At 36.9% G+C, this 72089-nt stretch overlaps 2 pseudogenes; both read right to left on the bottom strand.

Moving 5' to 3' along the window:
- Positions 1–38177: 38177 nt before the first annotated feature.
- On the bottom strand, positions 38178–67900 carry LOC118620700 (annotated as a pseudogene).
- Positions 67901–68667: 767 nt separating this feature from the next.
- Positions 68668–69254, bottom strand: LOC118621824 (annotated as a pseudogene).
- Between the last annotated feature and the right edge of the window lie 2835 nt (positions 69255–72089).

Raw genomic sequence — 72089 nt, 5'->3', positions numbered from 1 at the left:
AGGATGAAAACAGTCACCAGAATTCTTTGATAGTTACCAAAGAAGTGAGAGTTCTGAAAGATTTCCTTTGAGTATGGTTATTGACTTATCAGATATAAATCCTGCTTGAATTTTCTTATGAGGAGCCATGAACCAGGACTAACATGGTTGTGATAGATACAATTTTTTTCTTTGACTTTTCATCAAATGCTGTTCTCTGTATTTATCATGCCATTTTATTTTCTGTATTTCTGAGGCTTTGGTATCTGGGGCCTGTTGACTCTGGAGAGACTGGCCCTCCCAGTGCTAGCTGTTTCCTAGAAAGAGTGAAGAAGGACTTGTAGAGCATGCCTTTCATATGCGAACCGACCAAGCCAGAGCCCACATCCCCACCAACTCCTCCGCTGGGCTTTCATACTCAGGGCCAGTACTCCTTTGCCCTAATCACCCCAGGGGCAGGTACCAGAAAACTAGGAACAACCCCTATACCCTCGAATCCACTGAAATTATTCAATCATAAACTTGCTTACCTGCCTTGCCAGTTCCTGCCCACAGAAACCACAGTAAAGGCTCTCGCCCACGTTTTTATCGTCCCCAGCACCCTCATCAGCTCTGTGCTTGTCCGTGTGGCCCTGTGTGAGGTGCCATGGCCCCCTCCTCTTGGGAACGGTAACAAACTATCTTTAAAATGCAGCCATCTCCTGACCTGCTGGCTTCACCATACCTAAAAATAATAAAATATATTTTCAGACATGCTCACCCTTTCAGAGAAGAGCTAGATTTCATAGCTTGTGAAACTGACGTTGCTTTCACATCTTACAGAACTGACTTGACCAATTGCCTTTTCCTCTTTTCCAAAGCATGTACTACTGTTATGCAAGTTTATCAAGCCCATTGGTTCCTAGAGCCTCTCTGTCACTCAGAAAAGTAGGTAAATATCTTTCGTCTTTTGTCTCTGAGGAAATGCCCTCTATTCTATGGATCCTACAGTAAAATACATATTATATTGGTAAGTTACTTTATGGTTAATAAATGTTCCTAAGTATATTTACTAATTTAGAGCCACACACACACACACTAAAGACAGATTGTCATAAATTATTCCTATCTTGGAGATGAAGAAACTGTGTGGTAGTTCCTTAGTCTGTTACCCAAGACTTGTGGTGTTTGTCAGCATGTAAATGGGTAAACAAATTTTACCCAAACAAATTAATGCACAAGATTCCTGGTGTCCAGAAATCTTGTGCATTGGTAGAATAAAAGTCTAATGGAAACTTGATTTTAGAAAAGGCTGAACATGAAAATTATCCCTGTATAAGTAAAATTAATCACATTTACAGTTAGAAAAGGAAAGACTGATCCCATTTCTCCCTTCTGCTTTGCATGAAATTGCAGTGCACCTTCTGGGAATGTATTGGGGAAGACTCTCTTCCCTGGCTACTTGCCAACATACATGTATATCACAGAAACAGGCTGATCCTGTGTGAATGTATAGTTTTGTATTCAATATGTGTACACATATATACATATTTGCAAAGGGCTACAATATTTTTTAAACAAGGTAGAACTTTATTTTCCTTTCATTTAAAAGAAACCTATAGGTAGTCAGTCCAGGGGTAACATAGGGCTCCATGGTCACCAGGGACTAGAACTTCCAGGTTCTGTGTCACCATCCTTGTTCTGTGGCTCCTGATGGCTGCTTGAGCTCCCCTGTGATCGAAGGGAAGTTGAAGGGTGTGCCCCTTGCTTTTTTTGTTTTGTTTTTAATTTATCTTTATTGTTAAAAGTATTATAATTTAAAACATTTCCCATTGAACTTTTCAAACAGAAAGACACCAAGGCTGCAGTACAACTCTTACACTGTTAAGGAGACATAAAAATTTAGAGCTGGAATTAATTTTAGTGATTACGCAGTAGAAACATTTATCAAAGAAGCCCAATGATATCAGGAAGTTTGCCCAACATATCACAATACTCACTCTCAGAGATTTGTCATTTTACTCTAAAGTTCTAGCTAATATTTCATATACTCTTGAGGATGTTTCAGCTCAGAACTTCTGTGTTCTAACATATATGGAAGAATTCAAACCCTAGTATACTGTGCAGGAGGACAAGTAATCTTGTTGTTTCCTGCAGGAGTTAAATCATTTGTGGTTGGAAGTGGTCGGGAGAGAGATGTGATCCAAAGTTTTAACAAAGTTTGAAGATAAAACGTTTGATAAGAATTTCAGTGGCCAGTCATTCTGTACAATCTTAAAGAATCTTGGTGAGTTTCAAGTACTAGTCTGACCAAAATGAGGACACCCTCTCAAGCTTACATCTTATTTCTATTTAACATAGGCTCTGCAAGAAGGAAGGTCTCCCAGTATCTTTCCTTAATCCGAGAGTATTGGCCCCGAGAACCCAAAACCTTCTCCAAATCTATGAAAATATTTTTAAAACCCTACAGAACATTTGGGCCTTTTTAAATAAAAACTTTCAAAGATCTCTGATGTTTGTGAAAAATTCCTTTTATTTATCACTGAGGGCTGGAATTACTTAAAGCAAATCTGCTTCATTTTTCTTTAATGGAAGGCTCCCAAAAGTCATAGAAGTTCTGAGAAATCAAGTACTGAAATTTTCTTCGGCTTCTGGGTTATTAAAGCTGAACTGAGTTATGTTTATTAAACCCATCTCTCTATTTTTGGCAATTAGTTTCTCACACCTTGACTTTAGAAATCTGGGAATCATTGACATGTCAAATCTACAATATATAACAGGCTATTTTTTTATATATATATAAACCAACATGCCTAATTATTGGTATTATTTTTTAAATGTTTTCATTCCTGATCCTCCTAGGATTCATACATGGCAAAAGCATTTAAAATGCCATCGATCATCAGGACCCCACTTTCAATCCCTCCGGCAAATGTTTGTAAACAATTGGCCTTTGAAGGTTTCCTTAGAGCCAGAAAACTCGCGTTTCACTGGACCAAGAGAAGAAGCACATTCCAGGGTTGAGTATCCTCTGAGGACAAAACTGTGAGTCAAGGGTTTACCACATCATATCACTAAGTAGCTGATTCAAATTATGTCATAAATCCAAAGTCAAAAAGAACTGTTAAATTTCACCTCCAAAGATCCACTGTTACTGCTTCCAGGGTGTCTTGTAAAATTTTCCTTCTAGTTTTAAAAGTGAGACAATGATTATGAACTACAAAATTTGAAAATCAAAATAAGTGCAGAGTTTAGTGCTGTAATCAACAAAGGGATGGAATGAAATGCATCTAACATATGCTGAACACTACACACAATTACAACGACAAGACAAAAAGGATGGTAAATAGTAACTAACAATGAGATTGGTGACAGGCACACATGATCTGAGCGTTTTAAGAGTCACTCGGAAATGTGATTGGTAGATTGGGTTACAAAGGAAACTACTTAGAGCTCCTATTCCAGACATTGTGACAAAAAAACCCTGAAATATGAGTTAAAAACATGATTCTTGAACACCACGCCTGTAGGAATTCAAGATAAAATGCAGGATACCAGTTAAAGTTGAATTTCATATAAATAATGAATAGTTGTGTTTCTATATTTTATTTCAGATAAATAAAGAATAATTGTATTTTTATTTTTTTATTTGCTGATGCTGGCCATACCCATAGAACAAATATGAACTTTAAAATCCTGGCCCTGTCACTTGAAAACAGTGTAACATTGGGGAGTTACTTAACCTTTTGGAACCTTGGTGTCCTCTCGAAAAATTGGAGGTGATGGTTGGTGTGAGGATTAAATTAAGTAGCATACAAGAGGTAACCAAAAAATTGTCTGCAACCTAGTAGACATTCAATGAATTGGGTTTTGTACCAATTTTCTAGGGTTGCCAAACTGGGGAGCTTAACACAACCAGAAAAGTATTGCCTCACAGTTCTGGAGGCTAGAAAACCGGAGTCACAAGATCAGGCTCCCTTTGAAGACTCCAGGGAAGAATCCTTCCTGGTCTCTTTCTAGCTTCTGGCAGTTTCTCACCATCCTTGGTATTTCGTGGCTGCAGCTGCATCACTCCCATCTCCCTCGTCTTCACATGCCTGTTTTCCCTCGGTGTGTACCTGAGGGTCTCTAAATCTTTTTCTCTTTATAAGGATACCAGTCACTGGATTTAGGGCCCACCTTAATCCAGGAGGGCCTCATCTAAACTTAATTGCATCTGAAAATAAGATCTTATATATAGGTACCAAGATTTAGGACCTATATATACATTTTTTGGGGGGGAATCAGTTCCACTGATCATAGGATTTTATTATAGTTTGATTAACTTCTTTAATCTTTTTTTTTAGAGGATGCACTGAATCTTTTGATCTGAGAGTTTTTATTAAACAATTTAAAAAATTTTTTTTTTAGATTTTAGAGAGAGAAAGAGAAATCAACTGGCTGCCTCCTGCACACCCCTTACCTAGGATGGAATTCAAAACTCAGGCACGTGCCCCAACCTGAAATCAAACTGGCAACCTTTCGGTGTACAGGATAATGCCCAACCAACTGAGCCACACTGGCCAGGACACTTAATGTTGTTTTCTTTCCTCCCAAAATAAAGCTACTAACATCTATGTTACAGTGGTTGTAAAACGTAAATGAGATGTTTTATGCAAAAAAGGCTTCCACGTGCCTAACACATCCAACACAGAAATCAATTTGAAGTTTCCTTTCAGTTTAATCATAGTCAGCCATTACACTCTAAATTTTTATGCATTTTTTTTTTTTTTTTTTTTTTTTTTTTTTTTTTATCCTCACCCGAGGACATTTTTCGATATTTTGTTCAGATAGAGTGAGAGGGAGAGAGAGAGAGAGAAACATCGACGTGAAAGTGACACATCGAGTGGTTGCCACCCACACGACCCAACCAGGGCTGGGGACAAACTGCAACCAAGGTACGTGCCCTTAGCGGGAACCGAACCCGGGTCTCTCCGGACCGCAGGCCGACGCTCTAACCGCTGAGCCAAACCGGCCAGGGCTTTATGCATTATTTTTAAATACAAGAGCCAACTCTTCGACAACCTAAAAAATGTTGTAGAATGTTCCCAGTTTAGAAGTTTGAGTGTATGTGGGCATCTGCGAACACACAGTCCCCATCACTCACATTTACAGATTGACTTTGATTGATTCCATGACTAATGTGTACACCAAACTCTTCCATTTAGCTCATGGGGCCTGTTTGTGCTGTCCTTTTGGGAAGGAGAAAAAGAACCCGGGGAAACAGTCATACTATTCTTTGTCTGAGTGACCTACATAAGTGACTTCCTCGGAAAGATGTGGTTAGTTAGTTTCCCTATACACAGAAAGGAAATACGTGTCTTTTCTGGGCTGGACCAAAAGATATTTTTCCCAGTTTGGAGAAGAGGACAGGAGTGTTAACTATTGTGAAATAGAACCACTTAAATTTCAAAAGATACCTGAGCCTTGCCTTTGGGGAGGGAATGAAAGAGAAAAGGTAAAACTGAGAGAATCCTAGAGCAAGACTGCCTTTGCCTATTGCCAGGTGCAGCGCCAAGGGCTGTCCTTGCGGAGAAGCCCCGTATCGAGAATGATGCACGGTTGTCAGGTCCTCAGGAAGCCTCAGGATGCTAGGGAGGCATGAAGGAAGAAAACCGAAGGACTTCAAGTGCCTTTGAAATTTAGGTAGAGCAGAAGAACAGCTCTGTGAACTTGGACATCAGGCATCATATGAACCCAGAGACCTCAGTAGCAGCATGAACGAGCACATGTTGACAGTGACCAAATAGGAAGCATGATATCTCATTGGAAGCTGATACAAAGAGATGATCAAGAATCAGGTGCCCCTTTCCACCAATGCTGTGAACTACTGCTACATGCTCCCCAGAACCTCAGGAGTGGGAAGGAGAAAACTCTTCATTATGACTTCAATTCACTGAATTTAAATCCAGAACCGACACATTTTGAGCCTGAATGCAAGTAATTATTGCTGAGTTTACTAGGTATTGACTGAGATAGAAATTCCATTTGATTAAGGAAAAATGACAAAAGTCACATTCCTTTTTTAAAAATACGTTTTTATTGATTTTTTTTTTTTTTTTTTTTTTTTGAGAGAGAGAAGAAGGGAGAGAGAGAGATAGAAACATTGATGTGAGAAACATGGATTGGCTGCCTCCTGCTCACCCCCTACTGGGAATCGAGCCTGAAACTTGGCCGTGTACCCTGACCGGGGAATGGAATGGGGACTTCCCAATCCATGGGACGATGCTCATCCACTGAGCCACACTGACCAGGCAAAAGTCACATTCTTGAACATTGAGTTTTATTTGGAAAATTTTAATCAGTCACACACAGATAAAAATGATCCCTTCCATTCATCTGAAACTACTTAAAGTTTTTTTTTTTCCTGTTGCTCTCTGCTCTTCTGATTTCTTCTTTTTAAAGAAACCAGTTTTCTCTGCTGTTTTTGCATAGAAGTCAAACATGGATGCATCAAAATAATGTTCTCAGCCCCTGGATGGACTTCATCTCAATGTAAGTGATAGCAAAGACTAGTGTTTTTAATTCTAAATATTAGAGTTCCCCCAAAGAATCAGATTGTCCTACTGGAAATTTTGTCCATTGTTGATTAAATCACTTACTGTTAGGGTGCTGGAATTGCAATCATGTGATACTAACCTGGTTTTATACCCATAGAAGAGATAGAGGAGGAAGAGGAGAGAAGAAAAAAGAGATATGAGCTGAACATGTCATAAATGCATTTTTATAAAGAGCTACATATTTGAGGCAGTGGAGTGAAATGACTACATTTATAGACAGTTTGATTGACATTATTTCTTACAGTCAGCATGAAGGTTAAGAAAGCATTATTAGGGAATAGGAAGTCATTTGAAAATACATAAAATTCTAATTTTTGTAACTCAGCAATAGATCCTGAATTTATCACAACAAAGCAATCATTAAAAATCAACATTTTCTTTTCTTTTTTTTCTTTATTGATTTTAGAGAGGAAGGGAGAGAGAGATAGAAACATCCATGGTTGGCCGCCTCCTGCATGCCTCCCCATGGAGATTTGGCCCACAACCTGGGCATGTGCCCTGACCGGGATTAAATCAGCAACCTCTCGGTGCATGGGTTGACATTCAACCACTGAGCCACACTGGCCAGGCCAAAAAAAAAATCATCATCATTTTCTTGAAATGTATGTTATATCCATAAACATTTATTGATTGACTTCTATGAGTTAATCACTAAGTGCAAAATGATGGGTGTTGGCGTTAAAGACATGGCCCATGCCCTTGGTTCTAATGAGGGATATTTCAACAAGAAGACAGTTAAATGTAAGGTGACAATCACGATGATATAAGCAAGCACAGGATTCTCTGAGAAATACACTCAATTCAACAAAATAAATAGAAACACAGGGCATATTTTCATTTAGACAAAAAGCTGAATATAAATACAAAAACTTTGTTAGTGTTCTTTGCAATTTACTACATCACAAAGTTTTACTTTAATTGTGAACAAATAAAGTATTCAAAGTAAATTTTAGAAAAAATTTTAGTGAACTTTACAGTAATGTAAAATTATGTACAAATGGGCTTATAAAATGTGAGTTCAGCCTACCTGGTGTGGCTTAGAGGTCAGAAGTTCGATTCCTGGTCAGGTCACATGCCCAGGTTATGGACCAAGTCCCCATTGGGGGGCATGCAGGAGGCGGCCAATCAATGTTTTCTCTCATTGATGTTTCTATCTCTCTCCCTCTCCCTTCCTCTCTCTTTGAAATCAATAAAAAAAATTTTTTAAAAAAGTGAGTTCAAGAAGCATGAATTTCAGAAAAGGGTAATGATGCTCATCCTGTTACCTCCAGGTCATTGAGGTTTTCCCAGACAGGCAGCAGATAACAATAGTCTCCATTAGCTATACCTCAGATCTGTTCAGGTAAAAGACTAAACTCTTAAACCCTGCATCCAAGCACTGTAATTCTTCATATCCTGTTTGTATAATCAGTCACACATTCTAGCAAGAACATAGCAATAAATAAAAAGCAAGGGATTCAGATATTTCCACAAAATGGAAATGTTGATTTAAACATAAAAACAAGCTTTGACAATATCTTTAAAAAGTAAGGTAATTAAAAAAAGAACAACTCAGATTTATAATGCCTGATAATATATAACAACTGGGAAAAACACATAGCAGTTCGGAACTGGAAGCTTTATACCACTGCAGAGGAACAGAAAAGTGGTTGGATGTTCACCTCTTCAAAATGAAGAAAAAGCAATAAACTATGAAAACTAAGATATAATTTATAAATGCATATTTTCAATTTGTTCTTTAAGTAATGATGGTCCCATGCATAATTAGTGATAGTCACATGCAAAATATCTTGTGCTACCTTAACATTGCTTATTGGTAGAGACCACACTATGTGGTCACAAAATTCCACTTCATTTTCTTCTTTCTGGACACACAGGAAGATCATGTTTCTGATCAGCTCAGTCCTGGTCAAGAGGATATGGGTAAAACGTATATGCATATAGTTAAACCAGTTTCACGGACAATAGTGCAGTGAAGGCTGAGGGAGGTGGGGTGCAAGAGGTGGGGGGAGGGAGAGGGGAGGAGGGGGTCAATGGGGAAGAAAAGGGGAACCATCTGTAATACTTTCAACAATAAAGATACATTTTAAAAAGGAGGATATGGATAGAAATGATAAATAATCCCTTTTAGGCCTGGACATAAACCTTCTTTATGTCTTTTCTCCTTCTGTGGAAAACTTAAGGACCACAAGTTTAAGATAACAGCGTCTCAACCTGGAAGGAAACTGGTCCCTGAGTTACCACTTGGAGGAGGATCACCAAAGAGAGCAATTCTACCGGTATATATTGTGGTGATGAGTGAAACATAAGCCATTGCAATGCTAGACTAATAAGATGGAGGAGCTTGTTACTAGAGCATAGGTTAGCCTATTTTGACAAGTATGCTACCTTTTATAAGAATTTCAAATTAATTTATAGAAGTTGAATTTCTTATTCAGATATGAACATTTAATAATGATTGATAAATAACTCTAAACTTATTTCTATTTTTCATTGAAGGTGATTTGAAAGAAGAGCTTCAAATAACAAGTAAAACTAAAAGAATGAATCATTTTCCCAGTACTTTGTACAGTTCATGATGCAAAGTAAGCATGCAATAAACGTTTGTGAAAAAATAAAAATAAAACTATTACTTCATAAGAGCTCATACAATGTTTTGCTTCTAAAAATAGAGAAGAAAAAAACAATCCAATAGAAAAAATAAAAAAAATTGGAAAGAGAAAAAAATAAATATTTTATAAAAATAGAAATCACATCTCTTAATCATTTGGAAAAGATACTCAAACTCACTAAATAAAAATAGGAAAACTAGCCCTGGCCATTTGCTCAGTGGTTAGAACGTCGGCCTGTAGAACAAAGAGACCTGGGTTCTGTTCTTGCTAAGGGCATGTACCTCGGTTGCAGTTTGTTTCTGGTCCCAGTTGGGGTCGTATGGGTGGCAACCAGTCGATGTGTCTCTCTCACATCCATGTCTCTCTCTCTCTCTCTCTTTCTCCCTCTCTTCCTCCCACTCTATCTGAAGATAAATGCAAAAATGTCCTCGGGTGAGGATAAAAAAAAAAAATAGGAAAACTATATTGAGATATTATTTCTCACCATAAGCAAAAATTATAAATACAAAGTTTACAATACACTTTGTTGAAGAAACTGTGGGGAAACAGCACTCTTGGACATTGTTCATGAGAATGCAAATAATACAACCACCACAATGGGAAATTTGGAAATGTAGAAAAATTACATATCCATTTACCTCTTGACTTAATAATTGTATTTCTACAAATCCGTGTCAAAAATATGCTACTAGGAGAGTCTACTTTGTCTGTATAAAGCTATTCAAAGACAAACTATTTGTAATGTCAGGAACTGGACATACTCAGGTGTCTAAAGGGGATTATTTGGATAAATGTTAATACATATCCATTCAAAGGGGAAAAGGTAAGGCAGAAAAAAGTGTATAGTTTGCTATTTTTTTTAGCTTAAAAAGGTATATATCTACTTGTAATAAAAATAAAAATAGCCCAGACAGTGTGGCTCATTGGATTGAGGGTCATTCCATGGACTGAGAGGTCCCAGTTTGATTCCCGGTCAGGGCACATGCCCAGATTGCAGGCTTGATTCCCAGTAGGGGGCGTGCAGGAGGCAGCCAATGGATATTTCTCCCTCACATGGATGTTTCTCTCTCTCTCTTCCTCTCTAGTGAATCAGTAAAAACATATTTAAAAAAATAAAAATAGACAATGGAAAGCTAAAATGTCATTTTGGTAACATATTGACTTTTTTGAAAAATTCAAGTTATGGTATCTTTATTATTTTTACTGCCATTTAAGAGAGGAGTAGTTAATCTGTAAGATTATATTCTGGATGTTTGAGGAGATCTCAGTATTTAAAAAAATTCTTTAGTAATTGAAAAAGTAGCATTTATCAGTTAATTTTGATGTATGAATTGTAGGTCTATTTTTAAGAATGAACATTGTGTTGTATTTTATTTATAGCCTAGTACATTTTAGATAGATACATGATTGATCTAAATGTCAAGCTTGGGCAAATATATAATAAGCAGCATAAACTCTCAAAATAAATCACTTATTCATTAGTTTATATTTTTTTATTATTATTTTTTATCCTCACCCAAGGACACCTTTCCATTTTTGTTCAGATAGAGTGGGAGGGAGGGAGAGAGAGAGAGAGAGAGAGAGAGAGAGACATCGACATGATAGGGACACATCAAGTGGCTGCCTCCCATACAACCCCAACCATGGCTGGGGCAGGGGACAAACTGCAACTGAGGTACATGCCTTTAGCGAGAACCGAACCCGGGTCTCTCTGGTCCGTGGCTGATGCTCTAACTGCTGAGCTAAACTGGCCAGGCCTATATTTTATATTTAAATATAAAAATAACCAATGGACATAGACAACAATGCAGGGGGTGAGGCAGGATCGTGAGGAGGGTGTCAATGGGGGAAAAAGGAGAAATATCTGTAACAAAAATAAATTAATAAAAAAAAGTTTTAAAATAAATAATCAAATAAAATTTTTTCAGTTAAAAATAAATATAAAAATAACAATAACAAGATTTAAAAATAAATAAAATATTAATTGCTTATAAGGGATGAAATGGAATAGGTTGAAGGGAGAAAAGATAGAAACTAGACTTTTTAAATTATAGATTTGGGGGTATAGAAATATCTCACTTACAAAATTAAATAAATTTAAAAACCCTTTAAAATGAACATAAATCTGTATTTAGTCAGTGCTGTAATCACATAAAAGTATGCCAAGTGATTTAAAAATAGTAATTTAACTACACATTTTTAAGTTTTATTTTTTTAACTTTATTTTTATTGTTGACATTAGTAGATGTCCCCATTTCCTGTCCACTCCCTTTGCCCACCTCCACCCAGCCGCTGCCACCCCTTCCCATGACCACACTTCTGTGTCTGTGGACTATGCATATGTGTTCTTTGGCTAACCCCTTCATCTTCTTTCATCCAGTCCTTCCCCCTCCCCTCTGAGAGCTGGCAGTCTGTTCCATGTATCCATGCCTCTGCTTCTATTTTGTTTGTCAGTTTATGTTGTTCATTTGATTCCACATATAAGTGAGATCATATGATATCTTTCTCTGACTTGCTTATTTCACTTAGCATAATAATTTCCAGGTCCATCCATGCTCTTGCTAAGAATAAGATTTCCCTCTTTTTTTTCCCCCTTTCTTACAGCTGCTTAGTATTGCATTGTGCAAATGTACCACAATTTTTTATCCTTACCCAAGCACATTTTTGTATTTATCTTCAGATAGAGTGGGAGGGAGGAGAGAGGGAGGAAGAAAAAGAGAGAAACATCAATGTGAGAGAAACACATCGAGTGGTCACGACCCACATGACCCCAATCAAGGCCAGGGGCAAACTGTAACCAAGGAACCAAACCCAGGACTCTCTGGTCTGCAGGTCAACACTCTAACTGCTGTGCCAAACCAGCCAGGGCTGTAGTTTTTTTTTATCAACTCATCTGCTAATGAGCATCTGGGGCTGTTTCCTGATCTTGGCTATTGTAGATAATGCTGCTATGAACATAGGGATGCAGATATTTTTTCAAATTGGTTTTTTGGGATTCTTAGTCTATATTCCCAGAAATGGTATCTCTGGGTCAAAAGGCAGTTCCAATATATAATATTTCGAGGAAATTTCATACTGTTTTCCACAGTGGCTGCACCAGTCTTCATTCCCACCAACAGTGCAATTTATAGATTCCTGTTAAAATGCCAGTGGCATATTTCACAGATCTAGACCAAATATTTCAAAATTTATGTGGAACCAAAATAGACCCAGAGTAGCCTCAGCATTCTTGAGAAAGAAGAACAAAATTGAAAGTATAACAATACCTGATATCAAACTATACTACAAGGCCATTATAATCAAAACAGCCTGGTAGTGGCCAAAGAACAGGCACGTAGCTCAATGGAACAGAACAGAGAACCGAGAAAAAAACCCACACCGTTATGGTCAATTAATATTTAACAAAAGAAGCAAGAGTACATAATGGAGTAAAGATAATCTCTTCAATAAATGGTGTTGGGAAAATTGAACAGGTACATACAAAAAATGAAACTAGACCACCAACTTACACCATATATAAGAATAAACTCAAAATGGATGAAAGACATAAGTGCAAGCCATCAACCACAAAAGCATAGGCAGTAAAATGTCAGACATCTCTCATAGCAACATTTTCGCTGATATATCTCCTAGGGCAAGGAAAACAAACAAAAACCAAATGGGACTACATCAAACTAAAAAGCTTCTGCACAGCAAAAGAAACTATGGACAAAAATGAAAAGGGAACCCATTGTATGGGAGAGTATATTTGTCAATGATATATCTGATAAGGGGTTAATTTCCAAAACATGTAAAGAACTTATACAACTCAACACCAGGAAGACAATCCAATTAAAAAATAGGCAAACGACTTGAATAGATACTTCTCCTAAGAGGGCATATAGATGTTTAATAGACATATGAAAAAATGTTGAATATCACTGATCATCAGAGAAATGCAAAAAAAAAAAAAAAAAAAAAAACTACAATGAAATATCACCTCATACCTGCCAGAATGGCTACCATCAATAAATCAATAAACAAGTGCTGGCAAGGATGTGGGAAAAAGTGAACCCTAGTTACTATACACTTTTAATGAGATATATCGAAACGATAAAAGAACTTAAAAAAAATAAATAGTTTTAATTATGGACTCTAAACACAATTTCTTACCAAAATAAATAATGCTTCTTAAGAAAGTGGCTAGATTAGCTGGTTTTAAATGCACTTTCCACCTCCTTATTAATCATGTCAGGTCAAGCATATCACTCAGTTTTCCTTCCTTCCTCCCTCCCTCCCTCCCTCCCTCCCTCCCTCCCTCCCTCCCTCCCTCCCTCCCTCCCTCCCTCCCTCCCTCCCTCCCTTCCTTCCTTCCTTCCTTCCTTCCTTCCTTCCTTCCTTCCTTCCCTTTTTTTTCTGGTATATTCCCCTAGTGGGAACTGAACCCAGCACTCTCTGGTCTGCAGCCCAACACTCCAATTGCTGAGCCAAACCAGCCAGGGCTCACTTAGTTTTCTTATGCTAAGAAAATTAGGGCTAAAATAGTGCATTTCTCATAGGGTACTTCGCAAGATTAAGCTAATTATCATGTGATGCATTTGTGGAAATAGGGCCTGACAGTTGGCAGTTACTCAATAAAGCTATGTTCTTTGTTTTGTTTTGTTTTGTTAATCCTCACCAGAGGATATTTTTTTCCATTGATTCTTAGAGATAGTGGAAGGAGAGTGGGAGGAGAGAGAGAGAGAGAGAGAGAGAGAGAGAGAGAGAGAGAGAGAGAAACATCGATGTGAGAGAGACGCATCAATTGGTTGCCTCCCGCACATTTCCTAACTGGGGCCAAGGATTGAACCTGAAACCCAGGTATATGCCATTGACAGAGAATCAAACCTGCAACCCTTTGGTCTGCAGGATGATGCTCTATCCACTGAGCAAAACTGGCCAGGGCTGATCTTTTTATTCTCCTTCAGTTCCCTTAAAATGTAATTTTCCAGAAATATACAGGCTACTTTGAGTTACATATACTTGACTCTTCAGCCAGAGAAAGGCTTTGATGGAGCACACCATACTTCTAGGATGGTAAGACTAGCTCTCCGAGTAGGCTCACATAAATAAAGGTCAGCAATGAATACCTGTTTCATGCTCAACCTTTATCGTTTCCCTTGAAAGTCAAAATAACCACATGAGGTAATTATTATTACGTCTTTATTGCAACTAAGGAAACCAAGGCTCAGAAAAAGGTTGAAAACTTGTCCTTATTCAGGATTAGTCTGTAACAGAGCCAGGATCCAAGTTAAGCATGTCTTAACACAGAGCTCTTTCCACAACATCACTGTCTTTCCAAGGCAGGCCTCCATGCCTTGCTGAGTGGTGTCTGAAGTCCCACTATTACAGATTTATTCCTATGGTTACCTCTTTTCCCCTGTTAAATGTAGATTTCTTTGCAATAACTCTTTTTGCAATTTCATTGCTCTCTTGAATACAGAGTAAAAGATGTATTTATATTTGGAAAAATTACACTTTCACTTTATATCATAATTTGTGTTTTCTGGATCATTCTCAGAATCAATAAGCCATCTTTTTTTCCAAAAAATCCTTGCGCTTGTCATAGAAGTTGAACAAGAAAACACTTTTTTGTAATGTCTAGTCGGAGAAACAATGTAGAACTCCTCCAGTAAAAATTGCACCTTGCTCAGCAGTTATGAGAGAAGGGTTCTTTATAAAACAAAAGGTCACTGAGTCATGTTCTTTAATTTCAAGGTCACTGGGTCATGTTCTTAAATTTCAGAGTATTTTATTCTTGTGTCTTTCTCTGCCTTTTCTAAAAATGCAATTTCAGTTGTGAGATAGTCTAGGCACTTATTTCAGACTCTGGTATATTTCCAAATATGACTAGTAAAAATATTTGGAACACACAGTGTTAGTTGTAAAATTTAATCCACTTTTAGCATAATTAGTCAAAAGTTAGCAAGATAGTTTGAAACCTTTTAAGATGTAGCTAAATTTTACCATCTTCTGTTCCTAATTTTAAACTCAGGGAAAGTAGATATGATGAGTTGATTCATATTTCCTCAATTATATAAACATAGTTTTCTCATACAAGGACTGTGTATCTGATAAAATGTAAAAATGGATGAAAGAGGAAGGAAAATGAATTAAATGCAAAAGAAGGAAATGCCATGTTACCACATGGTACATATTTCTAGGAACCATGTTTGCATTCTTGGAAATGGCTCTCTCATATGAATCATTTATCAGTCTAAGAACATTTGGCATAAAGAGAAATAAGTGAAGTTTGTAGGAGTTACACATATGTTCAAAGAAAAATTAACAGTGCTAATTTATGAACACAGATCAGTTAAATTTAAAACACACTGAAAACTCCAGCACAGAACCAAATTTATATTTTTTCCAATCTCAGTATTCTATATGTATTTCAGTTAATACTATTCCAATTCTTTAAGAAAATAAGTGAATTCCTTAAGAAATAAGTGAATAAACAAAATATGAATATGGTGGCTGTAGAAATATCTAAAGTCAACTTCTGCCCGTCCGGTGTGGCTCGCTGGTTGAGCATTGACCCATGCACCAAGAGGTCTCTAGTTCGATTTCCGGTCAGGGCACATGCCCAGGTGGGCCCAATCCCCAGTTCAAGGCATGCAGGAAGTGGCCAATTGATGTTCTCTCTCATCCATGTTTCTCTCTCTCTTTCTCTTCCTTCCTCTCTCTCTAATATCAATAAAGAAAAAATATTTAAAAATAAATAAATAAAATTAACTTCTATGTCTGTATGTAAATTTAAACGATTTGTTGATTCCCAAAATCTTAGTGTTAATACTGAATTGATATTGACAGATACAAAAGGTTTCAAACAAAAGAATTAGGTTTGGAAAAACTTTCTGAAGAAAACACAAATAGATAACTTTTAAAAATTATTAATTATTTTATCACTGATTTCATTAAAAGCACAGTTTGATGCATAGAGACAAAGGAGCAGGAGAAGGACAATGTGGACCACTCCAATTCCATTGTGCATTTTAGGAAAGTTCCCATGTTACTACCACCTCCCGACACAAAGAAATCACTCCAATATTATGTTGAAAAATGCATTTTAAGAGAAATCTTTGAAACAGGCAAAATTATGTCTGTTTCTTGCATAGTCTGGGGGGCTTAAAGATTCCAGGACTTTAAAATTTCCTTCTAGATGATATTTATGATCTCTGGGTCAGTTTTCAGTGTGGGAATTTAAGAAATTCTTGATCTCACTTCCAGGTTAAACTATTTTCTGCAGAAACCAATTAGGAAACAAATTTGTTTCAGTGGTGTGATATTTTTAGAGTCCTTCCTTTCCCTAACCATAATCCTGAATAATTAGATGATACACACACAGAAATAAAATTTGGTTAAGATCTTGTAATAAGATACATAGTTTTATTCTGATATTTCTTTACTGTGGGTAAAAATACCAATTCACGATAAAAGTATGGTTTGAAGCTACAGTTTAACTGAGGTAAGGGTGCAATGGGATGGCATGACATTAGTCTTTAAGGGTCTGGAATTCTCATCTTCACTAAATTGTTTCTCAAGTCACAAGGTTCTCACTGAGAAACTAGATTCGTCTGTGTTTACAACCCTTGGCCTATCATTCCATTTCTAGTGTTCCCGGTCCTTTTTAATGCTGGCCCTCCATCCTATTTGTAGGAAGTCAATGGCCCTTGTTACTCTCTGGGGCCCTAGAACCACCTGTACGGAGTTTCAACTGATCCTGCTCCCTTATGGAAACATGAATCGAACACAGTCTAGTTCATGTTTCATATTACATTTATTTCCACCTTGTAGCCATGAACTCAATTTGTGCAACATGCTAACAATTTTCCATATACTTTCCAGCATTTTCTTAAATTTTTCTGTCTTCACTCATAAGATAAATAATTTCATTATGTTCTGGGTCAGTTTAGATCCCACACAAGACTTTATTAGACTTGATGAAACTTGGCTAGAATGTTTATATTTCTTCTAAACTGGAATTAAGACTCTTTTTTAAAAAATTTTTTTATTTTTTATTCTCACCCGAGGACATTTTTTGTTCAGATAGAGTGGGAGGGAGAGAGAGAGAGAGAGAAACATTGACGTGAAAGGGGCACATCAAGTGGCTGCCACCCACACAACCAGCCAGGGCCGGGGACAAACTGCAACCGAGATACATGCCCTTAGCGGGAACCGAACCCGGGTCTCTCTGGACCACAGGCCAATGCTTTAACCGCGGAGCCAAACCGGCCATGGCTGGAATTAAGACTTTTAAACGATAAAGACAGTTTGGGCTGGGCCAAAGTGACCCTTAAACCCTGATAGAGATGGGTCATTTCCATGATTCTAAAGCACTGGCTGAGGCTGGGTAGGACGCAGGCGCACATGGAGCGCCTTGGAATGTATTAGGGAATCTGTGCACCGTGAGAGCAGAAGATTCATTCAGGATCAGCTCCTGCCTGTGGTCTTCCAAATTCTTTATCTCCATTCCCTCAAGTGTTATTCATCTCCTGTCACACTTTGCCCTGTACCTTATGCTCTAGGTTAGCAAATCTACTCATCATTCTTTACTTCTGCAAGTTCTGATTTCTGTTTCATCATTGTATCTACTCCCTCATCTTATACCTTCTTCTTCACCTTATATCCACCTCCAACATTCTGCCTGCCTCCTCCTTTCGCAGCACTGAGTGTCTTAGATCAGGTCGATGAGCACTACTTTGAGAGGAGAATTTGCATGCAGGAGGTTTCCCAGACAGGCCCGTCTGGAACGACATGCACAAGGAAAGAAAGAAGCAGGGTTGAGCAGAGTGAGAAGTTGGACTTGAATGCAGTTGCAAGAGTGGTTCCAGCAAATCGCACAGGGAGCTCTGGAGCAGGCGTAACCCTCAGTGCCATCCCAGGAAGGTGTGTGTGTGTCTTCCAGCCCATCCCCTGTGTCAACCAGCTGCTGAATTGGGGTGAGTGGGAGAATGGTCACAACCTGTAACTTTGAGACAAACAGCCTGCTTCTGCCAAGGTCAATTCAGAGGAGGGACTCGGCCTCCTTTACACTATTTTTTGAAGGTGAATTACTAAACTTAACCCACACCCAAGGTTAAGTCCCCACTCTTAGATGGGGTGAGTATCTGCTTTATATTACTTGGAATTTTTTTATGTGAAAGATTTGTGCCTTCTCTCTCATTTATTTATTTCCTTAGTCATTTATTTATGTCAGTGTGAACCCGTGGATATTTATTTTATACTTTGGGATGTAATATTGTGTCATACTGTTAATTTGGTTGCTCAATTTCTTCCAGCTTTGGCCACTGAAGCTCTTTTGGGTTGTTTTCTGAGTCCCTTTTTCCTGACCCCACTATTTTGATTTTTGAGACTCTCTTGCTTTTAGGCACTGCAGGATGACCCAGGCTCATTATATATGTTCCCTACTCAGCTTTAGACTCAGCCATTTCTCTAAGGATCCCCGTTTCCTTCTAAATGGTACTTAGAAATCAAGATCTGAGTGCTGTGTGCTTTTTTTATGGCGGAGGGGGGGTATATTATTTATTATAGTATTTCATTAACATGAAGTAATTTAATACAGAATAATATTCATGTTTAAACCTTATTAGACTATGTTACTGACCCTCTGAGGCCAAGGACCCACTCCAAGATCCTTCTGTCCAGTGCTATTTGTGCCAACAGAGCAAGACCGAGTTTGGTAAAGACGGGCAGAAACTTGATTCTTCGATCAAGGCACAGAGAAGGGAGAGCTCACACTCTAATGGCACCTTCTCCCTGACTGAGAAGGAGCCTTGTGTATTTATAGGCTGTGGCATGGTTCTTTTTAATTGCATACATTGAAATTCACTTCGAAGGAGGTATAACTTTAGGAGATTTGACAAAGCATATAAGCATGTCCTCCCACTCCAATACCAGACAGAACAGTTTTACCTCAAGCTCTCCAAAAGCTAGCTGCCATTGAGGCATCAGGTCATGGACTAGTTGGTGGATGCACACATGTGGACCCTGCATTTGTCCTGCTCTCCTGAGACATGATTCAATGTGCAGAAATTTTACTAGGGGGAAAGCTTACATCAAAGGAAATACGGATGGAGCTGGGAAAGGCTGGGGAAGATGTAAAACCAACATGCAAATGGACTCCCAGTGAAGAAGAAGGTAGAGAAGGTGAGTGGAGACCTCTGAGATTTTTAAGCAGTGTAAAGACAACACCATCAGGATTCCTTGAGTCCAGGTGGGTTTACAAAGTGTAACAAGTTTTCCAGGAATAGGTCAGCTTTAGTTGCCTGCAGCTCTCAGCGGCTGATAGGAAGGGATGCACAGGCTCTGAGCTCTTCTATCTGCATTTCTGCCTCACCCTCCTCCCCTTCTGTGGCTTAGCTTTTTCTGTTTGAGGAGGACACGTGACTGACAAGGGAGAATCTCACAAACAAGAAAATGTCGCAGAGAAAAAGCACATAAGTATATTTATATATGTCTCTGTGTTACATATAAACATACATATGTTAACTACATATTCATTTAAAGTTCCGTTAAAAATAATGGAATAAATTTAAAATAAAAGGTGGCAGGGAGAACTTTATTAATAATGACTGTTTGGATAGAAATATTTTGAATTTCTTTGGAACTTGCATTAATCTTTCATTGAAGAAACAATGTGCCAGTTTTCTGTCTACTGATTTAAAAATACCATCTATGCATATCTAACCTGTGAGACTCTTAGTGTTTCCTAAATAAATAAAGCTGCACCTGGCTTAAGAGGGATGTTCTGGCATCATTTGGATACACATAAAAGGAAGAAATGAAGACACAACTTTTTTTTCTATAAAAGCTCTATGCAGAGGCGAGCACAGCACTGTGTTCTCTTGTCCCTTGATCCCAAATGGATGGCAGCCACAGGCGTTACCCTCTCAGAAACCCAGGCAGCCCCAGGAAACTGAAAAATAACAAGTCCATTTGCCTCAATCCAAGGGAAGCTAAAGCAAAAGATTAGAAACATATAAGAAAAAGAAAATAATTAAATAACAATTATTACAGATGCCTCATTCCCACCCCCTCCAGAGGAAGAGGCAGGGTCACTGGGACACAGAACTTTCAAGTAGAAATTGTGCTGCAAATAGAAACCTCAGGAGAAGAGCCGGAACGCTGTGAGATTTCATATCTGTAGGGAAATAAAGATACAGAAGATAATGACATGGATACGTAACTCTTAAGTTTTCTGCTGTTACCCAGAGCTGAGGGTGTTACACATTTGGCACAGAGCACTTGGGAATGCATTGCCCGTTGGTCTCCCTTCCCATGGCCGCTTCCACCTGCGCAGGACGGCGAGCTGGGCCGCGACGCTGTCCTCCACTCCCGCCTTCTGCAATGAATGAGCCACGTCAGTTCAAGCCTCGTCGACTGCAAATCTTTCACCCTTAAAAATAAAATAGGGCATACCTCTTCGTTCCTCATCCTAACTCCAAAACTTCGTTATTTCTGGCAGTCACCAGCACCGGTATTAATTGCTATGCCAGGAGCAAAATTTCCAGTAATATGGATGAACCGAGTTAGATTTTGCTGCTCTTCTTTGTTCTTTGAATTTTTTTTTAATGTCTCAAAAAGACTGGACAGGATTAGAAATCTATATGTGAATGAGATCTCCATATTTGTATCATTTATATTTGCAAGAAAAATAGATGATAGACTATATAATAGACATATGTTGTACAAAAACATATTAGAAATATAACAACTATATTATAACATAAATATAAATTAAAGAAAGCTCAACGTTATGAACCAAATCTAAATTTTTGGAGTTTCTGCAAATTTTGAGAGGAAGATCATATAAGTTTTAAGTATAACAATGATAGACAAAATAAGCATACTGAGAACTTATATATACTAATCAATTTTTTTAAATTTTGAGTTATTTTGTTTGCTTTCTGTCAACCACAATTCTTTTCTAACTTAAATATTTTGATAGCTAGAAATATCAGTATTAATTTAGTGTGGTTGAAGTAACTCTAAAACACTTAAAAATATTCTCTAGCTAATTAAACCAGGGTTTTGCAGCCAGAACCAATGCGAGAGATTTCAAATGTTCGTTGGAAATGCCTCTTTTCCTCATTCTTTGTCTTCAATGACAATGTTAATTTTTAGGGTTGTAGGATTGTTTTACTGCCACTTGGCAGACTTTGGTATGTAAATATCCATCATTCCAGGATTTCTATTTAGCCAAGAGCTGGCCAAATGGAAAGATAGAAATGTAATCTGAATAAATTCATGGATAAGAGAGGGTGAAGGGACTATGGCATCTGCCGCCACATGGATGACAGAGATTGGTTTGGCTGATGAAACTTACTAAATAATTTATCCTTCCTCCCTCAGCTCTACACTTGTGTCCTTCCAAAATCTGAGCAGTTAAAGGGCACGATTCTCTCAGTAATAAAGGATCAGACTTTGGTCAGGGGAATAAAAGGAACAGGTGCACTCCACTGTAACCTTTATCAGAACCAGCCTTCTGACTGCAATTTGATATAAGCATAATTTGATTGTGTTAACAGTTCTTAGATATTTTAGGAGATTTGGGATTGATGAACTATGAACTGAAGATTTATTCTGAATGTTAAAGTTCATATGGTATTTGCTTCACATTTTTGTTTTCAAACAATTGTCTTATTTAAAATAATTTTTCTTCAACATTTACTAGTCATTATTTGTTCTACTTCATGACAAGATGGCTTATAGACAGATATAAACCAAACAAATAAACAGATGAAACATTATTTCATCTTAAATAAGTTAGTTATTTGAAATTTGAGTAGAGCCATCTATTTTCTAATCACATTATACCTTCTCCATTTGCTTAGTAACAGAATATAAATTTTTAGCAGGTCATACGTTTTCCTGAAACAAAACAAACAAACAAAATACATTTCCCAGCATCCCATGCAGGTAAGTGTGCTTTATGACTAGGTTCTAGTCAGCGAGATGTAAAAGGAACAATCAGGAAACAGAAAGAGCTCACTGAAATGACAACCACAATAGCCAATACACAAAGCTCAATGGAGATGGAAGATGATAGTGTAAAAAATTTCCTAGAAAGAAAATGAAAAAGAGAAAATGGAGAGAAAAGATCAGGATGTAGAGGATCGTCCAGAAGTTCCTACACCCACTGAGAAAATATTCCAATTAAGAGCCACAAGGTAGAGAAGGAATTATCAAGAAATCACACAAGTACATTACCCGAAATCAAAGGACATGATTCTCAAGTCTTAAATGACTCAGTGCATCTCCAGCTGAATGAACGCAACTACAGACAAAAACTGCACGCAAAGGAATAGCAACAACGCAGGTCAGACCAGTGCTTCTCAAATGTCAGTGCGCATCCAAATCACCCAGAGATCTTGTTAAAGTGCAGATTCTACTTCAGCAGATCTGAGGAAGAACCACAGCTGTTCTATCCTAACAAGATTTCAGATAATGCTGCTGCTGGCTCTGACTATACCTGGACTCACAAAATGCTAGAAGATGGGAGTAACAGCTTCACATTTTGAGAGAAAATGTCTTAAAAACCAGAATTCTATGTCCTGCCAATTTATGAGTCAAATGTGAAGGTAGAATAAAGACATTTCCAAACACTAGGAACTCAAATGCTACCTTCTATGTCTGAAGCTAGCAAAATGAGGGATGAACCAAGAAGGAGAAAGACATGGGATCTAGGAGAAAGCAATCAAATGTTGCAAAATAGTGACTCTAGTCGCAAGACTCAGAGAGAAATCTGATGGAAAAACTGAATTATTGTGATAGAAAATAAAGCAATGATCAACCCCAGAAAAATCAACATAAATTGTTCAAGAGAGGATTCATAATCATGGAATACTGTATGGCTCAGGAGTGATCTATTTTATTTTTATCGTAATATGAGCAAATATCACACTGACAATGAAAATAAGCACAAAATATATGTATGTATAAATTTGCATATCATCTACAATTTTACATATATAATATGTATATGTTAACTTATGTAATTTACATATTTAGCTGTTTTTCTGTACTCAGAAAGAACCACAAGAGAAAAGGCTACAGAGTTAAAAGTCATTGTTTCTGCAGATCAAATGGATGGACCGCAGGATAAATCAGGGAGGAGAGACTACTTAAATGACCTTTGAAATTTTCATTACTGTTTTATTTCTATACAATAAGAAAATATTACATTGATACAAATCAGAATAAAATACAAAAATAAAACAATATATATATTTTAATATGATCAAATCTTAAATACCCCTGTGAGCAAAAAAAAACAAAAACAACTCCTCTGTTAGTGATTTATTACTATGTTATGTTTATGTGAGACATTGTCTTTAATGTAGCTATGTTAATATGGAATATTATCTTTAATAAACATCTGATCTGCCCTGACCGCTTTGGCTCAGCAGTTAGAGCATCGGCCTGTGGACCAGAGAGTCCTGGGTTCGGTTCCCGCTAAGGGCACATACCTCAGGTGCAGTTTGTCCTCGGCCCCGGTTGGGGTTGTGTGGGTGGCAGCCAGTAGATGTTGCTTTCTCTCTCTCTTCTTCCCTCTCTCCCTCCTGCTCTATCTGAAGATAAATGCAAAAATGTCCTCGGGTGAGGATAAAAATAAATAAATAAATAAATAAACATCTGATCTGGAATTACAAAATTATGTTTTTAATGTTGCTAATAGTAGTAACTTTAAATGTTAAGCCATGATACTCGTTTTACAGGTATTTACATTTTAATTGCACTCGATGCTGCAACTGGAAGGCTAATGCTTAATTTACTATTTTAAAAGTCGATACATTTTGTTTTCTACTTGAGAGGAGGATCTGCAAAAGAAAATCTAAAACACACATGTAAAATTAATCAGTCTAGTTTTTTAAGCATGGAAAGGACCAATTGAAATTGATATTACAAATAGAGAAACTTCATTTTTAGTACAATTTTATTGATTTTTTTAATAAAATTTTTTGTTTTTATTTTATTTATTTTAGAGAGAGGAAGGGAGTGGGGAGAGAGATGGAAACATCCGTGGGAGAGAACATCGATTGGCCGCTTCCTGCATGCCCTGCACTGGGGATTTGGCCCACAACCTAGGCATGTGCTTTGACCAGGAATTGAACTAGCGACATCCTGGTGCATGGGTCAATACTCAACCACTGAACCACACTGGCTAGGCAAATCATACAATTTTCAATTCAACAATCATTTGAATGTGTCATATTGAAATAAACATTAAAAATAGTGGGTCGCAGTTTGGCTGGAAATGGTACAGCAGCCTAATTTTCCCTCACCCTACAGAGTGATTGTCACATAGCAAATACTCAGCAACTACATGTTGAATTAAAGCATTGGGTTGTTAAAATATATGTATATTTCATAGGACATAGTCCTTATCTTCAAGCCACACCATCATATGACAAAAGTTTTACTGTCAGTTGGACCAAGCTGGTTGGATCGCAGATCTTCTGAGCCTTGATTTGAGCAACTTTACTATAGCTCTTTCCTTTTAATAACTGCTGCATGGCACACCTGTTTTTATATGTTTTAACTGGGAAGTAATGATGAAATAATATTTTAATATTGATAAATCACAACCAATTAGAACACTGGTCAAGAAAACTAATAAACATTTTTTTAATAAACTATAATTCAGAGTGAAATCATGCCATAGTATTAGCAAAAGTTATATTGGTACTGAGCACAGGAGTATTTTCTCAATCCTCCTTCCTTCTCTGTATTTCATATTTTTTGTAATGATCATGTAAAATGTTAGAATAGAAAACTTATAATGAATTCTGTTTAAAATATGACAATTCCAAAATAAATGAAAATAAGCCATTAGTGCAGAGATTCAAGAAATGTTTAAACCTTACTTAAATTACGTCATGGTTTCAAGGAAGTAAAAAAACATATATTTCCCCCCAAATATTTTAATTATTGTTTAAAATATTTATTTCAACAGCTAAAACATGATTTATACATTTAATGAAAAATTTCAACTATAAAGTAGTAAAGGCTAAAGCACTGAAATAGTACAAACTTAAAAAGATTTTTATAGATTCATGTGCTGGAAGGCAGCTTGTATTTACATGATTTTGCTTGAAAAGCCACATTCTTTAATATTGGATTCTCTTGGCATCAGTATTTCTTTATCCTTTAGGCATATGGGTTAGACTGAGAGACATGAAATGCTATTGGGAAAAATCAAATCCCTTCAAAAGGTTTCAATATTCATCTTCCTGATTTTTCTGTATGACGGGCTAAGGAAAAAGCATATCAATGTGATGTGTATTATTTTTTCTATTTACCACCATTTTTTATTCCAGTAAGAAAATAATAAACGGCATTTTTTATTGTTTTGTTTTCTTTTACTTCCAACTTCTGAATTATGGTAATTAGCTTCACTGTGAATGCCATAGTTTAGGAAGTCGGTACAGTACCATTTGTTAGAGCAATAATAGAATGTTTAGACATAACACATAATGTCTTCAGGAAATTCACAGACATAACAGTGCATACCAACTAGTTTCAAAACAACATACTTTCTCCATCCTAGATGCTGAAACGGTGCTAATCAAAGGTTTACCTTCAGGACATGTTTGATAAAGATTATCTAACTTATCAAAGTCAATGGGTTTATTCTGAGAAAGGAATGAATTCTAACCACAAGAACAAAATAATGGGCTTTGATCTTTCCTAAATGCTTAAGTAAAGCTTTGGGGAAATAAACAGTAACAGATAACATGCACCGAGTGTCTACTGACAGCTATGCTCTCAATCAAGCAATTTACATGTTCTTTGTTTCATTATCAGTTATTACTAACAGTTTAAAATGAGAAAGCAGCTGTTCAGAAAAGTTAAATCTCTTTCCCAGGGTCACACTACTGTAAAAGGGTGAAGAGTGACCCACAGCTGTCCTTGGAAACTGCATCATCACGGGAGAAGGGAGTCTAACTCCAGCTTCTCCAGAGTTTCAACTCGATCAACACTGGCCATAACTAAGTGTACACATTCAAGTCCGTTCATCCCTCTCCCTTCAGAGGTCAAGGGTGAATGGGACAGTGGGACTGAGACATTTAGTGGGGGGTAAAGCGATGGCCACAGAACCCACTCCACTCTACTCCACGACCCTCACAGCCTGACCACCGCTCTCTATCCTGAGTCCCTTAGGCCAAACCTCACTCTGCCCTTGTCCCTATTCTCAGCCTCATGATAAGCCCTGGCTCCCATGTCTTCCATGTCCTGGTTCATGTCCTCTTCTCTCTCTACAAGTCTCTTTTGCTCTGTCCCCTGGATTTCTCGGTCCATCTTAACCAAGAGTCTTTACTTGGTCAACCTCAAGCTGGGTTTGGCTCTCTCCAGAGTATCCTGTCACCCTTCGAGCTCCCCCAAACTGGGGCTTATTTTTGTCAGTTGGTTTCATTTTTCCTCTTATAGCTCTTGTCTTGCCAGGTTGATATATTGTCTGGGTATCAATCTGTCTATTCTTGATCTTTCCATACCTTCCTTAAAACCTCCTACATTTAAATTCCATGTTGTCGTCAGATTAATATCCTGCTACTGCCATTCACCCTCAGGTAACTGCCTCCTATTTCTTCATGATCTCGACGCCTTGATCACTCTTTCTTTCTAATACACTCCTGTTCTTGTTATATAAATAGATGATCCTTCTAGCACTTTCCTTCCTCCAATGCTGCTGTTCTCCACACTTCCCTAGCTACTCATTCCCACGGCAAGTCCCCAGACCTTGCCATTACTGATAACTGAGCCCCTGCATAATTTCAACTGTGCATTCCAATGCTAACCAATACCTTTGGCCTCACTGTCTCTAGAGCCTCAATGCCAACAATCCAGCCCCCCAGGGACCTCCAATCCATTGATTCTTTCAGCTTTTACTGATTGTTACCTCACTGATGTCCGTTTGCCTTCATTACCAGGATTAACCCGTAATTCAGTTAGTTCTTATGTATAGCTACTGCCTAGCTGTAGCCTAAAACCAATCTTTTCTGTTTCCCTATATCTGATTATTAAATAAATTTTTACAAATGAGGAAATGTTCATTAAGAACAAGGTGTGTGCTATACAAAAATATTAAGGTACTGCTTTGGGTGTGGAGGGTACATAAGGAACTAACTGTAAGGTTTGGGGTAAAGTGTGAGTACCCAAATGCTGCTGTCATTAATCCTCCTGCACTTTTTGAGTTCTTAACTAAGAGACGGTGGTTCACAAAGAATAAATGTCTTATATGAGACAACATGACGATTTTACCAGTTCCTTGGAAAGTGCTTGGTGTGACAGAGGCAAGAGTTGGCAAAGACTGGATTTTTGAATGTGGCCTAGATATCATGCCAAACTGGGGCTTCCTCATGAATATTCTGAATCTGAATCTTAAAGACCACATGCTCACACATGCCTATGGAAGGAGAGAGCGGTATGACTGTGATTACGGGGATGATACCAAATCTATTTACCTAAACAGCCTCATATTCTAAGGGCTGGATCAGAAAGAAAAAAGGACAAACTTCTCCTAGCAAAAAGAAGCCCTGTCCAGGTGGAAACAGAAAGAAGAGAGCCTGATGCACTGGTAGTAGAGGAGGCGAGACAGGCAGTGTTGCCCATAAGGTAGAGTAAACTGATACATCACTGAATGGGACCCAGTTGTTTCATATTCTGAGCAATGGGATTAGCAACTCCCCTTCCCAGAAAGAGTTAGTGGGAAAGTGCTTGGGAGAGAATTTGAATGGAGAGGGTCAGAAGTATTCATTTGTTCATTCAGTACATTAATTTAATGCACTTTATGGTGGTTGATACTGAAAATGCAATGATAAGTTTGATAAAGTCCCTGTCCTTGAGGGAAACACATTTTAAAGGGGGATGATGGGCTACTAACAATTATGAACTGTGGGTAAGGCTACAGCTATGTAAAATGGGAACATAAACAAAGTAGAAATCACTTTTAGTTGATGGAAAAGAGGTGAGCTTGTTGGCAGAGCTTTTCAAGATAGACCTTGAACTGGGTAAGCATTCTGGTTTTCAATTCTTATTTTGAGAAGTTGGCTGTCTATTGTTACTTTGTAGGTAATGGGTTTCCTCTCTTGATTTGTCTTTGGTCCTACAATTTCACCATAAAATGATTAGGTGTGAATTTTATTTTATTTATATTGTTTAAGACTTTGTACTTTTAAATCTACAAAATATGTGTCTTTGTGAATTATGGAAAATTCTCTGTGATTATATCTTTAAATCTTTTCATAATCCTTTCTATTACTCCTTAAGGAATTTTGGCTAAATGTATGTTAGAGCTTCTCACTTTAGGTTTATAATTTTTTTCAAATTTTTTCTGTGTCTCCTTCATGTATTTTGAGTAATTTTTTCAGAATTGTCTTCTAACTTGTTAAATATCTTGAGCTGTTTAATTTTTTGATTATACATTTATAATAGTTTCTTGTGTTATTTATTTTTACTTTTTTCTATCCATAGTCTTTAGGCATGTTTTTAACCCTTTCTTTTATCTCCACAAGCATATCAAGCACACTAATTTTACAGTTAAAGAAAAATTTCAATATGTTAAGTCTGAAATTTTTTTTCTTCCCTTTAATGTCTCTGCTTACTCTTATTCTTAAACTTTGGTTTGTTTGTTTTTTTCTCTTTGTTTTGTTTTGTTTTTGTGGGGTTTTTTGTTTATATTTGTGTGACTTCAAGTTTATTGAAAACTTATCTGTAAGAAATCAACAGGATCTGAATTGAAGATGCTCTCTTTCTTTTCTTCTTCTTTTTTTAAAGGGAATAATTACTTTTGTTAGATACCTGGCTATGATGCCTAGATACCCATAAACTAACTTATCAGTTAAAGATCTATGGGGTCTTTTGAATTTACTGTCAATTTTAACTCAGGTACTTACTGTTCTCCCCCCGTAGCTTAGAGTCTAGGTTTTGTCAGATGTCAGACAGATTTTCTCGTTGTTTCCACTTATGGGACAAATTTCTTCCTAGTTTTCTCCTTTTCCTGAGGTACTAGCCCTGGGGAGACTCTGGCCTAATGTAAAGGGCCTCTGATTGGAATCCCCACTTTCAAGTCCTTGTCTCCAGCTGCTGTGTGCTTCATTGAGACAGGGCTCCCTGGAAATCAGCAAGTGTCCCCAGGGCAAGCTCTGGACATCTTTTTAACTACTGTGGATTGGCATTCTCACTTTATTTTTGCCTTCTTAAGTTTCTCTTTACTTTCTTGTGAGCTTGGCTATCCATTTAAAAAAGATACTTTAATATTTTGGAGATTTTTTTGAGAATAAAAATGTCAGGCTATATAGTCTATTATATTATCAAAAACAAAAGTCTATATGTTTGTGGTACATCATTTTAGAATTATAATTTTCAGTTCATTATCATTATCCTATGAAGGCATTAAATCATTTAAACAATGTGTAGTTCTAGAAGTAATAATAATAATACAAATTGCTATAGAAGTAAAAAATGCTTTGAAATTATTTTTGAATACTCTATTTCCCTTTTACTTAGTATTTATTTAGCAACCCCCTTCACCACTGAAAAAAAAAAGTTCAATATTTTAATTCTAATTTACTGAGTAATACAGCAGTACACTGTGATGAGATCACCCTTGTTACCCTCTGATCCTTGGTTGCTTCACAGAATTTTAATCAGATCAAGTTTTGGTACTCACTAAACATCACAAGTACATAGAAAAAAATCATCAAGGCATCACAGAGTGCTTTGTAAATGGACATCTAGAGAGCCTAAGGAACATGTTCCGTGTGTGTGGCTTGTAAGGAGATACTAAAATGCCCATATATATCTTTGCTTTGGGGATTATTACATACCAAAATCTTCAAAACAATAATTGTAGGTCATGGTTTCTTAGGTGTCTGTTATCATCTCTTTATCATACGAAAGTTCTTCCTAATCAGAGTAAACGCATTTCAGAGGTATAAAACTTCAATTATTTAAGATCATTTATATCTTATAATAAGTACCTCGTGGTTTTAGAAAGTTGGCATTGAGTATAAAATCATAGCTTTTTACAGCATTGACATAACAGTAGAAATATGCTTCTATGTGTTTATGTGGTAACAGAACAAGAACCACTTCAAACATTCCCTGGAGAGAAAGCGGGGTGTGGTTGTATGTGTGTGCACGCAGAATCTGGTGTAGGTACGTGACTCTCCATACTTTAATCAACTTCCCACATTGTATTCCGGCCTATCAGCATGCCACGAATCCACGTAGGGAATCTATTCTGAAGTGACTTGTTTTCTGAGAAAGCTTTCCATTGAAGAGAAGACGTTCGATCCAAGTCCCTTGACAATCCAATATAAACTTTTCGTCAAGATCTAACTTTTTTCTTTTTTCTATCTGACCTATAACCCATAATTTTCTAGAGTAAATATTACCTTGAATGGATAGAAATGTAGTAAATATGTTTTGGGTAAGTAAGATTTCCCTTTTGTTTTTGATAAAGTCTTTTTCTTCTAAATACACAACATTTAGGAAAAATGATAAAATGCACCTCATTTTCGGTAGCATCGTAATCCTTACTTTCCACAGAGAAGGTAAAAAGACAGAAAACAAAGAAGATACTGCAGAGAAGTGCTGTCCACCATGGCTTGTCATTGTCTTGAGAAGTCTTGTTAAGTGATACGAATCCAAGAGAACTCTTTGCTTCTCTCCTTCTCCTTTCCCACCTTGCTTATCCTCTTTCCTTCTTTGCTTTTGTCCAGAACTTTGGTATCTCTCCTTTTCTTATTCTATTGACACATTTCAGATCTACCCCAGCAATGGTCCTCCCATCTGCACTGCTTTCCAGGGGTGTGGCCTAGGTTGACTTCCTAACCCTCTTTCAGTCTTGGCTCCTTCGTCGATAAAACGAGGATGGCAGGCTAGGCAGGGAGAAGGATGAGAGCAGACCATGGCTGGCAGTGTTTAGTACGTGCCTGGAATATAGTTAATGCTGAAAACAAGCATTATAAATAAGCAATGAAGGCATAAATATATCTGATAAATAAAAGGACAAAAATAAATAATAAAATGATAGGTTATATTAATCACAAAGCTTTGGACTAGATATGTTGCATGTGAGATCATGAGAAAATATAGTCTAGGCTTGAATATTATTGGGAGAAAAGAACACACTGAGCGATTCAAAATAGATTGCAGTTGTCACTCTTAATTATTTTTCTTCATATGTTTCACATTGCTCCTAGCTTCTGGGACATGATCAATCAATTTGACAATAAAATCTATAGACAGAAAATGTTTTCACGGCCTGTATGGAAGGATTACTGAGTTGGAAGTGAGAGCAGTCACAGCTGTGCTTTGCATTTCATTGAAATGCTACTGCACCGATAGACTGAAATAGAATTTAAAGGCCTTTTGAAGAAAGTCCCGTGAAAGCCTTCTCCTTCTCCGTGACCCACTTCCATGTCAGGTTTCTGCTAAACAAAGAGTTTGACTTTATAGCCAGAACCGGTGCCTAATGCAATGTCTGAAAATGGAAGTAACTAAGCATTGGATTTTTACATTTAAATTTCAGTTTAGCCCTGGCTAGTGTTTCCCAGGTTAGAGCATTGGCTTATGAACCAAAGGGTCGAAGGTTCAATTCCCGGTCAAGGGCATGTCCATGGGTTTCGGGTTTGATTTCCAGCCTGGTCAGTGTGTGAGCAGGAAGCAACCAATTGATGTGTCTCTCTCACATGGCTGTTTCTCTCTGTCTGTCCCCCTCTCTCCTACTCTCTCTAAGAAAAATCAATGGGAAAATATCCTTGCATGAGGATTAACAAAAAATAAATGAATTTAAATCTGTTCAAAAATTTTTATGATATCTATGAAGAATTAGAATAGACAAATTCTACTTCCTGGCAACTAAGACAGACAGATAAAGTGTTGTTCCTCATTAGATATGGAGACTTAAGCTAATTTGATGAGATAAGTTTTGCAAAACCATTATTTAATATTTTCCCAAAAAATAACATTTTTCCTTGTTGCTCAGGGGAATTTTATTATTATTGTTTTCTTTCCTAGGACTCTTACTAGACTTACTCATGTTAATTCCCTAGTTCTCAAATTTATCTGTGTCTGAGAATTGATTAAGACCCTTACATTCCTGAGCTCCACCTCTAGAGACTGGTTCAGGAGTCTCCAGTAGCAATCTACTGTATAACTGTGGGAGACTGTTTGCATGGCATCCATTTTGCAAAAATCTGCTCTGCCATCTCCTGCCCCAAGGCAGGATATCTCTGTCTGCATCTCTGCATACAATGTTTCTGCATTCCTTTAAGTAACCATTTACTCAGCCAGTTATGCTGTTTGTCTTTTGTTCCACCTGTGATATTTACATGATATTTACTTGAAATTGCTTCGGGGTGGTCACCAAGACATCCTTGGCAATAAATGTTCCTGTTTTTCTGCTTCTTGCCATATATATACTGTGGATCTCCCCAGAATAAAAGAGACTTGATCAGAGCCCTGTCTTGTCTCCATTTCTCTGTCTCTTGTCCCTCCTCATCCTCACTCCCCCTCTAGAGTCCTCGTTGCTCGACCTGCGGGACGGGTCATATAACAAGCTGTCTAGATCGGGAGTCAGGAAACCATGGCCTATGACTCATGGGCGAAATCTAGCCAGTGGGAAAAATCTGTCCCATGGTATGTCTGTCTTCATAAAGTCTGCCTAAGCATGGTTTTTATATGTTTTAAAGGGTTAAAAAAAGAAAGAAGGAAAATACCAAACAATATGTTCCACAAAGCCTGAAATATTTATTATCTGCTTGTTCCAAGAAAACGTTTGCCAACCCCTGCCCTAGATGATCCTGGTTCATTCACTCTACACATATAATGACAACTTACTCTGTGTCGGGCATGCTCCTTGGCCCTGGTGATGGGGGACACAGAGACCAAAAAAGGCGGAAACCAGTGTCTAGTCTCATGTGGGCTGCATTCCATGTGGGACTGATGACAACGTGTAATTATCATCGTGAACTCACAAGTACATCAACGTGATAACTTAAATGTGTTACGATGAAAAAATATATATAAAAAAAATGGCTTCATCAAGGGAACATTTGAACTAAACCCTGAATGCCCAGTTTGGCCATAGTGTAAAGATTTGGGGAGATTCTACCAGAGAGAAGAAAGAACAAAGGCAAAAGCCCAGAGTCTGGAGTGAATTTGGGGTGTTCAGAATAGAGAGTCCGGAGTGAGCTAGAGGAGTTGTGGTCAGAAAGCAAATCTTTCAAGCCTGGGCAGGTTATCAGAAGTTCTATATTTTATGCCAAGTGCAATGGTACTCATAGCCTATAAACTCCGTTTGTAGACACATGCCCTAGAAATGAATGAACAGTTCATCACCACTCTAAGATATACTAATACAAATTAAAATGATTAAGTTAAAAGAGAAAAACCTAAAAACAATAGTAGTTTCTGTCTTGAAGACCAGATTTGGTGTTTTTCCTCACTTTATTTTCATGCATAATCTTAAGAATATAGAACTCAGAATTATAGACTAATGTACTAAAATAAACATTTAAATTCAGTATTTAAAGAAGATAATAGTTTTAAAAGCATTTTATTTTTATGAAACTATGTGCATAAGTCTGAGTTTATTAAAAATAAGAATTATGTTTTATGTAAAACTATGATACCAATATGTAATAATCCTTAGCCCCTGATAATAGCTTTTAAAACATATGTATTAACATGAAATATAAAAGTTACTTTAAAAAGACTAATTTTTGGTTTTAGAAATTTAACATCCTCCATGGTAACCATGATATATTATGATGACTTAACCATAAAGGCAAGTGTGAGAACCCAATGAATAATTCATGCTGTCTGACCCTAACTTCATACATTAATTCCATTAGACATCAGCTTAAGTTTTCAATGGAAAATCCATTTAAAAATAAACTAAATAGCACTGAACACAAACAGAACAAAAAGGCTCTAAAAGACCATATGGTGAACCACAGAATTTATTATTTAAAAAAGTTAATTTTGTTTTACAAAATATATATATAAATAATACTTAATGTAAAACTTATTCATATGATCCCAACATATTTTAAAATAGAAACATTCAAAATACATTTGAAAAAAATCACATCACATCCAGCTGGCATTGAACTTAATGTATTTGAAGGAACAGCTCTGGGACTAAGAATATGGTAGCACACGTTGAGAAAATGCAGTGAGTTATCCATTGCCTGGCAAATCACTGATGGTAGTTACGGCCTGCTCATATGTTTGTCTCTCTGATAAGACCATAAGTTTATGATGATAGAATTCACTAGTCAGTACATCATCTTTGTAAGCACTCTAGATATTTGTTAAAAGAGTGAATGAATTTTCTCTGGGTACAAAAATAAAATAAAATATTAATAATAAAAAATTAAGTACAAAGAAAAGACATATCATGAGATACCTGTGATAAATAGCACAGAGTTGGAATTATTGCCTTTATACAATAGCATTTCTTTGGATGCCAGGAAGAAAGTGAACTTTGTTTACCCAGGAACAGGAGTGTGTAAGGATCGACCCCTCTCTGGGATATGACAGTAGGCAGCATTGGTGACAGTTTGCTGGGTGGCTTTGTATTCTGATGAATGAAGTCCTAAATATATTAAATGATTAATCTGAAATGATACCATCAGACCTAGAAACTTTTGGTCTAACTCTGTCCCTGACTTCTCTTGATTAGTTCTCTTCCCTTGTTCCTTTAAAAATATATTTTGTTATTATTTTTATAAAGATGATGCATGCTTATTATGAGAGAACTTCAGTGAAAACACAAAAGAAAAAAAAAATTAAATCACACCACCTGCAAATAGATGTTATTAATATTAGATGAACTTAATTCCACATATCTCCATATGTATATATATACCTGTACACAGAAGATACATTTATAACAATATATTATACCATACATATGATTTTATATGAAGAAATTCAATTAATTGTGGGACTTCGGGTCGATATTTCTGCACAAGAGATATTAATCTGTAAAAGACTCTCCAAGTTTAAGGAAATTAGGAGAAATACACTAATAGTTATATTTTTAACTACATGTTTTACTTTTCAGTGATAACAATTGGATCCCAGCTATCTATGTGAAAAAAAAAATAGTGAATTTCCACTCTTTGTGTTCTAAACCTAAATTTTGTTACTTATTATTTAAAAAAATTTTTTTTTCCTTTATTGATTTTAGAGAGGGAGAAAGTGAGAAGGAAAGAGAGAGAGAAACATCGAAGAGAGAGAACATTGACTGGCTGCCTCCTGCATGCCCCCCACTGGGGATCAGGCTCACAACCTGGGCATGTGTCCTGACCAGGAATCTAACCAGTGATCTCTTGATGCATGGGTTGATGCTCAACCACTGAGCCACACCAGCCGACAACTTAGATATTTTTTAAGTTGGTAAAGGGCATAATAATATTTACATAGTGTTATGTATAGATGCTTTTGCATCGCATTTAGACTTTCTGTGGCTTTTCCATTTCTAACCTCCATTTAAATGAGCTTTCAATTGACTAAATTTTGCCATCTGTTGAAGAGGGCCTCCAAGATTTTATATTCCTTGAGTCCTTACAGGCTTGAGAATGTCTGCCTATTGCCTTCCTAAGAAAACGATATGGCCAAGTACAGAATTTGGTCACAGTTTTCTCTTAGAGTTTTATAGACACGGCTCTATGGTCTCATGAAACTGTGTGCCTTCCACTGAGACTTCCCCATTAATGATTCATTAGCTTGATTTAATTGTATGGTACTATTTTTTCCCCCAAAAAAGGGTTTCAGAGTGCTTTAGTTACTGAGTTCTTTCATATTTGAAAGGGTTTACCTCTTGCCTTTAGACTTGAATGACAATATGAAAACTGTGATTCTGTTGGAGTCTTTCCACATACTTTGTAGACATCACTCCATTGTGTTCTGGCATTAAATGTGGCTGGGACAAAGTCTGAGGCTAGCCTATTTTGCCCCATCTTTCCCTCTAAGTAAGTTGCTTTTCTACATGGATGTCTGAAAAGCTGTTGTCTTTCAAGTAACGTAATTCAGCCAACATATGCCTGAAAGCTGATTGCCCCATGTTAATTTTTTTCTTGGAAGAAAGTATGCTTTTATTCTGCAGATGCAATTCTTCCTTCATTTCAGGGATCTTTTCTTCATATAGATTCTTTTCCCCTTTGCATTCACTATGGTTATCTTGACCCTTTCCTCTATTAAAGTAATTCTATCAGCTCTATTATGTTCCTTGTTACTTCTAATGTATTAGAAGTTTATCATCAGTTTTGAGTGAAATCTTAGTTTTCAGAGTTTTTCCACTGCAATCCCTACTCATCTCATTCTATGCTTATATGACCACTTGTGTTATTATAGTCATATAATTATTATATTTTCTTTTAGTAAAACTACATGGAAATTTTTCTTCTATTTTTTACACTGTGTGCCTAGACTAGGTTATGCATGATTTCTATATTGCTGTAGTACCCCTGCCTTTTTTAAAAAAACCCTTCAGACATAAAAGTTCTTCTGGAAAAATAGAAAATGTCACTAACTATTATTGCTTTTATTATTTTGTCTATTTCAACTGATGGCGCCTTTCATTAATATTATATCAACCTAGAAATATATAAACATTTATAATCAATAGAGAGTCAGCCATGTAGCAATTTCATCATGAATGTCTTAAGACTTTTTAAACATCTTAATGGTTTGTGAGAATGTTATTTATGTGTGAAGTCAAGTGAGAAAAATATAGTGGCCACATGGAATATTATAAAGAATTATTTTAGTTTACAACTATCTTTATTCAATGACACTGTGAGTGTGTGTGTGTGTGTGTGTGTGTGTCTCAAACAAATATCTCTGCTGTAACTAGTGAATGTATGAGGACTCTTGAGTCTTTTGACAGAAAGATAAATGAGATTTTTACCCAATGTTTCTGCTTATCTTTTTAGCATTCACCAATATGAATTATTCAAATGCTATCTTAGAAGGCTTATACTTACACTATATCAAATACTTTAATTTAAGCTTTCTGGGAACATCTTGCAGAGATGAGAAGACATCTGGCAAAGCAAACTGTTGGACACAGGCCAGATGTTTCATAACCGCAGCCACCTGAAATCTGGGGAAGGTGTTGGGAAGAGGCATTTTCAACGGTTGTTCTGAAACTGGTTTTTACACATTATAATAAACCTCCTAGTTGATACCACTGAGGTTTAAAGAAACAGATATGAGTGATTTGTAACAATCAAAAGACACATTTTGTAGTTATAACATTTAGCATTCAAAATATCACCAATATTAATTTAGTCAACAAGTCTTCTATAGAGAGGGTGAAAACAGATATTAAAAGTAGGACATCTTATTTCAGATAATTACTCAAACAGAAAACTCTAAGAAATTGTATTTCTGAATTTATTGGTGCAAATATTTGCTCTAGTAAATCTTACTTCCTTATGATTATCAATAAATTATAAATTTTCTACAAAGTTAACTGCCTTAATAGTTACAGATACCATACAATGAGAGTTCTATATTAAACATTTTACAGTTTTTATATTTAATTATTATAAGAACTATATACATGATATTTTCATTTTATGAATGAGAAAATATATGTGCAGAGAGTTTAAGAAATTTGACAAGATCACAGAAATGCTAAGTCTAAAAGCCCAGGGTTTAATCTAGGACTATCTGACTCTAAAACACACTAAGTTATATTTTCTCTCTGAGTCAGTCAACAGACACAAACATTTATTAAGGATCTTATATATACCAGATATTGGTCACTTAATACTAAGAAATAATAGATTTATAAAGAAGCAATAAATGAATAGTAAATAAGAAGGCAACTAATCATTTAAATTTTAATCATTTTCCATGATATTAGGATAAAAACCCTCTCAAAGTACATGTCTGGTCAGAGTAGGTTTTGTTCAAGGGCAAAGCCTGCCATAAAATTAAGGTATTCATTGTCTCGTCTGCTCTACAGGCTCTTGACAAAATCTTTGAGGTCTTCCAGAAAAGCAATATACTCCTGGTGCTCCAGGGATATACTGAGCCCCACGCAAGTCATCCACAAAAGTGTTGTCCATCTCCTGAACCGCAAGAAAATCCATGAGGTGGTCATGTGAGGCCCAGCCCAGGGAATTTGTGTTGAGTGTGTAATTTGTGCTCTTCCATTCAGATTCAGCAGTGGAATCTAAGCTCACTTCCCTGATGGACAAAATGTCACTCTCACCCTCTTCCTGTCCAGCCTCCTCTTCTGGCTAGTGACAGTCCAGCACACGGACCTTCCTGCCACTGTTCTTTATAACCACAAAATTGGGAGTGGATATCAATTCAGGCTCCTTTTCCTCAAATTTCTTCCCTTGGGAGGGATCTTTCTCCCTGCAAATGTTGGTGGGATGTTATTGTTAATATTGAAAGTGACAGTGATCTTTTTTTCCAGTAACAAACAATACATACTAATTTGGCTTCTGTCTGATTCACTTCCAGATCCCAATCTCCAGACATCTTGGGGAGGGACTTATGCTTCTGTATCTTCTTTTCCTCTTTAATTTCATCATTCAGGAATTTAACAAAAGCTTTTAAATGTTAATCTCACTAGCCTAACAATTATTATAATGGTATCCACTTGTCTTCTCCATTATTCTGACTATTAGCTGATTCATTAATATCCAATAGAATTTTCTATAATTATAGATGTGATCTTTATATGTATCATTTAATAAGGTAGCTTCTAGCACATATGACTGTTGAGCACTGAAAATATGGCTACTGTTACTGGTATACTGACTTAAAAATTAATTGTTTTAATTAAAATTTAAATTATTGCATGTGGCTAACTAATGGCTTCCAGATTAGATTATAGAATTAAAGAAATATTTATTGAGCTCCTATTATATGCTGGGCACTCCTCTAGACATTGAGATATATCAGCAAAAAGGACAAAGATCCTTGCCTTTTGGGAACTCACATTCTAGCAGGGAACACAGTCAGTAAACCCTAGAAATAACAAATAACAAAAGTATATTATATAATATACTAAATTATGTATTATGGGAAAATGTAAAGAAATATTCAGGTAAAAAGATGCAAAGTGTAGAATGTAGAGAGTGGGTAAAATGTAGTAAATATTCGTCAGAAAAACCCTTGTACTATTAAGGTAGAAAAATATTGAGTTCATGTTATCACTATTTATACTTCCTGTGGGTGAGATAACATTTTTCCTTTCTGTTCTTGTCCCCAATAATTTGCAATACACTGGGTTTTTAGTCATTGTGGTTAAAAACATTTTCCTAACTCTTCTTTGTTTGAACTGATTTATAACAATGAAATATAACTTACTTGAAAAATATTTGTGATACAAGTTTGTTCTTTTTAATTTTTTTCTTCATTGTTTTTAGAGAGAGGAAGGGAGAGAAAGAGAGAGAGAGAGATAGAAACATCAATGAGAGAAAACATCAATTGGCTGCCTCCTGCATGCCCCCCACTGGGGATTTGGCCCACAACCTGGGCATGTGCCCTGACCAGGAATCAAACCAGTGACCTCTTGGTGCATGGGTCAACGCTGAACCACAGAGCCACACCTGCTGGACGTGACACAAGTCTTGATATAGAGAGTTTTATTCACCTCTTTAAAGATCACTAGCCACTTCCATACTTTACAGTAGTGTTCTTTACATTCACATAACAGACATACATTGTCTTGGCATTCTCCAATCACTGACACTTCTGTTGAAAATATCCCAAATCCTCTGCTCTAGGGACGGGCATATGACCCAGACCCTGCTTCACTCGATCGGCACAGTTTATCGCCCAGGCATTGATACTTTTTCAAGAATAAGGACAAATCCAATTCTGGCTAGTGAAAGTCAGGCCCAAGACTTTAGTTTGAAATGGTGTGGAGAAAGAAAAATTATCATTTATTCTGCACTGGAATCTGAGAAGACACTGCAGCTATCGCTGTGACAGTTGTCTTGCTGCAGAGACGCCTGCGAAGGGAGTCCTGTGGCTGTTTCAGTTACATGAACCAACAAGACCTCCTTTAAACTCCAACCACTCGCAATTAGACATTTCACACTTGCCATGAAAAGAATACTTCTCAGCTAATGTTAGGGGGCTGACATCATTGTATTGGAGTCAGGAGACCTCGATCCTCCTCCTACCCCTGCCTTTGATTATCTGTGTCTATGCGCCAATCGCTTCTGTGGACCTGACTGCAAACTGTGCAAGTTAGATGAGACATTCTCTCTGACAGCTTCCAGTGCTATCATCCGTGAAGCAGCTCGTATGTAAACATGTGACTGAAAAGACCATGCCATGCCCTGACGTTCTCCCACACTAGAACATGTGCAGTCTGTCTCCCGTCAGCTGTTCGCGCAGGAGGAGCCGGAGCTCATCTGCACAAGTGCCTGCGTTAACTCTGCGCGAGTGTTGGTGCCTCCTGCTAAAACAATCATCAAGTGGCTCCGAGACACGTGCTAGAGCCTGCCCGGGTCTGAGGCACGGCCAGTTCTGAGCCAAAATATGTCAGTTCGAGTGGAAACATGGCCATATGGATTGCTTGATTTCTATTCCTTGAAAATGTCACTTATTTTCCAATCTGAATAATTGCTATGAAATAAATGGCTTTTAAAAAGAGTTCTAAATAATGAATTAATTTAAACACACCACTTGAGAAATGTAGACTCCTTTTTTTTTTTTAAGTAAGGTAAACAAGCTTAAGAAATATATGCTTTTATGCTTATTGCTATACTTAGTGAGCTTCACTGGGGCTGTGTAGGGTAACTAATGTCTGCATATATGGGCTATAAAGTCAAGTAAACTTTATTTTGTTTTTGTTTTTTAAACATTCTGGTTCTACCTCTGATTAGCTGGGGAGCTTGGGCAAGTCATTTAATTTTGCTGATCTTCAGTTGTCTCTTCTATAAAATGTTGATACTAATGTTATATATCTCACTGGGTTCTTATAAGGATGAAATGAGAAGGTGAACACAGTTTTGAGTAGAGTGCCTGTCATGAAGAAGCACTTCCTAGCACACATAAGAAAGACACCTATTTATAATATATATATATATATATGCACACATATATCACATCTGTCATACAGGCATGTATTTTATGTGCATTTATATGTCACTTCTAGCAATGAAATTGAATGTATTGCTCTTATATTTCTCATTATTTCATATACGTAATTCCAAAAAAAGTGAAATTTTCAGAAGTTGCTTCTTTTATAGTTTGTAATGTAAATTACCTAAGTTGTTCATCTAAATGTATTATAGTAACTAGATGAATTAAACAATTCATAAACTACTTTGTGGAAAAAGAATACATATCTAGTTCATAACATTGGAGTGTCCACATAATACCTGGCTGGAAGTCCCAAGGCAGATATAAAAGCTAATTTTATTGTAAGTGCACCAACTCTGCCAACAGCAGCAAAATCTATTTTTTCTCTAACTTATATTTATACTATAGAAGAGGAGCATTTTTCCTTCTGAGTCAACCATAGATATTATTTATTTTCCATCTTCCCTCCAACTGTTGGGTTTGCCTATGTGAATAAAAAGGGGAATAAACTGAATCTACAGAGAACTAGAGGGTAACTTCCAAATAATGTAATTGGATTTGAGGATAATAAGAATAACATTTTAAAAGTAAGAAATTTGTTTTAGTAATATAATAATTATAATAAAATAATTAAAAAAGCAAAGAAATTATTTTAATACTAAAAGACAATGAAACAGTTATATTTAGCACATTTTATTTATGTTTATGGAATAATATTTATGTTGAATATTTTATGATATAATATTTCACTATAGTCAAATAACCTTTTTAGTGTAAGTCCAGAATGCAAACGTTAAACATTGGATATGCCGTAAAAGCTTCATTTATAAACTTTGAATTGCATTAAAAATAATGCACTTAATAAATTCATATACAAATTGATTATATTTCCAAAAAAGAATTATGGCTGAGGGCCCCAGAAGAATGTGTAAGATACAGTCATCTTTGGGATATCTCCCTGTTTGCGTGTGAATGACGAATATGAAGGGATCTTAAGTTTGGTCTGTTTCTGCCAAACTATAAATTTTCTATAACTTTTCATGGAACCTGGCAGAGCCCTCCTCAAGGAAAGAATGAAACAATTAATTTTTCATTTTTTCTACTTTACATCTATTTCTCTCTCGTAGATTCCTGATTGCTAAAAGTTTCACACATTTATTGAGTATTACTTGAATAGTAGATATCGGTTCTAGCTTCTGCATTTATAAATAAAATAATCTTTACTTCAATTCTTCACCCCTTCCCATCTGGAGCATTATTCATCCTTCAAGTCTAAGCTGTAGGGTTCTCTTCTTTCTCCTCTTCTTTAGGAAGCGGTTCTCTGAGATTCCTACGTAGCGTTGATAAGATCACAGTTCTCCTGAATTCTTAATTCTGTAAATAGTGGGTCCCTATAACACTTTAGGAACCTACTTTGCTTACATGCTTATATTTCCCAATTAGTGTTCATGTCTGCAGGGAGTAGGGATCATGTTTTATTTGACTTTGACTCTGCCACCAGTATTCATGTTTATCCCCCCCAAAAATGTACATTATTTCTTTGAAAGCAAGATAGAGTGACTGAGTTCACAGTCTAATCTGGTTCTACATGGCAATATCTCTCCGGGAAGGACTCCATCTTGTTGAGCTTTAAGACTTACTAAACTTCAGAGGGAAAAAATATATGTTTAGTCTCTTCACCCTGACCCCATTCACAAAAGTTAGTTAACTTATTACATGTTGATAGATGATACAAGTTTTTGTTTAAATCTTGTTATATTGAACCAATTATAGATCTATAGGAAGTTGCAAAAATAATAGAAAGAGATCCTGTGTACCAATTCACCAAGTTTCCCCTGATGATTGCATCTTCTGCAACAGCAGTACAGTATCAAAACCAAGAAATTCACATTGGTGCAATGAATGTGTATAGTTCTGTGCCATGTTATCAAGTGTAGATTTGTTTTACTACTACTGCAATCAAGATACGGAATTATTTCATCACCAAAAAATGTCCCTCCTGATACTCTTTTATAGTTACACCCACTCCTTCCCCTGCCAACCACTAATTTGCTCTCCATCTCTAGAATTTTATCCTTTCAAGAATATTATATAAATTGAATCATACTTACCATTAGTGCATTACATTGTTTATATATAACTCATCATAGTCAATTATTATGAAATTTTATCAGTTGGAGTGAAATATAGAAACCTTATCTCCTTTTACATTCCTTTACCCTCCTTCATTTACAATACAGTTTTTTTTTTTTTTTTTTACTTTGAGAGGAGGGTTGTGGGGCTAGGTGAAAAACGTGAAGGAATTAAGAAAAAGAAAAACAACTTATTGACACAGACGACAGTACGGTGATTACCAGAGGGCAAGGGGTGTGGAGAGGTAGAAGAGGATATGTGGGGATACATGGTCGTGGAAGGAGACTCGACTTGGAGTGGTGAACACACAGTACAATGTATAGATGATGTATTATAGAATTGTACACCTGAAACCTATGCAATTTTATTAACTAATGTACCCCAATAAAGTTAATAAAAAGGAAAAAGAAAAGAAAAATATTTCCTCTATACACATTTATAACCACAACTGACAGTGTTATAATTTTTGCTTCAAATTGTCAACTATAATTTAGAAAAGAAGAATAGAAGTCTATCTTTACCTACATTTTTACTTTTTCTGTTGTTCTTTCTTGCTTCCTAATGTTCAAAGTTTCTTTTTGTTATCATTTCTTCACATTTAGAAAATTTTCTTTAGCCAAATATTCCATTAAAGTAGCTATAATTATACTAGTCTTTCTTCAAATGATAAAATATGTTAGTTTTCTTCATTAGAGAATATCTTGATTTCCCCTTTATTCATACAAGATGTTTCCCTGGATGTAGGATTCTGGGTGGACAGGTTCTTTTCTTTCAGTTCTTAAAAAATATTGTCACTTTCTTATTCAAGTTGTCAGTATGACAAGTGTTTTTTTTGTTTTGTTTTGTTTTGTTTTTATTGAAAAGTGTTTTTCTGAAGAGTCTGAAAAACATGCTGCTTTTTTTGAAGCCTATGTGATCTGTTGGCCCCCATGTGTCCTGATGGTGTCCTCGTTGCCCTGGAGGCCAAGCTAATTAAAACGCTCATGTCCTTGCCTTGCAAAGGAAGACACTTCAAGGCAATGTGATAAAACGGATTTCAGGATTAAACCTGTGTCACAGCTGATGTGTGTCCTGAGACATCTGACCAGAGTCAATAAAATGTTAAAGACTTTGCTATAGCACAGGTATATGGAAGAATTGATGCGTGTCATTTTTTTTTTCTCCCTTGGAAAAATCATTGCTGTACTATCCGTTTCTTCAAATGAATAAGTGAGAATTTATAAAACTTTTAAGGAAGAAAAATGTGTCTGTGTCCTGGAGAAATATCTGTAAAATTTATATTTTGCATGTTATTTTCAGAGAATGTGTTTAGTGTTTCCTCTTATTTATCTATGCCATTCTATTGCAATATACTTCTATATGAACATGAAAAATTGGCCTGACATACTAAAGTCTTCCAAAGAAGATGAGGCAAAAGTTAAAGCATGTAGCCCTGGCTGGTTTGGTTCAGTGGTTAGAGCATCGGCCTGTGGACCAATGAGTCTCAGGTTCGATTCTGGTCAAGGGCACGTACCTCAGTTGCGGTTCATCCCTGGCCCTGGTTGGGGTCGTGCAGGAGGCAGCCACTCGATGTGTCCCTTTCACATCGATGTTTTTCTCTCTCTCTCTTCCTCTCTCTCCCTCCCACTCTATCTGAATAAAAGTGGAGAAGAGTCCTTGGGTGAGGATAAAAAAATTGTTAAACATGTAATATACTAGAGTTGTCATATGCAGCAAAAAAATAAAAATAAAAGTGTGAGGAAACCTTTGAGGCTAAAAAGCAAATAAAGATAGCAAACACTTTTTACATTTGAAATCTAATTTATTAGCTGTGCACATACCAGGAAGGAAAAAAATATGTTATGCATCAATGTACTTCACAGACTTTTTTTATACCCGAAGAAAACTGTCATGATGGACAAGAACAATAAAGTACATAACCCAGACATCCAAGTCAACACTTCCCATACACCCAAGAGCCACAGAAATCATGGTAGAAGCAGCAAAAAAGGAACAAATGATTGATTCTTGCCATGGCTTAGCATTCTCTAAAGCATGCTATCAATTTCTCTTTTTATTTCTTTAAACATTTACTTTTCTGATTATGAAAATGATGCATGTTAATCACAAATAAATAAATAAATAACAACATGCAAATAATGAAGAAAATAACATATAGCTATCACCTAGAGCTTAAAGTGTATACTTCTGAAAACATTTTCATCTTAATTTTAAACTAAGTAATAATTTGACAGATGGCAGTGCTCACTTTGCAGGTCTGCTTAGTAAATCTGGACTCTAGGCAGCTCATACCAGCTTCATACCATTGACAGGGCCTTCGGAAAGCCCACCGAGACAGCCCGGATAGGGGACGAGAGAGGGTGAAGGACTAGAAAAAAAGAGGAAATGAAAGAGTTGTTGAAACTTTAATTTAAACATATTATTAACCAAAATGGAATAAGATGAAGCTGACAGTATTTGGAACATCAGCCCTCAGCATGTGAAGAGGGGTCTCCCAGGAACCCTGAAATCACGTTCTTCAGATGGTTTCTTACTTCACCTGCTCAGCTTTCTTTCTTTCTTTCTTTCTTTCTTTCTTTCTTTCTTTCTTCTTTCTTTCTTTCTTTCTTTCTTTCTTTCTTTCTTTCTTTCATTTATTATTATTGTTGCAAGTATTACAGATGTCCCCCCACCTCTTTTTTGAAATGTATATCTAAGAACTCACTGGTCCTTATGCTAAAGAAGTACGTGGGGATCTTAGTATCAATGGGTAAATAAAGGACAACGTGTGTGTGTGTGTGTGTGTGTGTGTGTGCTGACTTATTTTTTTAAAGATAATAATAATAATCAGTAAATTTTTAAACTATTTCCTATACAGCATGCATTATTTGATTAATCATTTTTCCTCCCATTTAAAAACAATTTTAATTTTATTATTATTTTTTTCCTTTATTGATTTTAGAGAGAGAGGGAGAGAGAGATAGAAACATGGATGAGAGAGAACATCCACTGGCCGCCTCCTGCATGCCTCCGACTGGGGATTTGGCCCATAACCTGGGCATGTGCCCTGACCGGGAATCAAACTGGCGACCTCTTGGTGCATGGGTTGATGCTCAACCACTGAGCCACACCAACCGGGCTTCCTCCCATTTTATAGATGAAGACACTGAGGAATAGACTAGAAAGGTAAGAAAGGTATAACCAAAGACTACAAAATGGCAGAGCTTGGGCGCAAAACCAGGTTCATCTGGTTCTGGGTCCACCATAGTCAGCCACATTCCCCCACTCCCTATCGCTCTTCCCCATTTCTATTTGGGGTTTTCTGATTATGAGTTTATCTCCGTCAGCACCAATCTTTCTTCAACAGTCTTGGGAGAGAGAAAGGATGAACCTGGGAGACTGGCTGTTTTTCTGTTGCCAAATTTTATTACTTCCACTTCTTGTGTCACAGAAGGGTATGACATTTCTTCCCCAACAACGGTGTGGACCCATTTATTTCAAGAATATATTTCAAGGCATCATACTTCAAAACAATCTTAACATCAATAAATTTTAAACACATTATGAGATATTATTGAACAAGGTGTGTATAGAAAGGCAAGTGAAGACTCCGAAAGAGCCTGCCGGCACTGATTAATATCCTCCTCCTAAAGTAGACCAGCTTGGAGCGCTTTGGTGCTGGCAGATAATGCGCCATCTGCTTTATCATTTTATTCTATTCTATTACGTCCTCTCTATACTACATTTCAAATAGGTATAAGGTCATGGCACCTAGATTATGGTACTTCCTGGTCCACTGGTCTTTCAAAGACAGCCACGTGATCCTAAAGACCTTGATAATAAATAAATAAATAATGCACTGCTGGGACTTACACTTTATAAAGCCTTCCACTGCACTAATAGGTTAAAAAATTTTTTTAATTTTCAGGTTAAAATTTTTTTCAAATTCTTTTGTACTCACTGAGATTTCTCATGAAGACATAATGCAGATTTGAAAACAAAGCAGCAGGGACTTGCTGGGTATAGAGTTCCAGTTATTCAAGATGAACACAGTTCTAAAGATTTGTGGCACAGCATTGTAAGTGTACTTAATGCTATTGAACTGTACACTTAAAAATGGTTAAGATAGCCCTGGCCTGTTTTGCTGAGCGGTTAGAGCGTCGGCCTGCGGTCCAGAGACACCTGGGTTCGGTTCCCGCTAGGGGCACGTACCTTGGTTGCAGTTTGTTCCCAGCCCTGGTTGGTCGTGCGGGTGGGCAGCCACTCGATGTGTCCCTTCACGTCGATGTTTCTCTCTCTCTCTCTTCCTCTCTCTCCCTCCCACTCTATCTGAAGGAAAAATAGAAAAATGTCTTCGGGTGAGGATAAAAAAAAAATGGTTAAGGTAGTATATTTTATATCTTTTATCACAATTAAAAATAAAATAAAATAAAAACTAAAAAGCATCATCCACAGGTCAGATTGGGCTTTTGTGGCCTTCTCTTCTGCTCCACTCGGGGCCTTACTTTTACTACCTAAACTCATCCTGTGAGGGAAAGAGAAACAAGTTTTCAACAAAATTATCAGTGGTTCGAAGTAGTTTCCGTGGCCCACCTGCTTATGCCAAGTTGTGGGGATTTTCACAGTTACTGTAAATACTGCAGACTGAGTTGCTTTCAGTGCCGAGGAGGAGAACAGGAGCTCTTCCCACTCTTATAGCTGAGAGCTCACAGCTTCTGATAGAAGATCAGGCCTGGCCTCACTCCTACTATTCCCAGTCCCATTTTCTTTTAACATAGTTACCAAAGAGGGGAAGCCTTCCAATCTAATGCCTCCAGTTTGGCATATTCCAAAGAAAGGGATTTGAACGGATTCCCTTTGCCTCATCAGGAAGTGAGAGCGAGATTAGTTCTCAGTGGACACCTGGGCTGTTTCTCCCTCAGTGGATGAGCACACTCTGCACCTTCTGGTCAGGAGTCAGTTTGGGCAGGTCAGAGAATGAGTCACTTGACAAACCAATCTTCAGGCAGTTGACCGCAGAGGATATGAGGTAAGTCTAGTCCTAAGAGCCCAGGCTACCCTTTCTAACAAAGATTAAGACTAATGTAGAATTCCAAGCATATCAGTGCTGCTTGGAAAACGTACACTTTCCAATTTAATCAAAATCCAGTTTTATTAAGGTTCCTTCTACTGGGCAGTATTTCCTTTGGCTTTAATTAAAGAAACAGCTCCCTAAACTAGGATCCTCATTCTGCTAGAGTCAAACTCAATTGCACTGTTGATCCTAGAGTTTGACCAGTTTCAGAGAGCCAGAGCTGGCAGGAGACGATCAAGGAAAACCAACAGCTTTCTCAAGATACAGGCTGGAACATATGTTGCTTCAGCAGCAGCTTTGCTGACCCAGCTTCTTCAAGAACTGGCTTCACTTGGAGGGGTCCGTTTTCAGTGAGGTGAATGAAGAGTTGGCAGTCTGGCTCTCACTTACTGTAATTGAGTCAGACAATTAAATTGCCTCCCAGTTACTGAAAATGTAAACCACATACACCGTATGTAGGTCATAGCATTCCAGCGGTGCGTGTTCGGTATAGTGACTTAATGCCTGGATATGGACAACTCTTTTGAGTCAAAGCAGTGTAGCATGCTAGCTCAGCAGATGCACAGGCACGCAACAAGGGCAACACCAAATGTCTGTATCTTTGGAAGATATCCTAGAATCCACTCTCCAACACATGGATTTATTTAGACAAAACAATGTATCAGCTTATCATTGCACTGCAATTTTTGGATGGCTTTCCTCAAAATCTTAAAACAGAATGTGTTTATTAATGAGTCCCTTCCTTTACACACAACCCCAACACCCTCCATGTTTTCCCCAAACTAAAGTTGTACTCAGAGATAAAAAAACAAAACAAAAACATACTTTTACACGATAGAGTACTGAAAAGGAAACTGACACAGGTTCTAGCCTCAGTGTGTGATGTTAGACTTTGTAGAAAGTGGACTTCGTGACATTATCAGCACTGGGGAAAGGGTGTTGATTGTGCATGTGTGTAACTTTACAGCGTGAATGCAAGTACAATCAGTTGATTATTATTATAACAAAGGTGCTCATAAGAGATGCATGTTATATTATTTTCAGCTCAAGGACCATTTTCACAGCACACAGGATATCTTGTCTCCTAATTCGACTGTGAACAATAGACTGTTACAAGTTTTACTTTAGAAAAAAATTCTTTGATCTGTATTTGGATTTTCTATAGCAAACATTTAATCTTAATGTATCCTTCTCCAACTCTACATGCTTTTTGACATCTGGCTTTATCATCAAGTTCTGTGTGTTTAAAGAATGCAATTTTCTTAGTTTAACAAAAGCAGAACTACCAAGAAATGTGCGTGGGTGTGTGTGCCTGTGAGCCAGGGATGTTTCCTATCAAAGCCTCCTAATGGGGCCTTCTTTCAATCCCTTTCTCCAACTTAGAAAACCATGCTTTTAAAAACTATATTAATTGTTTAGTGACAAAATCCACTGGTGGGCTTGCTTTTGAGTAGCCCCATTTCTATTTGGGGTTTTCTGATTATGAGTTTATCTCCGTCAGCACCAATCTTTCTTCAACAGTCTTGGGAGAGAGAAAGGATGAACCTGGGAGACTGGCTGTTTTTCTGTTGCCAAATTTTATTACTTCCACTTCTTGTGTCACAGAAGGGTATGACATTTCTCAACATTGGAGCAATATGTTCATGCCGGTTCCACCTCTTCGGAGCCATCTGAAAGCAGCCCCCCGAGGCTTCCCTTACTCAGGTGTGCAGCCAAGTGCTCCATGAAAAAGCTGCACATTGAATTCTTTCCAAGTATTTGTTTTGACACAGTGATATAAAAATGCAACAATGATGTGAAAAAGTCATCATTATTTCAAGTCCTATTTTCATTCAAACATTTAATATTTTAATTTCTAATTTAAAGTATGCATTGTGTATGGGATCCGTAGTATTGGAGGCAGGAGGGAGTAACATAGGTAATATATGTATATCCTGCAGTTTAGACTAGTGGACAGATATACACACCGAACATATCAACTCTTAGAATACATCTCGTTGAAACCAAGGTTCATGTTTCTATGGAACCTTGACAAGATTCGATGTTATTCTTGTTATACAGAAGTCTTTGTTGTAGAATTCTCTTATATAAAGCCTTTGTATAGTCACTATAAACAAAGCATAGTCAGAGACAAAATTATTACATACATCATAATCCAGAAAATTAGTTTAAAATGCTTTCATGATGAAGAATTTTAAAAGATGCCCAGATGCCAAATAAATTTGCTCTCCCCACAAATCCCCCAAACACAGATCATCCTATTCCATATATTACCCATAAACACATGACAAATAGCTCTTGTTCACAAGAGCAATGAATATACAAATACTCAATCTTACCCTTAATGAGAAACATGTCACTAAATTAAAGAAAGCTATCCTTTAGTAGAGCATTTACAGAAAAATTTGAATGATAAATAAAATGTTCTTATTTGAAAAGTATGTCAATAATTCTTCCTAACTTAGAAGTGATATAATACTAAAATTAATCCCAATGAAACAGTTTAAGCAAAAATGACAAAATTATAAAATTCATCTGGAATGATCAGATTTACTTCATTCCTCAAGAGCATGTCCAGCTGGCATTATTATAATGAATGGCTATGAAATTCCATCTCATGGGAAAATACATATTACATTATAAGATGACTTCTCGACTGATCAATCTCCATAGGACTCTACTGGGAAGAATTTGTACCCGTATTTCTTTGTCTCCCTCCATAACCATCTTTATCTTTCTTGTGTAAAAGCAAGGAAATTGAAAGTAAGAACACTTGTTTTCTACTATTTAAGGAACACATTATGCAGTCATTTTTATGAGCTGCTAAGGTTTATAGATTGCTAGAAGTCCTGTATATAATTTTAAAATCTTTAATAAAGTATAGCACAGGGATGTGCAAGATAAGTAAGAAAAATTTATTTAAATGAAAGAATGAATGAATACATCTTTTAGTTCTATCCAGGTTGTGTAAATAATTGTTTAATGGGAAAGAAAAGTTAATTAAATGCAAACTACATAGCTGCGTGCTCAGGCTAACCAGGGTGCTTGGTCCATCATAGAGGTGACCTTGAACGATCTTTCTGGTAAAGCTCACATTCTCATGAAGTGAAGAAAAGATAACTCCCAATAAAGACTTTTTGTTTCAATAATTTTTCATGTACATTTATAAAACTTCTCATTTAACAGTGTTTTTTCCCCCTGATATAAACAGTCTGACATTTCAGTTTCTCTCCAAATCCCATCATTGTGATTAAAAAAAAAACTGGGTAAAAGTTTCACCTTTGAATTCATACTTGTTTTATTTGTTGCAATTTACTTGTACTGCATAACTAAACACATGATGCTTGGGTCAACCATTGGCAATCTATGAGCTACTGTAAGTCCTACTTCTTCTTTTCAAATGTTTTATGCTGTGCAGTAGTAAAGTCTGGTCTAGTTTGAAGTGTTAAGACGTTTTGACTTAAAGAGAGCATTTTTTTTCTGGTGTGAATGAATACAGACTTTTTCATTTTGTTCCAGAAAATGAGTAAAAGTCTACTAATGTACTTCCACTTCAGGAAGATTCCAATTTCGTGACCTAGCCAAGAGGGCAATTAAGATTCCAGAGGAGAAAAAAGTTGCTTAATATGTAGAGGCTGGACAATGGATGCCCCAGTTCTGATGCTGGGTTTTGTCATCCATTAACACTTACTTTCTTCAGAGAATTGACATTGTCAAAGTTCCGTTATTTTTCTAAAGGAGGGTATTACTTACCTACCATGCCACGGGGAGGCCAGAGTTCATTGTACAGCTACGAACACGTGAAGCAAGATTTATTACAGTGGTTCCAAAGCTGGTCACATGCATTACCACCAAAACTGTTTTAAAATAAAGATTCCTGGACTCTCTCCACAAAGATTCCAATTCAGGAGTGTTGGGGAGAGACCCAGGTGAATTTATTTATAATAAGCTCCTCAGGTAATTCTCATCTAGCCAGTATGGCACTGGTTCGCTGACAGGTCTTTAAAAATCTCTGATTTGTACAACTGAAATATATATAGCGGGTGTCTGTTTGTGTAACTTTATAAAGGGTGACACAGTAGTAAAATCTGTTCCTTTTGCCTGGCCGGTGTGGCTCAGGGGTTAAGCATCAACCCATGCACCAACAGGACGCCAGTTGGATTCCCAGTCAGGACACATGCCCAGGTTGTGGGCCCAAGCCCCAGTGTGTGTGGGGGGGCATGCAGGAGGCAGCCAATTGATGTTCTCTCTCATTGATGTTTCCATCTCTCTCTCCCTCTCCCTTTCTCTTTCTCTCTAAAATCAATAAAGGAAAAAATTTTTTTAAAAAAATCTGTTCCTTTCTCTGTACTGGAGCAGATGCATTCATGACTGTTGCTGTCACATGTAACACAATGACACTTTTTGTCCAGCATTTACTTTACAAAGATGTGTGACCACTCTCTGCTGCCTGTGGATTTGTGTTCATCTCATATGAGGTGAACTTCTCATCAAGAATTGTACTAAAAAATAATTATAAATCAAATGTAGCTCAGTTGTATTTCTTTTTTTGGTTGTCATTCTCTACAGTACATGTTGCTTCTTTAATACCCAACACATTTATGAGTCTAGTAGTTTAGAGGGCCACATCCCCACGGGGGTCATATGTCAATCTCATAGTTACAGGAAGATAATTTGTATATGTTAAAAGCCATATTCAAGGTTATACTGTAATTTTTAAGTTGGGAAAAATAGTTTTTATAATATAACCTACAGACAATAAAGCTCAACAAGACCTTGTATGGTGGGGATACACAGAAGACAATGGACTCCTTTGGAATCACCCTCCAGAATAACATGTAAAAATTGGCGGGAGCTGTGAAAGCATTCGTGTCCTGTAGGTATCAAAAGAAACCTATTATAAAATATTGGTCCACATTAGTTATGAGATGTCATTGCTCAGTCTGTTCATCTGAAGGCACTGGAAGCTTTAGCATCTTTCAACAGCTGTTCTCTGTGATGCACCTCTTTCCTTCTCCCCATCATTTTCCAACTCCTATAGCTCCTTTCCTTTTTGGCTACTTCCTCCCAGATCCTAATAATATTCTGCTCTGCCCATAGTGAGAAATCCTCAGGATGGTTAAGATTATGACACTGCTGTCCAGAAAGAGTTGGTACTTGAGTTCTTCATATTGACTTTCAAATTAATGAGATTAACTATGCAATTCTCTATTTCCAGTTTCAAAATAGTCACAGATTGCGTGTTGAAGCAATTTACCCTGAAGTTTAATCTATACATTTGTATTAAAAATGAAAAAGAAATCCTTTGGCCCTGGCCAGTTTTGCCCAGTGGTTAGAGCATTGGCCCACAGACCAGAAAGTCTCAGGTTCGGTTCCTGCTAAGGGCACGTACCTCGATTGCAGTTTGTCCCCGGCCCCGGTTGGGGTCAAGTGGGTGGCAGACACTCGATGTGTCTCTCTCACATCGATGTTTCTCTCTCTCTCTCCCTCCCGCTCTATCTGAAGATAAATGCAAAAAAAAAAAAAAAAAGAAAGAAAGAAAAAGAAAAAAAAATCCTTTGAATTATGTGCAATGTCAAACGCCTATATTACATGTGGCATGTGGAAAATGTTAAACCACTGTAAAATAATTGAATTTCATTTGCAAGCATTTTCCTTACCATGGTCATTTGTCAGAAAACTTCTTAAAGTTGGTCAGGGAAATTTAATGTTAAGAAGGAAATGCACACACATATTTCATATTAATTGCGTTTCAGCCACCAAAATCTTCCTCCTTTTTTTCTTTTCCATTTCAGAAGCAAAGTCAAGAGTTTGAATTTACATGTAAAAAAAATAGATAGCATAGCTCCAAGTCTAATTGTTTTCCTTTATGGATTGACTAATTCAAACTATTTTGTCTGTAGCAGAAATTGAGATGAAGAGATATTAAGGAACTGGCTCAAAGACACAAAACAAATAAGCAGCATTTTCAAAACTAGAAGCCAGGCCCCATTTCATTCATCATGAAAGGTGAGATAATATGTGCCAAACACAAAGCTGAGTGGAACACACTCTCTGTCCTCCAGTTGCTTGTCATCTATTTGAGGGCATTGAGTGACTAACAAGGTCACCACAAGAGAGAACATAGAGACAAACATAGATTCCTATAGGATTGAGTAAGAGGGGCAGCTTCTTGGGGGAGGTGCTATCTAATGCGACATCTAAACTCCACAGCGGAAAAGTGTAGGAAGATGTTTCAGGTATAAGGAGTATACTCTCAGGCTCAGAGGCAAGAAAGTGCATGTTGTTCAGAGAATTGTAGGAATTTCTTCACATTGGAGTGCAAGGTGGAGCTATCAGGGAGCAGGGAGAGAGGAGACTGGGTTGGGAAGGGACCTCAAACCCTGTCAAATTTAGAAATTTGGACATTATTCTGAAGTCAATGGTAGAGTCATTGTAGAGGTTTTGGCAGAGGAATAACACTATTCAATTTGCATCTTAGGAGCAATTTTCAGGCTATAGTGTGAATACTGGATTGGAAAAAGGGAGGGAAAGGAGGCTAAGGTCCTGCTTCCTCTATCACCTTACAAAGGATGTTTGTGAGAATTTTAAAAAGGCACACTTTCCTGTTGGAACAAGACTTTCATTATTGTCATTTACTGGAAAATCATGAACACCTATCTGGAAATCTATGTGACATACCACGACACCCTTGTGCATTGCACAGCCTGCCCAATTGGCCCGACCACGCGTTGCATCTAGGAGACTTTGTACCACACTTAAAAATCTCCAGTCCACTTTTATAAAAACTATTTTATGTACTCTTTCTAATAAACCTGTGAGGTACTTAGAAACAGTCGTATTTTAGCCTCATTCTAATTGTTAAAAATTGAGTTAGGAGAAGCGTGGGTAATTATTTATAATTTTCTTTATCTCTCAAATCTTCATCAAGGGAAAAAAAGCAAACTCTTAAAACTTATGTTCCCTTTCTAGGGCCTTGTGCTGCTATCTCCTTTTCTTAACTATCCCCCAAAAGAAAGAATATAGAATAGTGGAATTGAAATCCTTGTGGTTGCTCAAAAATTATACACAAGTACTATTGTAAATTATAATTGTGTGGGCGGGAAACTCTGGGTCAGGAAAGCAGTGCTGTATTTACTCACATTGAAACTTTGATTAGGTCGAATACAGCATTTCCAAGCTGATTTGGAGCAAGGACCATACATACCGTGAAAACATTCCTCAGAATACCCAATCAGTGTTGTCATTGTTTCCAGATGACAGACAGGAGAATGCCTTGCCATGAACAATGTTTAAAACATAAAGATCAAGATCAAGGCAACGTATACACTGATTTTAGTGCATTTAGTGGTTTATGGGTTCACCTCTTCCACTAAAATGGGAGAGTCTCAAAAACAAGAGCTATTTAGTTGTTAAAATATTTTTACTTAGAAAGACATGGTGAACTTAAATTATTTTCCCATAAAATAATTACTCAGTAACATTCTTGCTATTTCAAAAGAGAAATAACCATAGGTTTGTAACAGCCTAACGAGCAGATTTCTCTGAGTTATGGTAATTGAACATTCAGCTGTAAACTTTACACCATAATTTAAAACAGATTGAAAGATACTATAACTTTCCGTAGATAGTCATTTAATTATTTCCACAAAAATACCATTCTTCTTAGATTTCAAATGCTTTAAATTTTGAAATACACCATCATTTCGTAATAAAATGTTTAGAGAAAAGAAATTTCAAAATTGTTGCTGTCTGGGGTAAAAGGACAGGACATTTTTTTAGAGCTGAGTTGTAATGGTTAGACTTCTTTAGATTACAAGTGAATGAAAATCCAAACCAAATTGGTTTGAACCAAAATAGAATTTATTGCCTCACCTAACCCAAAAGTTCAGGAATAAATCTAGCTTTGGTCAGAGCTTGACCAGACTCAGTGATATCATCAGGACATGGGTTTTCTCTGTAACTCTTGGCTCTGCCTTGTACTTATTGTAGAAAATTATTGTTCGAACCACAGACGAGGTTGCCTTCATGGTTGTAAGTTGGCTGCCACTGCTTAGGTGCTTCACACGTTCAGGTTCAGACCATGTAGGCAAGAGAATCTCTTTTTCTCAGAGTTGAGATAAAAAACCCAGAATGAAGTCTCAGAAGCTATGATGGGCCTCCATGGATTCTATGCTATCCCTGAAAATCACTATAACCAGGAGGAGGAAGGCACCCTCTCTTTCTCCTATGGGTCCAGGCTGAGACTGAACACACAGTTGCAAAGGGTTGGGGGAGATTTGGTTTTACCTAAAGCGCATTATATAACAATTGCAAAGGGTGGTTCTCCCAGAGCAGAGTGGAGGTGCCATTATTGCTTTCCATTGATGTTCTCTCTGGGTAAGTTTTAAGCTACATGAAAGTAAGGACCTTATCAACCATAAAACTCCTAGAAAACAACATAGTAAAATCTCTGACATTTCTCTTAGCAATATTTTTCTCTGATAAATCTCTTCAGGCAAGGGAAGCAAAAGGAAAAATAAACAACTGGGACTACCTTAAACTAAAATGTTTTTGCACAGCAAAAGAATCCATTAACAAAATGAAAAGACAGCCCGCTGAATGGAAGAAGATATTTCCCAACGGCACACCTGATAGGGGGTTAATATCGAAAATTTATAAAGAAATCCTACAACTCAACACACACACACATACAAATCCCCCAAAACAATCCAATTTAAAAATGGGCAGAGAACTGGAATTTACACTTTTGCAAAGAGGACATACAAGAGGCCAACAGACATTTTGGAACTGCCTTATGACCCAGCGATTCCACTTCTGGTTATATATTTAAAGAAACCAAAACATTAATTCAAAAGAATATATACACCCCCATGTTCATTGCAATATCATTTACAGTAGCTAAGATATGGGAGCATCCTAAGTACCCAACAATAGATGAGTGGATAAAAAAGGGGTCATACATATATACCATGAAATATTACAAGGCCAAAAGAAAGAATGAAATGTTATCATTTGTGACAACAAGGATGGACCTAGTGGATATTATGCTAAATGAAATAAGTCAGATCGAAAAAGACAAATACCATATGATTTCAGTTATACATGGAATCTAAAGAACAAAATAAACAACAAAAAAATAAAAACAGACTCATAGTTACAGAGAACAGACTAATAGTTGCCAGAGAGGAGGAGGGTTGGGGGACTAGGTGAAAAAGGTGGAGGGATTAAGAAGTACAAATTGGTCCCAGAGAGGTGGAAGTGGGGTATAGACTGACAATCCCCAGAACAGGGGGTGGTGGGGGAGAGATAAACCACAGAACATATATGCATGTATGCATGACCAATGGACATGGACAACAAAGTTGTGGACAGGGCAGGGAGGGAGGGGGAAGGGGGAATCAGTGGGGGAAAAAGGAGAAACAACTGTAACAAAAATAAATTAATTAATTAAAAAAACACACACAAAAAATAAATAAAATAAAATCAATAAAGAAAAAAAGAAACAAGAATGCTATCCTAAATATTCTCCTACATTATATTTTGTGAGTGATTCTGGTTTGTTTTCTTAAGATAAAGCCTTAAAAATAAAAAAAATAAAATAACTACAGGGATGTAAGATACAGTATAGGAAATATAGTCAATTATATTGTAATAACTATGTAGGGTGTCAGGTGGGTACTAGAAATATCAGTGGTACCACTTTGTACAATATATGATTGTCTAACCACTATGCTGTACACCTGAAACTAATATAAAATAATATTGAATATAAACTATAATTGAAAAATAAAATTTAAATTTAAAAAAAAGTAAGGACCTTATCAGTTTTGTTCATTATATCAACAGCACATGGTACAATGTCTGGTCTAACCAGAATTCAATACATATTTTCTGATTGGATGAAGATAATAATGGCATGTTTTCGTTTCCACTCAATGTATAAAGATGGGTATAGTAAGAATTCCATTAGTCTGTAGAATTTCACATTCTTGATGTCTCCTCTTTTTTGAAACTCAACCTTCCTGGGCTTTGATGGTTCTGTCTCATGAGGGTCTGCTCCTGACAGCTGTGCATCACCCAAGCATCTCCATTGGTAGTTCCCATCTTGCCATTGCCATTGTGGAAGTCTAGATCTTTATTATCCGTTACCTATAAAAGGTAATAGTCTCCTAATTAGTTTTTCTACCACTAATCCCTCTCTTCTCTTCATCTACATTGCTTTTAGAATAATTTGCTTAAAGAGCAGTTTGAATGGTCTCTTACCTGTAGTCATTTCTTTATTTGTTAAAAAAAAATGTTATTGATTTTTAGAAAGAGAAGAATGGAGAGGGAGAGAGAGATAGAACCATCAATTGGCTGCCTCCTGCACACAACCCAGGCATGGGCCCTGACTGGGAATTCAACTGGCAACTTTTTGGTGCATGGGACTAGAAGCTCAACCACTGAGCCACACCAGCAGGGCTACAGTTATTCCTTATTGCCCAAAGTGAAGTCAAAATTCCTTAGTGCTCAAGAATGATATCTAACCTATTATTTACTTTTCTCTCCTGTTTGTTCTCCAAAACATAATAAATGTCTTAAGAGGAACAATTTGTTTAATTTGTTGTCTTGTTTTATTTTATAAGTTACTTGTTTTGCTAAAGCCTCTATTGATGGTTTTGTACATAAATAAGAGTTAACGAATAAATAAAATAAAATACTTATACCACAGTAAATGTACAATGTTATTTCTGGAATTTCATCTTTTTTGGAGGTAATAAATAGCAAAGATATATCTAGTGAAGATAAGTTTCCCTTTTCTGTACTTCATTGCAGCTGAGTCTGGAAAAAATCCAAGTTCTATTTCTTTGTAACTTTCAGGCAGAGTTCTCTAAACTGGCTTACCAATGCATAATTATTTGTACAAAGGGAAGAAGGAAGTATTTCCATTTTGGTTTTGAAGGGGATTTCTTCTGTTATAGCATCCTATCACACATATAGAAAAATTGCCTGGTACCTTTATTTTTCAATCATAGCTTATGTTCAGTATTATTTGGTATTAGTTTCAGATGTACAACATAGTGGTTAGACAATCACATACTTTACAGAGTGTGCCCCCCCCCATTTCAAGTACCTGACTAGCCCCATACATAGTTATTATGATATTATTGACTATAATCCCTATGCCATAATTTACATATCTGTACCTATTCTATAACTACTAATTGAACTTATTAATCCCTTTATCTTTTCACCCAGCCCCCCTATCCTCAGTCAACTATCAGTCTGTTCTCTGTATCTATGAGTCTGATGTCTGATATTTTTACAGAAATCATTCCTGGGTAATTCACAGAAAATAACAAACAAACATAGTTAAACATAAATTACTCATCCTGAGTAATTATGATAGAAATTCAAATCAAGACGACAAATTAGTATTTTTCCATCCATCAGATTGGCTAAGACTAAAAGTTTGTTACTGGCCAGTCCAAGGAAGACGTGGAAAAGCGAGAATGCTCATCAGCCTGTGGGAGAATGGCAGTCTAGCAGTAGCCATCCACATTTAAAATGCATACTCCTTTAACTCATCTGTTTCAACGTTAGTAATTTATTCCACGTATTTCTGAGACAATTGCACACAAAAATATATGTAAAGGGGTGTTCATTTCATCATTACTTGTGATTATCAGTTAAAAAGAACTGGAAACAATGGTCTGGCCTATCAGATGGGTGCTGGAAACTGATTATTGTTAGGCCATGCAGTAGACCACAATATATAGAGTCAATTTTAAAAGAATAAAATAGGTGTATGTGTGTGAAGGTGGTAATCTGGGTAAATGTAGAAACATCTCCAAAAAATAGTAAGTGAAATAAAACAATATGAAAATGGTACATAAAATATGATCCATCTGTTAAAAATGAACAACTTTAGTAGGAACCTTAGAGAATAAGAGATGGGAATGGGGCCAGTGGGTAAGGCAAGAGACTTTTGTATCTTTTTATTTAAATTTTCACCATACAAATCTAGATTGTTAAAAGAAAACAACATACATACAAATGTCAAAAAACAAAGTTCTTTAGTTTTGTACACAGTTCATATTTTCACATTTATTTATTTGTTCAATAGCCATTTAATGCATGTTATTTATTATGTCTAAATACCATGCAAGTTTCTTATTTTCTTACTCAAAAGGTGTACACATTCTTGGTACTCAAAAGTCTTGCACATATGTCCCTGCCTACAAATACAAGGTATTTTGCTTTTCATAATCATGTTAAAACACTATCTCAATTGGCCCCATGTCCATGTACTTACTACCTGTTAGGATATTTCTACTCACATGTACAAAAAGCATACTACAGTAATTGGCCTATTTCAGCTTTGCACCCGCCTTGTGACTTCCCTTTGGTTTGGGTCATCAATCAATTGTTGTTCATGCTAATTCACACCACAACAACCCCCAGTCTGGGGTGGGGTGAAGTAGGAAACGTTATTCAGTGATACAGCATGACTGTGAAAAGCACTGCTGGGGAACATCTCAATGGTGATGCGCCCTGACTGGGAAATCCTCTTTGCCATGGTCTGCTCCGCTCTGCCCGTCAGCTCAGCTCTTGTCTGGATTCTCTGTGCCCCACATCTTCAGAGTTTCAGCTCCAAAAGAGGAAACACAGACTTCAGTCTTTGGTGTAAAGTGTGATCCTAGAGCCAGAGGGGAGTTGGCTTATATGCACGGAAATCCCTACCCCTAGTTCCTGATGAGACTGTCCTCATGCAAATGAGAATGACAAATTCTTGCATTTTAGTCCAAAAGGCACTGTTCTGATTGGTCTCAATAGAGCTGCTCTGACTGGTCAGAGCTGCACAGCTCTGGATAGTGAAAGTCTCACTCCTATTGGTTGAAATGGGACTCCAGGAACTCCTTTATAAGGGCGGCTCAGATGGCAGAACCACAGTGCAAGCAGGCAGTTCAGTGCAGAGGCCTCTGTACAGAAGTGGCTGCCAGGCTCTTCTTTTCTTTATTTGAGCCTAGTTAGCTACCTGGAGCCCTTATTAGTAGATCTCTTCTTCTCCAGCCCTCCACCCTTCAGGGTTCACAAGATGAAGGGGCACTTTGATTTTCCTGAAACGTAAAAATAATTGGAAACATATTTTTGAGCATAGTTTAGCTCTGTAAACAATAACAACAGCCTGAGAAAGTAGAGCAGTGCTGCCCTCTGACTGATGACACTAATATTGGTTGTGCTTTGCCTGATGGATACAGGAGGAAATTTCTTGTCATGCTCGGACAAGCTGAAGAGAAAATTCACCCATCTGCATAGGACTTAGCTTTGAGAGTCAAACTCCACCCTGGTAGTGTAAACTCAACTATGCCATCATGGGATCTCATCATACCTTCCATTATTCATTAAGGGAGCACTAGATAGCGTTGTCATTTGTGGTCCAACATAAACTTTAATAGGGTAGATCTGCCAAAACTTTAAAAAAATAATGCACTCTTTTCTTTAATAAATATGTCCTCAAGATGATGCTTATATAATACTGACTGAAAGAGAGATGTATGCTTTATTTCTTAAAAGAACAAAATACTTAAAGTATGAATCAGAAGCTAATTTAGTCAAGCAAGAAATTGAAATTCTCCTTACTCAGTGTTCAATGTGTTTTTGCCAGAATGGAGGAGCCAGTGGCATGGAGCCCGGGCCATAGGCTAATGATGGCTCCTGTAAACACATGCACAATGGACGCTGTGAGCACTGTGTCCTTTAACAAAATGGTACTAAAGAAAGTTTAAATAATAATTCACATGCTTATATATTAATATCACTAGGTAACCAGAAAGCATCAGAGAATTGCCTTTTATGTTAATGGCTCTCTTGAATAGTAACTTCCCATAATTTCCCCCATTTCCTGACTTGAAGTATGTCTGTTGCTCATGTATTCCTTCACACTGGCAGGGATAGACTGGTGTGGATGGCTAATACAGGTTCCCAAGTTTTATGGACCAACCATGCATGTCAGTAATACATGGTCTAATGAAAAACAACAATCTCATCTGTGTAAACTCCACATGCTGTGCTGTAGAATTTTGAATATTTCATCTTCTGATGCTTGATTCACAGATATTAAAGACTATTAATCATTTCCCATGCCTTTTGCCATTTCGTAGTTAAGAATGCAGGTGTTTTTAATCTATACTGGATGTAGCCTGCTTCTGCAGAGTGGTTTATATTAAAGTTTCCTATAAGGGTACCATTTAAATACTCTGTTCTATTTCACCCTAAATACATTTCTATTTTTTGTTATATCATGTGTATTAATTTTGTGCTCAGAAAAATGGTGCTTAACCCCCCCCCAAAAAAAAGGAATTATAGAAAATATTAACTTCTTTTATTTTGCAGAAAAATCTGTAGACCATATAGCCTCTAAATGCTGTAGTCTGCAGAGCACTGTGTACTCTATGGCAGGTCTCCACTCTTATGCCATTAAGGAAGGAGCTAGGATTTTTTTTTTTTTTTTTGTGCTTTGCCACTTATTTTTGCATAGAAAGTACCTGAAGCTGATTTCACCTTCCTCCAATTTTAAAGGTCTAGGTTGCAAATTCCAAACATAGAGTAAACCAATATTTTATATACATAGAATGTTCTTTGAACTTGGTCTTCATTAGTCAGTGAAAGATTTAACAGTTCTAAATATATCATCATATTCCCCTTGAACCACTAGAATTTCCACTTGAGGAAAATAGGACATATGGCATGAAATATATTTAAATGTGACTTCCACAGTGATGTGAAGAAAAATAATTGGAAAGAATGCTATATTCAATCCCTTATAGGTACTTTGCTTCCTTGGTTGTGAAGCATGTTATTCTAAATAAAAGTATCCAAAAATATGAAGGAATAATATCATTGATGCCAACTATTACAAGATATATAAATACTTGAGTAAATCCTTGTGAGGAGGAAAAACGCTTTCAAATCATCAGCCTTTCGGAACAGGAGTGTTGATTCTGGCGCCGAGTGTAAACCACCTACGTATCGTTTTTCATGAGCTACCAAAAGACGAAACCAAAAGGCAAAAATGTATACCAAAATTCCTTGTTGAGAAGATGGAAATAAAAGAGAAGGAATCAAAAAATGATGGAAATATTGTCTGCATATTTAATAATTCTAGACTATGCCAACCAAGAAGTGAGAATTATAAATACAGGGTCATATTGGTTTCTTGTATTTCATTTATTATCTACTTTGAAAAACACGAGGCAGCCTAGCCTCCTTTTTATCCATGTGATTGACAATGTGGATTTGCCTAAGGCCAGCTCTGGTGAAATAAGTTTTTTTTAATCTGAAGACTTTGTTCCTCTGAACCATATAACTAGAGAGAGAAAGAAAAAGATTGGTGACAAATCTCACTGTTTTTGTTCTTGAATATATATCTCTTTAACTCCAAGACCATATTCTAAACAGAATACAATATTGTTACTAGGTTAATGCAGATGACAAACTTTGATCTTTTAAATAAAACAGGAGGAAGATTTTTTTTTTTTATCCTAAGATATTGTATTTGATGGACTTAGGTGAATTTCACTATTTGTTTCTAAGAAATATTGATCTCATTCCTTGTGGAAATTTTATGAGTACTTCAAACTAATGAAATTTTTAGGTAGCATCCATTCAATTTTCATATGAAGTTTATAGATTCTGCCTTTGTAAGGAATTCTCATCAATTTCTAGAACAGTGTTTTTTCATACGGGTTTAAAACTAAGAAAATTATGGTAAATCGATCAACAGAAATGTTATGCAGTTATTTAAAAGTATGTTTTAAAAGAATTTTTAATATTATGAAATGATACTTTTTTCAATAAATGTTTTTGTCAAATAAAAGGGAGAAAAAATCATTTTAAATATAGTATAAATTTCATAAAATATATAAAAAATAGACAAAAATATTTTAAAATATAATGTTGGTTAGTTGCTATTCATATGGAACTATGATGAATTTCTTTCATCTTTTTATCCATGTATCTTCAAATCTTCTCATTTTCCTCCATTATGTTTTTTGTCTATTGCACACTTATTTGACTCTTTCTCTAGAAAGAAGCATGCCCTAGATTTCTTTTCTCCCTCAATCATGTCAAATTCAACTACTTTTCCCCAAGAACTTCCTTTTCTGAATATCTACTATATCTGTTCCTTCCATCTCCATCCTTGCTCTCACTGTCTTATATCAGGTTCTCGATACCTCATCTGGCCTGGGCAGCAGCCTCCTACCTTTTCTTCCTATCTCTAGTCTTGCCTCCTTTAGAACCGTTCTCCATAACATAATGTAAGAAATCTAATTTAAGTAAAGATTGTACCATATGACTCTCCTAAGGTGTTTCCTGTTGCCTACAGAGTCAATCAAGTTCCTTTGTTCAGCAAAAAATGAGAGGAAGGGAGAGGGAGAGAAGAAACATCAATGAGAGAGAACATTGATTGGCTGCTTACTGCATGCCCCCCAGTGGGGATTGGGCCCTCAACCTGGGCATGTGCCCTGACTGGGAATCGAACCTGCACCTCTTGGTGCATGGGGTCGATGCTCTACCACTCAGCCACACTGGCGAGGCAAAATGATCCCTGCATAACCTAGCTCTGACCTCCCTCCTCAGCCTCATCTTCTTTCTCCCGTCTTATTTCACTGTCTATAAAATGTATACATTATGCATTTTCATATTTTAAGATTTTGCTCAGGCTGGTTCTCCTGCCTAATATGCTCTGGATCAAGCTACCCTACTATAATTTACAAGTAGGGTAGCTTCCCTTTCTGGGCACCTTCTTCTCATTGGGACTAAATTGACTAAGTATCTCTCCTATAGCCCCTGGTGCTTCTCAGTTAGGTTGTACTATATAATACTAAACTAATTTACATAGGGATTTATTTCTTCCAATAGACTACAAGCTTTTGGAGAGCAGAGGCTGTAAGTAATTCATAATTCATTCACCCCAGAGCTTAGCATGGCTCTGGAATATAGCAGGCACTCAATGAATGTCTGAGGAATCAAACTGAACTTATAGTCACCTAAAATAAGTTTAGTCAGTGTCTTTCTCTAGAAAAGTAACGCTCAAGTATATTAAGAACAAGTCAAAGAGATGTTGAATACTGCAATTGGGTAGTCATTACTGAAATCTCAATAAAGTAGTTACTCTGTTAATGTTTTTGACTCTTATTCTATCCTAGAGAATTGTATACTGAAGTTCTTTAGAGATCTGGGGGCAAATGAGGTGTGTTCTTATTTAAAGCTGCAGAGTAAAACATAGGCAACAGTCTTTGACAATTAAAATAGGCACAAGGTCAAACACTGTCTCAGTTCTTTGTAGTTTCTGTGGCTTGGAAACTTTTAGAGGCATCATGTTTTCCCTAGCCATTACCTAAGAGGACATACCTACGGTTTGGAAGTCACCAGAGAATATCTATTCCTGAGACATTTCCAGTACTTTGTGGTTCTGGTCAAGATGGTCAAGAGCACTGTGCCGTGTATCCTCTTGGTCTAGTCCCAGGCTCAGCAAGAGAAGATCCTAGGGATCCAGGTTCAAATACCGATTAACCACAGGCTGTGGGAAAACACATAAATGCTTGGCTTTCAGTTTTCGTCTCTGTGACGTGTCAGCATCAATTGTGCTCCACAGAGAAGAGGTCAGCTGTCTCATAAGGCATGGACAGACTGTTCCCCTCACTGCCCACCGTGGACTCAGACATGACCTGGCAGAGGCACAGATCAAAAATCTCTACCTTTTAGCATGTTTTCATTGGTTTTCTAAGATGCTTGTCAGAAATTAGAATCGTCATTCTGTTTTATTTTCAAGAATGACTAATATTTCAGGCAAAGATTCCAGTTCAGTTTCATCTAGCCCCTTCTCTCTACACTATAAAAGTTATCAAGACCTGTAACTTTGCTTCTTTCTGAAGAACAATTTTACAGCTTCTTTTTCCTTTCCTCGTAAGCCTAAGATAAGATGCCTATTGCGCACACATATTATTTAAATATACAATTGCATTTAATATTAACGATTGGAGACTTGCCTTTGAAAGGTAGTGAAAGCATTTGGATATTATTCAAAGAATTAGGTTAAACACAATAATTTTCTCTTGGTCCCAAACCGTATTACTTCATGATCAAACATTATTTTTCAGAAATAATAATCTAATAAAATTTGTTTATATTCTTTAACTTGCCACAATGTTATCTAGAATTAAGAAAATCAAATAAAATGTTCACTACATTTTAAAGTAAGCATTTTAATGGCAGGTGAAATTGCAATATAAGGAAATATTGCCAACGACTGTCTGTGTGAGGAAAATACTAAAACAGAAAATATTAAATAGTTATAGTTAACCATGCCTATTTTGTGGAGATAAACATGACAAATGAAGACATTTATTTTACATAATATAATCCACTCCACTGGGTCTGTCGTATATTGGGAGCTTCAACAAGCACAGAGTGTAACTAGATAGGTAATAAGCACAACAGTGAGCTATGCTGGTCATACTTTGCCAGTTGGAGAGTGTATCAACTATCAAAATATTCCTAATTATAGAAATTCGCAGAACTTTTAGAGGAGAAGACATATTACAAAATGAAATTGGTAGCCAAATGTATTTAAAATTATGTACCTTAGCCCCTGAGAATTTTAGAAAAGTAGAAAGCTAGTTTATTATTAAATCATTTCAAAGAATCAGCTTACTCAAAGCAGTGGCAATGGAAAGCCACTTAGAGAAATGAGTTTTTGTCCTAAAAACTGAAACACCCTAAGCATAGAGGCATAAATTGTGTCGTGTTAAGAGGCTTGAAGAACTCAGGTTAAGTTTACAGGGGTGCTATACCTCTGACTTGCTAGAGGTCTATCAACTCCCCTCCCTATTTTGAATATGAGTTGTAGGGTTTCTATACAGTGGGGTGGTTGTGCTCTTGCTGGAGGAAAGATTTGGGACTAGAAGGATAGAGGAGGTGATGGCCTGCATTATACAGTAAATAACAGGAGGAAAGATCAGAAAAGAGATAATATAGTACCTTTCATCAGGGATTGGCAATCTTCTCTGTAAAGGGCCAGATAGTAAGATTTCTGACTTTGCGGGCCATTCTGGTCTTTGTTGTGACTACTCAACTCTGCTCTTGCTACAAGAAAGCAGACAGACAATATATAAGTGAGTAAACATGACTATATTCTAATATGACTTTATTTATGGACCCTGAAATTTAATTTTCATATAATTTTCCTGTGTCATAAAATATTCTTCTGACATGCTTTCAACTATTTAAAAACCTAAAACCATTCTTAGCTTTTGGACCATACAAAAACAGGCAACAGGTAAAATCTGGCCTTTATCCAAGTTGCCAACCCCTGACTTCCATGGATGGATGGCTTTTCGTCTGGATGCAAAGGCTGGGAACTGGAGCTGTGGGCTGGACGCATCCATCGGCCACATCGCAGTGCCTGTGGTGACTGCAGCAGAGCTGACCACCCCAGTTCTGTTCTGACTAGCGCCCAAGGATACTGTGGGTACAAGGTAGTGGCAAGCAGTGAAAAATCAACTCTTTTGAACTAGGAAAGCTGGGTTTTTAAGTGTCCGTAGTTAATGTCTGTCTTCTTCAAAAGCCTGGGAACTCAGAGAAAGCAAGGGCTGCATCAATCCTATTTGCTGCTCTAAGCCAATGCTTATCACAGTGCCAGGCACATAGCAATGATCGCTTTAGATGAACTGAGCTGAATAGACCAGAGAGCTCCAAAGGACCCGAAGAGACATATACTCCGTCTATTCCAAATGAATCAGTTGCTTTATGATAAAGATTCTGATGTGGAAAGAAAAAGTAAAATAATATAAAATAAGAGCTATAACAGAAACTCTTGTTTATTTAACTCGCTAAAAAGTCACATGACAGCTTTGAGTGAATTTGACACCTAAGAGTTCAAAAATATATTACTTAAATGCAGCTTTATGTATTTTTTATTATTGTCACTATTAAAGATGTCTCTCATTTCCCCCCTTTTGCCCACCTCCACCCAGCCCCCCCCCTTCCCCGGCCTTCACCACACTAGTGTCTGTATCCATGGGCTATGCATATATGTTCTTAGCTTTATGTATTATTTTTTCCAAATCAATATGAGGCTTTTATTATATCTTTTAAAAAATCACAAATAAATGTGACAAGTCATTCAGCATCCTGGTGTTTCTATAGCAGGACAACTTAGATTTTATTCATCAGCCTGCTAAACTGATCCTTTTTCAGAAACAGAGATACCACCCCAAATTTTTCTGATCTTTGTTTTTAACTGTGTGCCTTGCTGAATCAAAGCAGCTGAATTTGGTACAAGTTCAATGTCATTTCCCTCAAGAATCAACTCATCTTTCTGAGCTTGAGATACTGAACAAGCAACACCTGACCTCATTCGAACTCTGCATATGTATTTTTCGCCCAAGAAATTTCTGATTTCAACAAGAGAACCATTCTCCTAAATAATGATGTTTTTGGGGAAGTGAGCGTACACAGACCTCATCTTGTAACAGAAGGAAGCCCAGTGTAACCCTGGATCATGTTCTGTACGTGATTGCAGACAATGCGAATAGTGGCCAGTTCCTTCCTATTTCCCCACCATTTGTCCACCTGGAACTTCTTTTTCTTCCCAAGGAGATTGAGTTCTACATTGATGTGGTTGAGGTCCCTCTGCAGGGTGCCTCTGAGGCCCTTCACAATAACTGTGCGTCCCTTCAGAGTGATGTCCACGTTTTCTGGGATGTCCACAGTCTGATTGCTGAGAACAGTCTTCATTCTTGCAGTAGATGCGGCACAGAGAGCTTTATGTATTTTTGACAGAACTTCGTGAAGTTGCTGAGTCTATAAACCTTAGCTGATATATAAGGAACACTACCCAAAGGAGGCCTAATAAATTGTGCCTGCTTCAGCTCCAATATACAAGCTCAGCTCCTTCTCTGCTACTGCATCAGATTAGGAGAAGATGGGAACTGGGGCCAGACAAAACTGCAAAGGGAAGAGATGCAGGACATTCCAAAGTGCACACTGAACTTTTTCTACAAAGACTGTCACTTATAAAGACATCGTATTCCCTGAATTTACACACGGCAACTGTAAAACAATTCACTTTTATAGCCTGACATGTTTCAGTATCTGGGGAAAATTAGTAACAATCAGCAACTTTATAGGTACTTCTGTGTCATGTTTTCACATGTTCCACTCTAAATGTTTTACTTCTTTACACAAAAGAATTTCCCTTTTGTATTTTACTTTTCTTTATTTGCATTAATCCTTTAGTTTGGGGGAAATTAATTAAGCCAGCAAAATAACTTTCTGAAAAGTGTAAACAGTTAAGCTCACTTAAAAATTTTGTTATAGATTCTATTTTTCCTGTTATATAACCCGAATACATTTTTAAAACAAACCAAAACTCAGATAATTTAGTGATAGTGCTCTCAGTTTTAGTATAATCCAGAAACACACTTTCCCCCATTTAGAACAGCAGTGTTTGACAATGGTTTATCAGACTGGCTTACGGGAGCAGGCCAAGTGAAAAGCATTGTTGTTTCATTTATCTCCTACAGAAGCCCATGTATATCATTCTGGTGGTCGTCTGGCTGCCAGACATTGGCCACATCAGGATGATCACATCTGCTGTGGTTAAATTGCCCTGGGTAGAAATTACCAAGGACTAGCATTTTTAAGGTGAAACAGACTATCAGGAAAAGCAAGTCCTGACTGGGAAGTAGATTGTAATTATTTAGGGAATAGCTTATATTAGGTAAAAAGAATACCAGTGTTACTATCCTCCTCTGGAGCCTTTGGTTGGTGTACTTAACACAGCAATCTAGCCAACTGATTTACCTGTTTCTCAAGAAACATACCTTCTGTGTTCTTGTTTTGATACTTTTGTTCATACCTTCTCGTCATCCATACCCTGAAACCCAATGCCTCCCATCCTTAACTTCTTTAGGACCTTAGAAATTGAGCCTGTGGTATCCCTTTTCTTTAACACAGAGGTTGCAAACTTAGCTGTGTTCAGAGGCCAGGATCTTAATGACGGAGCTGGGTTGGGTGTAACAAGATAGCCCCTTACATGGAACCCCAAAGGTGGATACATCTGCCTCATCTAAAGAGAGCTGCCTCTTCTTCAACTCACTCACATGTACCACATGGAAATATGGGCCTGATGTTGCCATGAGTTCTGATTATTAAAAGAATTTTACAGTGTCAATGTGAAACTTTCTAATTTATAACTGTTGGCCCTTAAAAGTTCAAATTATCAGGTATGAGCATTGTACATCCTTGGCTTGAGGGCAATCAGACTGGGACTCTGCTTTAATTATTCATTTGATAAACTCATTTATATGTGATACTTTTAGTATTTTACATTCACTATATGATATAATCTTATATTTAAATATGTTATAGTTTTTTAATACTTAGTTTTTCTTCTTTATCCAAATAGAATACAGAGTCCTTTAGATTGAGACTATATTATATACACTTTGACTTCAGAACCAACAAGGTGATTTACAAATAAAAGTGTTTAATAAATGGTAATTTGGCTAATAAGCTAATGAAATTTTTAGAAGAAAGTAAAAATTAAGTTATCACAGAAAGGTGTATTGAGTAAAATTGAAATGGAATAACATAAATATTCCAATAAAAATGTCTTAGGAGACACCATCTTTGGCCCCAAAGCAGCCTTTGTTATAAGGCTCATGAGAAATAAGACCTGAAAACCCTTTGTGTATTGCTGAGGACTATAGAGATGTTAACTGTGTTATTGAGGTGGGGGGTGGTGGTGCAGAAAAGCATCTGTACTTCTATAACAATGTAAAAATATCTGCTATTTAACTTATTCACCCACTAATGATGATTATATGTTTATGTTTGGTCTATAGTTGGTAGTTTGATTCAAATAAATCTATAAGTAAAATCACCTTGATTCCTTTAGGATTTCTTCCCTGTGTATTCATATCCTTTAAAAACTATTCTGTTTTTTCAGATTTCAGGCACTCCACACTTTGAGCAGGACAAAAGGAAATAATCTGATCACCCCTAAGAGGTTTCAAGGCAGAGATATTTTACTTTCCCTTTGATTACTGTGGTATTATAGCTCTCTTGACACAGGGTGTTTAAGCTAAAAATTGTTGCCAATAAGTAACTTCTTAACAGAAATAAAGAATTAAAGTCACTTGATGAAAATCAAAGTTTTATACACTAAAATAAAGATGAGAATAATACACAAAATGTGCTTTCCCTTTATATCCTCATTAAGAAGTTTTATATACACACATTTTAAAAGAAAAATGTGAAAATGAAATATTATTTTTCTCTTAAGAAGCAAGCATTTTTTCTGACATACTTGGGCTGTCAGAGAGGGAGTTGTGTTTGCAGTTAGAGGGAGGTCATTTAAAAGTCCAACTTCCAGTACACATTACATTTTTAAAGGACACCATTATGCTCTAATATTTTCCCTTTCTCCCCAACAACAGTTCTTCTTATATTTGAAAGTGGTACACTTCGGGTGACCTGAGGTTAACCCCAGCCTCTCTGTTCATATTCCTACATGGGTTCCAAATGATGGGCTTGCCTTTGGCATCCAGGTGAGCCAAGTCCTGACTGCCAAGTCTTAGT

This window comes from Molossus molossus, unplaced genomic scaffold (genome assembly GCF_014108415.1).
Source record: "Molossus molossus isolate mMolMol1 unplaced genomic scaffold, mMolMol1.p scaffold_m16_p_8, whole genome shotgun sequence".
Classification (NCBI taxonomy): Eukaryota; Metazoa; Chordata; class Mammalia; order Chiroptera; family Molossidae; genus Molossus; species Molossus molossus.
The sequence above is the reverse complement of the archived record's forward strand: the minus strand, read 5'-3'. Positions and strand labels throughout refer to the sequence as shown.